This window comes from Amphibalanus amphitrite, unplaced genomic scaffold (genome assembly GCF_019059575.1).
Source record: "Amphibalanus amphitrite isolate SeventyFive unplaced genomic scaffold, NRLGWU_Aamphi_draft 000936F_arrow, whole genome shotgun sequence".
Taxonomy (NCBI): Eukaryota; Metazoa; Arthropoda; class Thecostraca; order Balanomorpha; family Balanidae; genus Amphibalanus; species Amphibalanus amphitrite.
The window spans coordinates 229,795-288,218 of NW_024882430.1; the positions used below are offsets into that span (position 1 = coordinate 229,795).

At 47.3% G+C, this 58,424-nt stretch overlaps 2 protein-coding genes across 2 annotated transcripts; one reads left to right on the forward strand and one right to left on the reverse strand.

The window, feature by feature from the left end:
* Positions 1-8,612: 8,612 nt before the first annotated feature.
* LOC122368281 (neuropeptide F-like) lies at positions 8,613-26,134 on the forward strand. Its single transcript, XM_043342077.1, has 4 exons — positions 8,613-8,799; positions 17,092-17,267; positions 23,686-23,740; positions 25,453-26,134. The coding sequence occupies exons 1-4, from the start codon at positions 8,791-8,793 to the stop codon at positions 25,492-25,494; spliced, it is 282 nt and encodes a 93-aa protein (XP_043198012.1). The 5' UTR covers positions 8,613-8,790; the 3' UTR covers positions 25,495-26,134.
* Positions 26,135-30,304: 4,170 nt separating this feature from the next.
* On the reverse strand, positions 30,305-49,264 carry LOC122368283 (serine-rich adhesin for platelets-like). Its single transcript, XM_043342079.1, has 3 exons — positions 41,372-49,264; positions 39,788-40,929; positions 30,305-31,841 (listed from the first exon to the last, which is right to left on the reverse strand). Exons 1-3 carry the CDS (start codon positions 48,942-48,944, stop codon positions 31,632-31,634), a joined length of 8,925 nt encoding a protein of 2,974 aa, XP_043198014.1. The 5' UTR covers positions 48,945-49,264; the 3' UTR covers positions 30,305-31,631.
* Positions 49,265-58,424: the final 9,160 nt, after the last annotated feature.

Sequence of the window (58,424 nt, forward strand, 5' to 3'; positions counted from 1 at the left end):
AAGGTGGGGTAAGACAGCGGCCAGCGGGACAGGACGGACCGCCAGCCTTCCCGCCTGAACCGCTACTATTATCCCCTCGCCGGCGCAGGCTATTTTGCGTCCTTCGGCGGCACAAGGTGGGGGGGGGGGGGCACAACCCCCTCGCGTTTGGCCCCTAATCAAGCTAGAGCTTCGCGGAAAAAACGAGCGTGTTGCCCGTCGCAAGAGGAAGCCGATGATACCCAATTTTAAGGTCCTAGGTCATCGGTTGACCTTCCAGGTCAAAGACCCAAAAGTCGGGAAAATCGGGACCTGTTAGAAAGTCGTAAAGTGTGGCTACTTCAAGGTTTTTCGGGGTGCTGATCACGAATATCGTGTTAGTTTGATCACAGATGATGTCTTTAAGCATTTAGACCAGGCCGGGTCAGGTCAGGTCAGGTCAACCAGTAGGGACCTTGCCGGGTATTCGTAATACGTGTCAACCGCCTCTAATAGCTTCCGTAAAAACTACTTTGCAAATGTTCATATGGTTGCTAAATTCGAATTCAGCTCCAAAAACTAGCGTAGAAACATATAAAACTCGAAAAAGTGAGCCAAGGTCACCAAAGGTCAATGACCTGGCCTGACCTGAGGTGCCCTTGTCATCCACCCTAATGCATGGGACCAACATCAACTCACATGTTTGAACGCAATTGAAACAACGAAAAGGCTGCAAACGCGCGGCTAATGCGAGCCGACATACGCCGAATCGCGATTCCGGCCAAACACTAAACATGGTCTCGGAAAAAAGGTCACAGATCAAAGGTCATTTGGGTCAGGGCCTTAAAAATTTTCGGGTAGGTGTAAAATTGATCAATACGAGGGTTCTAAGAGTTTTGTCTCGATCGGCCGCTTTTTACGTGAGTTATTCGTGAAAACCCTTGGGAGGGGTTGCATCAACCCTTCCCCCGTGCCGGCGAGGGTTAAAGGGACCCTCCCGGCTCCTACCTTCAAAAAAGTTCATGAATTGGCATGAAAGTGATGTCGCTCGGTTCAGAAAGAGCGAAACCGAATATCTACCAAATTTCATCGAAAAATATTTACCGGTTTTCAAGATACCTATTATACTTTTACTATTGTTTACTCTTTGGGATCTCCGCTGCTCCTAGCGACTTTATTTGAAAGTGCGGCACTTGTTGCGCGCAAAGCAGCATATACCATGCCGACCATGCCGCGTGCTTCCAAACGTTTTAGTAAAAGATTTAAAATCGTTAGATTTGCGCTGACGTCACACATTCAGAGGGGGCATTCTAATGCATTAGCCCCTCTGAATCCTAGTGCTGCAACTTTGCAACAAAATAGATATGTTCGATTTGAGGCACTTCTCGATCATCTGAGTGCTCAAACCGGTAAGTGCATATGCAAGCCAGGGACCCCATTTTTGCTATCTCAACTCAAAACTTATGTTAAGCCTCGCCGGCCGAGGGGGGGGGGGGGGGCGCCCCCATAGTTTTTTTCGCGATAGCTCCGAACATGCTGGCGATAGAGAGCTGATAGAGAGCTTGGCATACCTGACCTTTGATTCAAGCCGGATCTTTTGACACCAACTGCATTTTCGGGTCAGGTCAGGTCACTGATCTATAACGTCATAAGTGAACCTCTGCACGGTCTTCAGATATCGCAACTTCGCACTGCCCTCACTGCCATAGGAGCTTTAACCCTCGCCGGACCTATTGGTTTTCTACATACGCGCCGGCCGAGGGGGGGGGGGGCGGGTACGACCCCCCCCCTCGCCGTTTCGCCCCTGGTGGAGCTAGCGCGTCGCGGAAAAAACGAGCGTGTGCGCCGTTACGAGACGCAGAGATTGGTACCCGATTTTAAGGTCCTAGGTCAACCGGTGACCTCTGAGGTCAGGTCAAGTGCCCCAAGGTACGGTTCAGTTTTTGGTGAATAACTTCGCAAAAAACGGCCGAAGAGCGCCGATTTTGGCAGCATCGTGTTCGTCTCGCTCAGGCGCGTCGAATGATATACTTTTTGTCCGGGTCAGGTCAACTTGGGGTGTTGACCTCAGGTCAAGGTCAGGTCAGCACCCCCAGGTCACGAAGTTGGTCGAAAGAGGTCATGTCGCATATCATTCGATTCGGCAGGTCTTCCTGAGTCCATTGGTGGCTTTCCAGACTCGCTAGCTCAATTTGATCAAGAGTTATTGACGAAAAACTAATATGACCTTGATGACGTCATAAATGACGTCACGAAAGGTCAACATTGCGAAAGTGACGCATCTAACCTTGCAAGGAGTGCATCAAATCACGATTCTGTGTGCTTGAGATAGTTGGAGATCGTTCCCGGCGCCAGAATAGCAGTTTGAATTTTCCCCCATTGACTTATAATGGTGAGGTCACGAAAATGACCTGACCTCATATGACCTTTAGGAAAAATCCGAGATATACAAGTTGTGGGACTCATAATGGATACTAGATCCTGCAAGTTTCATTTCCCTGTGACATCTCCTCTGGCAGTGAGGGCGTTGCGAAGTTGCGACATCTAAAGACCGTGCAGAGGTTCACTTATGACGTCATAGGTCAGTGACCTGACCTGACCCAAAAATGCGGTTGGTGTCAAAAGATGCGGCTTGGATCAAAGGTCAGGTATGCCAAGTTTCAGCTCTCTATCGCCAGCGTGTTCGGAGCTATCACGAAAAAACCCTATGGGGGGGGGGCGGCACCCGCCCCCCCCCTCGGCCGGCGAGGGTTAACAGGGAAATGTAACTTGCAGGATCTAATATCCATTACGATTCTCACAACTTGTATGTCTCGGATTTTTCCTTAAGGTCATGTGAGGTCAGGTCATTTTCGTGACCTCACCATTGTCAATGGGGAAAAATGAAAACTACTATTCTGGCGCCGGGAACGATCTCCAACCATCTCAAGCACACAGAATCGTGATTTTGATGCACTCCTCGCAAGGTCACATGCGTCCCTTTTGCAACGTTGACCTTGCGTGACGTCATTTATGACGTCATTAGGGTCATATTAGTTTTTCGTCCATAACTCCCGATCATATTGAGCTAGCGAGTCTGGAAAGCCAGCAATGGACTCAGGAAGAACTGCCGAATCGAATGATATGCGTTATGACCTACTGCGACCAATTTCGTGACCTAGGGGCGCTGACCTGACAGTGACCTGAAGTCAACAACCTTAGTTGACCTGACCCAAACAAAAAGTACATATATCATTCCACGCGCCTGAACGAGGCGAACACGATGCTGCCAAAATCGCGGCTATGCGGCCGTTTTTTGCGAAGTTATTCACCAACAACGGAACCGTACTTTGGGGCATTTGACCTGAGCTCAGAGGTCACCGGTTGACCTAGGACCTTAACACGCGCACCGACGGGGGGGCGGATATCCGCCCCCCCTGAGGTTTTTAGCGAATAGCGGAAAAACCGCGGCGCGTAGCGCCGCGAAATTTCGTACGACTATTCTCTCATCAATTTTACACATGGTGTGCAAGTTTGAACCTCCTAACTTTTAAGGTCAGGTCACCATGTCACTTTGAATGACCCAACCTCAAGTTACTTTTTTGCAACTTTGTCACCGTGCCAGAGCTACAGTAGATGTCGGAGGCCTTTGAAAGTCGCAGGATCTTATAAGGTCATTAGTAGCTACAATTTGTATATCTCGGAATTTTGATATCGATGGCCTAAGGTCAGGTCAATTTCTCGACCTCCCCATTATAAGTCAATGGGGGAAAAATCAACTCCCTGTTTTTACCACTAAAACGGGTCGGAATGGCCCCATAAACCATACATGACCTCATATACGATCAACCTTCACTAACTTGAGGTCTGTTTTGCTGTTGGGCAGCTGTAAGGTCATGTTACGTCATCAAAGGTCACCAGCGGTTTTTTGACAATAACTCCGTACAGGAACAAGATACAGCCGCGCGGATGGTCTCATTGTGTTCAGCTCGTCAAGGCGCATCGAATGATATACATGATGACCTCGAGGTCACGTGACCTGAGATCAACCTTTGACCTTGACCTTTCGAGGTCAACATATATATCATTCGATGCGGATTGACGAGAGGATCACGATGATGGCCTTTGTTTGTTTCTATATTGACTAGTTCGAAAGTTATTCGAGAAAAACTGTATCCATACCTGGCGCCGCCATTTTGACTTTTTTTGACCCCTGTGACGTCATCTTTGACCTGACCTGAAAATGACCTTTGTAAAAATTGTAGACCTTGTCCGTTGGGGACCCTTACCGTTTACCGCTTGTCGCTATCTTGCATCGTTCTCGAGATCTCAGGGGGGGGGCGGTCATCCGCCCCCCCCGTCGGTACGAATTTGGCGCAGACCCCCGTCGGTCCGCGGGTTTTAACCCTCGCCCTGGCAGGGCATTTTTCATAACACAGGCAGGGGGGGTCGATGCGCAGGGGGGGGGCCCTCGCGATTGGCTCCTATGGCACCTAAAAACACCAAATTTGGTAGGTAGGTGGGCCCCCTGGAGTTCTCGCCCTGTGCAAATTTGGTTGCTCTTGGTCAATATTTAGGGGGTTTTGGAGAGTATAAATGTAAAAATTTCGCTAAAAACAGGTCAATTATTTTCGCTTTTAACTTTTGATCTAATTAAGATAGAGCAAAAAGAAAAGCACCAATAAACTCAGCACGTCAAGGCGCGTCGAATAATTTACTTTTTAGCTTGCTTAAGTGTACTTAAAGTTTCTCTTAAATTTTAAGTAAACTTTAATTAATTAATTAAGTTCAAGCTAACCAAATTGCATCATATCGCATATTATTCGATTCGGCTCATCACAAGGAACACAATGACACCATTTTGAAAGCTCTAGCGTCATTATGTGCCAAGTTATTGGCAAAAACGTCATTTGACCTCAGTTGATCAATGAGATCAACTGAGGTCAAATGACGTTTTTTTCAAATGACCTGACCCATGGATAAGTACACCAAACAAAGAAGCACCAAGTGACCTGCTGTTAAAGGGACTATCCCACCTTTACATTAGGTTTGAGTTGAGATAGCCAAGTTTGCGGCGAGGTCCAGAAACCACTATCTATCTTGGTTGCAACCCCCGCCCCGCGGCCTCGTTGTGTTGAAGAAATTCGTTCCCTTCATTGAGAGCAAATACCTATATCTGCTGCCAAATTTCCCCCACACTGACATGAAGTAAATCCTTCATTACGTCACAGATCCGATCTAAATGACGTCACGATGAAATATAAAAGTCGCAATATCTCAAAAAGTATACGATGAAAACGCGTAAAAACTTGCAGAATTCGTCACAATATCATGAGTATAACATTTCCGAATCCTAAACGGGACTTTTTTGAAGGTGGGATAGTCCCTTTAAGTACTGTGGTTTCAAAGCAAAAAACCCAGCCAGCCTTGCCAAGTGGGGCCCACATGGGCCCCAAGTGGGCACCAAACTTGGACCCATCTGGGTTGCCCACCTTGGACCCAGATGGGAATGTCATGGGCGTCCAACTGGGTCCCATCTGGGCACCCCAGACGGGGCCCATGAGGGGCCCATCTGGGGCCCGTATTGAGCCCGCATATGGGCTTTCCCAGTTGGGACCCACATGGGCAGCCCAAGTGGGGCCCATATGGGACCCAGCTGGGATATATGTATATTGTATATATATATGGCTCCCACACGGGCTTTCCCAGTTGAGACTCACACGGACACTGCAAAAAGCGCACATGGAATTTAATTGGGATTTGGTTAGTAGCTCATGTCGTCCACTATTTCCGCGTGAATCCCAAAAAACAATTTGGTCACACGTGGGAGAACCACGTACCCTTTGCCTCTCACTAGATCACCAGGGATTCGAACCCAAGACCTATGGAACATGATGCGGGGACCCTAACCACTACACTACGCTACCACTGCTGGGAACCCCCCCCCCCCGTATCTCCGATATTACTGGACGGATCCGGAAAATTCAAACGGAGTTCGATAGCCCTGTCAAATTTGTCGAAGGAAACCAAATTTCATTGACCTCGGCGTCACCGATGACGTCACAGATCAGGTCAAAGATAAATGATTCACCGTTCACGGGTCTTCTAGGGAAAGCGCTATAACACCGAGTAAAACGCATTTTGTGGAAAATCCGCGATAGGGCGTCAGTTTTCTAGTACATATGTTGCTATTAGAGGTCACTGGTCACACCAGGTCAGGTCACCGATCAGGTCACCAAAGGTCACCACATGAACCCAACTTTACTAAGGTTGTGCGATGCATGATTTATGACCAATTTTTCATTTCCAACTGAATGGTGTTGGTTATAAGACCATCAGGTACGGTTTAGGTCACTTTCTGGTGGAGGTCAGGTCAAGGTCAGGTAAAAAAAAGTCAAATTTCAAAGTTGATAATTTTGCATAAAATGGGTATTGATTCGATGCAGCTCGTCACGGGGAGTCTAATGGTGGTCTTTGTTTTGCGCTACGAGGTCTAGAAGTGCTAAAAATTGAGTTTGAAAATTTGACGTCATCAATTTTGAACAGTTGTTTTGCTAATAACTTGGCCAAAAAAAGAGGTATCGATCTCAATATTGGTATGTTGATATAGAAGGCTGTAGGGACTATTACACATATTCTTTTTTTGAAATTCAAACAACTTTTTGGATTTTTCGGCCATTATATTCAAAAAAATCTATTGTTTTTATTTTTGGGGGTCAAAATCCAAAACTTTAAAAAATCCGAGAGTGCAGTTTTGTAGTTCTGTCAATTCTACACCTTTTATGTCGGAAACATTTTTCTGTATCTCTTTTTTTTACAAAAAAAGAAAAAAGAGAGAAATGGTAGCGCACCCAGCCCATGCTTTTGTATTAGTTTGTAGACATTAACTTTGCTTCGCCATACGTTAAAAAAACCTTCGAAAACAAAAACACCACACTAGCTGTAGGCCTGACAGCTCTTCCCGAGAAACCTTTTTTTTGGCCGAAAATGGCAGAAATGACGTCACTCTGACGTCATTAGCGGCCAACCTATCATAGCCGTTGAAAAAATTTTGGTCACAATGTGCAATAGCTATTAACGGGAGGGTACCGAAAGTTTGGTGACGGTCGGCGCAGCGGTGCTGGAGATATATCGAGAAAAAAAAACTAAGGGGGGGGGGGCAAAAAATGCCCCCCACCGCCTGGAAGGTTAAAATTGGGTATCATCGACTTCGTCTCGTTACGGACAGCACACTATTTTTCTTTTCGCGAAGCTCTATAGCTCAACCAGGGACCGACCGGCAAGGGCGGGGGGGGGGGGGGGTCCAGCGGACTCCTATACGCTAGCGACTAATGTATCCGGTCAACCGGCGACTTCTAAAGCCAGCCTAAGCGTTCAGTCGGTTTGAGCGCCTGAGCGCTCTAAGCGTTGAGTTTTGGAGTCAGAGGATTCTGGGTGTCCTACCTCATTTTTCGATGACCCCGTCACCCCACACTGGTACCTGAGCCTTAGGGCCCATGCCGGCTTCATATGGGTCAAGTCTGTCCTTTTATGGTCTGCATGTTTCTAAGGGCCAGTACCGCCTCCTGAACCAGCGCTTGTTCATGTGGACCCCATGTCGAGGGCCCTACATAGGCCTCAGGTACAAAAAAAAAACATCGGTCTCCATACAGATCCCACGCTGACCTCGGAGGGACCTGTGCCAATCTCCGAGTGTCCACATCAGACTTTGAACATAGATTCTAAAACGAGACCTTATTTCCTTGCTTGTGCTCTCTCTGACCAACATAAGTTCTGTAAAGCCAAAGTGGGTTGTAGCCCTCTTAGGCGGATTCTCCAACAGTGCCGGCAATAAGAGCTGCTCTCGCCGCACCGGTGACCGTCAATAAAGGGAATCTGGGGGACGGGGCATGCGTAATGGATGAGAATCAGGGTGAGGAAAACCGTTAATATGTCCCGAGGATATGCAGCAATCAGCATATTGGTTGAGATGAAGACGTAAAAGAAATATGAGGGACATGGAGCTGGACTGGGTCGCTTGAAAGTTGAAAGGGCTGAACTATCAACGAACTGCTATGTACCAATAGGTATTGTTGAGCGGGAAAAGTTTGATGTAAGGTAAATAACATGAAAACTACCTAACAGCAAAATTAACCCGGACATATAAAGGGTCTTGCATTGCACCCATGCTTCGCCTACGTATCCGCTTTTTTAATGTGCTTATCACAAAAATTGGTGCATGGCATTTCTGGTATTATTTGCCCCCAGTGGTGACATTTTCGCTCTGACTGAGGGATTAGCAGTTCATGTACCTATGTTTAATCTTATTTCACCTGTATCGAGCAAATGCCAAGAATAAAGAACAAAGAACACATACCGTTTTAGGGAAGGGGCCGGAAATAATCTCGCGCTTCGTGGAAACCTGGAGACGTGACAATAACGACGGGGTTCCCGATAAATTGCGCTCTTTCGCTTCTTCTCGACACAGATACCGGGTCTAAGGCGTGCTCGCCGATCGGGTTTAATGCAGTACTGGTTAATTGCTGTCCCTATATAGAATCACCCTGTACCGTCTTCAGTTGTTAATTAACGGATATTGCGACGAGCGATCGGTGCGGTTTTGTGCGATCGTTTGACTTGATTACCGTAGTTTGCGTGCAGTGATGTCAGGGCGCTGAGCGCGGAGGGAGCGGGTTGGACTGCGCGGGCGGCGGCGGGCGGCGGGCGGCGCTGCGGCGGCGGGCGGCGGAGGGCGGCGGTGGAGGGCGACGGCTCCGTGCCCCGGCGGAGGGAGGCCAGTGCGCGCCAGCGGGCTCCCGGTGTCGGACGGTCAGCGCCGACAGTCAGCCTCGCCGCCGCCGATAGAGCCCAGCCATGCCGTCGGTGAGTGTGCGACCACCGGCCCCGCGCTACCCACGGTCCGGAGGGCGGATTTACCGTCCGGTGGAGTCAATTTCAGAAAGTCGAGGAACCAAGACCAAACCAGACTTCGCAAAAAAAAACCATAGACACTCAGTCACGGAAAAACTAACTTTTTGGTAAATGGTTAGAACTATTAACTAAATGCCGAATAAAGAACATGAAATACATCAGAGAGCCGAGAGGGGTCATGAAACCAACAATGTACCGAAATTTAGGGTGGAAGTATGAAATACTAGTCGTCAAGCTATGACCTCAACGATTTCTTTGGAGTCAAGTCTTCATCAACTTGTTACTTCTACAATTGTCTTACTGAGCTACTTTGGTATAGAACATCGTTTATTTAGGATGTTATCATCACATAAGCCAGTGTCCAACCGCTCAAAAAGTCTTTCAGATGTATGGTATCCATCAGTCACAGCAACATACACGTCAGTTCATTGAGTATTCTTCGTAATTTTTTCATAAACATTCCAATATAAATTGCTAATGCTTCATTCAACGACGCGTCGCGCATGATGGGCATTCTTTGGAGCCATATGCTTATTGCGCGATGCACACACCCTTTTCCTAAAGTCATTTATTGCACAAAATGTACAGTGCGCATGCATAACAAATAATTGCAACATATGCATTTAAACAATTTGATATTTTGGAAGTGCATTCAGGTGTTGCCAGGAGAGTTTGAAGGCCGAAAAATTGTCTGACATAAGATTGATTTAAAAAAAAAAAATCATCTGGATTTACTGGATTTTTATGACTCATACGCTGTTGTGTGGTTTCAGTAGTTATAAGATGCTTCTCTGACTTCACAATTTCCTAAGGATTTTTTTTTTTAACGCTCCAGCATACCGTATAAGTCCTCCTTATTATACACAGGAGCTGCCGATGGTCTGAAGTAACTGAATTAATTCTGTTTATTTCTCACGTGTCAGATGGATGCAGCATTTTTTTTTCATCCAAAGAACTGAGTTCTGTAGTGGGCATTCTTAGTTTGGTCAGAACACGCCCATTGACGTTCCGGTGAATATTCCTAGACTGGGATTGACGCACAATCATTGTTATCGACTGCATGTGCTCGCAAGTCCAGCTCGTCGAGCACCGTTTTGTGTGAGCTAGCGATCGTAACAGAACCAGTGAACCGCAACACATTTGTTCAGTTGCTAAAATGGTTCGAGGCTCCTTAGAGCACGTGTGGGCTGCTGCCAAGCCATTTATAGCATTGACATGAAGTTTGAATCATTTGTTTCTCATCACTCACTATTTTTCTAGCCTGTGAGCTGTTTCTCTGATAAAGAGTTAAGGATAGAAGTAGGTAAGAGCCAAGTCTCTTACTTATCAAAGAACTTCAATGACATAATGTATTGTGACGAAACAAGAGTCTAGTTCGAGTGTAAGACATCATTGGCTGCGGCACCTTGTGCTGTGTGTTATTATTTTGCTGCCCACGGGTGCAAAGTATACCACATGTAATTGTAGTTACATTTCAATCAATGCATATAACTAAGAAACCTGGCATACGTTATGTAGTCGTCAATGAGAAATCAATTATGTTCAAGGTCATTTGACATCATTGCAAGCAAAACACAAACCACTAATTCACAAAGCACAAAGGTTCACCTTACAAAGACCAACTCAGATAAATTAAACAAACACCAACCTATCTGTTGACGCTCCGGTAGTGGTCTTCCAGCATTCGTGTCACTATACCTATGTACCTTCAGGCTACATAGCTATTACCAGGGAATGCCAAACCAGAAACTTGCCGCAGACACATCAATGTGCGTTAGAAGCAGGTCTTTTATCGAGCATCCGTTATTGATGCGCAATTATTTTGTTCACGTAAATGTGATTTCCAGATGTATAGAGCTTATGGTGCTGTAAGATAACTTCATAGTAGGAGACACCCGTGTCTACATACCTATGTTGCGATAGAGATGAATAAAATTTGTGTCCACTGCACCTGCAAAATGCCATTCACTCGGTCAGTTTTTAAAAGTATTCGTTTTATTTCCATATTCATAACAGCTGATGCTGCCAAATCTCTAAGAAATGTTCCACCCACCGCTCAGCTCAGGCTATTGAAATTTGAAGCTCGCCAATGCAACAGCGCTATGAGCAGATGCGTCTTACCAGCTCACCATCAGCCAGTAGTTCAATCTCGCTAGCACTGGGGCTCCAGTTTGCGACCTGCAGTTTTGCGCTCCCTTCCGCGGTTTGGTCGCGTGTTGACTGGCGTGATAACAGCTGCCCTAACTCACGGCCATCCATTTTAAGTATGTAGCCTCAGACACTCGGGAACAACTTTTGAATGACGATTTGTGGAGTTTGTTGTCTCAGTTTAGTTTGAGCCCAGCAATAGCCAGAGGACCAAGGAGCGACGTTGACATAAATGTGTCTGGTGAAGTCTCTAAGTCGCTGTCAAACTGGTTGTTTGGTCTTTGGAGTGAGATGGCGATTTCGCTTGGAATAAATTTTATTCCTTAGAGCGAGCCAAAAGGTCTTACAATCATATGGACATAAAAATATTCCTTCCATCAAGATAATCTACTCCATGAGCCCATGCTATCCTGCGTTATATGTATACGCACTGAGAGACAATTTTTTACGTCTAAGTATCTACACGTTACATGCGCGCACAAACATTCCTAATATGATGCATTGGTAAACGTTTTTGTTCATCTGACCGCCTGATAACGTTTTTAGGGGTTCTGTATTTACATAAAGAAAATTTTTTGTTAGATGATCTCACGAGCTACATATTAGCCACTTTCACGACGGCCATCTGGTACACATTTGGTGCACATCTGGTGCAGATTAGGTGCAGATTTGGTCAAATGAGGTTCAGTGTGTCTCTTAGTACATAGCTATCAGCTAGGGTTGTACTAATTGCTTATATGGCTGCTTTGTCATATTATCCGAGAGCATCATCGATTAAAACACTGAAATAAAGTCATAAAATAAAGATATTTGCTGTTAAAGAGATGAGGTGCAGATTTGGTCAAATTAGGTGCACGCGCCGGATAGCCCATCGTGAAAACGGCTATTGCCGTCACTGTCAACATCTGTGTCACTGAGCTGGGCATCATATTTATTGGCATGTGTGGACGACTGTCCCCTAAAAGCAGCTGATGTCCAGTTTTCTGAAATGATCTACACCATATGTGCCGGGTGGCTGCACCACTGACTCACATTTTATACCAGAATTCGTCTCAGGAGTTCGACGGTCCATGAAATTATTTCTGTCCCGGCACCGGAGGTCATTGCTAAAAGTGACTCGTCGTTCCTCGAAGCTTCACGCGCCGATACACAGTTTGGGCCGTAAATAACGACACCTCCTAACAGCGATTCCGCCTGAAGAGTTGCAGACATTCCTCAAAGCTGTCTGGTTCCCCCATACAAAGCTCCCAGTAAACTGTTTACAGGGCCACACAGCCGATGCTCCGTGCGGTGTAGTAGACTAGCACAATACGTGAACCCGACTGCAGTGGAGGGCAAGAATGGGTTATCGAGGCTGAGACCGGTCCCTCCAGGCCAGGGAAGATGAACGGCGGCCGATATTGGACTCTCTCCGAGCTCAGCTTCCCGGCTCGAGGTGTTGTGAGGATTTGGTCAGTTCGCGTTGGCATGACATTTAGTTAAACTTCATACTGCCTTTCATTTCGCGGCTCAGCGACGTCCGAGTGGATTGAGGCGATTTTATCCTTATCGAGCAAAGCCAAACCCACAGTCGTAAAGTGGCCCCAGCGCGGTGAGAGTGGGGTGAAAATCCTTCTCACCCACTCACATACACTAGGAGCATGCAGCTGGACATAGTTCACGGCTCAATGATATCACCCAGAGCTACTCAATGCAAAATAGCCTGTGCAGGAACTACCTACCGGAATAGTGCGAGTGCAAAGCCGGCAAAGGCACAAGAGGTAACGAAACATTTTTCAACGGTGACGGGGTGGAATGGGCTAGGAATTCGATCCTAATTCATGCCTCGACTTTGTTGATATATGTACCTATAACTGTTTATTTTTTGTTTCATTTTCTACTTTGAAATACTTTACACAACTTATACATGCTAGAAACAAAAATATCCTAGGAGCAATGTTCAAAATTACGTTTTAACTGTATATGATTTGCGGCATTAAATTTAAATCTGTAAAGAACATAAGGTTAATTTAAATTGTTGCGAGCGCGAAATGCATTGTGCACACTCACAGAATGTTGGTTATTCACCCAAACAAGGTGTAATGAATAACTATTTGTTACACTTAGCTATTACATTTTACTGCACTATCTATTTATCAAGCTATGACCAAACATAGCCAACTATTCATGCAATATCGAATGCCATCGAATGCAATACCGTTTACTGCCATATGCGTGTACTCAATTATTGTCTTTTTAGTTTACGCAATAATAAACAAAATAACAATCTTTGTTCTTTTGTGCATTTTCCTTGTAACATTTCTTCATAACTTATGCTTCTTTAGCATTCATCTTTGCTCTCGCCCACACTCAAAGTGTTGCAAATCATGTTAATTGTATTGAGTTTCAAATCTGCTGATATACCTGTTTTAAGGTTCCCGCTGAGCCCAAGACATGTATCAATGAAATTAAATATAATTAAATTGTTTAGTCATATTGAATAGATTTGACAGCGCTGGTCGTCTCTGCAGCAGTTAGGCGTGAGCTTGATATATTGCTGTTCTCCACCTAACACTCCTCAATTATCAGAAGAGCATCGACCACATTATGCTCGGCTGTTGGCAAATCGATTCGGTGGACGCTTTTCAGCGTGATGAGACAGGTGAAAAATGGGAGTGGCTGACAGGGAAGTTTCCCGGCCACTTGACAACTCATCGCCCACGATGTCCGCTCTTTTGCCAAAAGGCGGCTCGGCTGGCGGGCGGGTCTTATTTCACGCACTGGTGCCCTGAGGACTCCGCTCGGCCCCGTGGCCTTTTGTGGCCAACGACACCGGGCGGCGAGCCTTCTGACACTCCGAGGACGGAGGATGACAACTGGTCTCAGCTATTGCCCACACTTGAGGCTCAACAGTAAAACTCCTACTCCGCTTGATCTAAATCCTTGCGTCTTTTGGAAAAACGTAAGGTTGTATGATCAGCTATCACATCTTGCGCTAAGACACATTTTCCTTGCGATGTCTACGTGCCGTAAAAAGGATAGCAAGGTGTAAAACTAAAGGTAAATTTGTGAAATATGTCCACAACATTATGCTTTCGTGGAATTACCCTTCCGATAAGCGCGTTCAAGATGGATAAATACAGAAATACGATTTACTTCTGTATGAGTAGGCCGCCACTGTTGGCCTTAACCCTCGCCGGCCGAGGGGGGGGGGCGGGTGCCGCCCCCCCCATAGGGTTTTTTCGCGATAGCTCCAAACACGCTGGCGATAGAGAGCTGAAACTTGGCATACCTGACCTTTGATCCAAGCCGCATCTTTTGACACCAACCGCATTTTTGGGTCAGGTCAGGTCACTGACCTATGACGTCATAAGTGAACCTCTGCACGGTCTTCAGATGTCGCAACTTCGCAACGCCCTCACTGCCAGAGGAGATGTCACAGGGAAATGAAACTTGCAGGATCTAGTATCCATTATGAGTCCCACAACTTGTATATCTCGGATTTTTCCTAAAGGTCATATGAGGTCAGGTCATTTTCGTGACCTCACCATTATAAGTCAATGGGGAAAAATGAAAACTGCTATTCTGGCGCCGGGAACGATCTCCAACTATCTCAAGCACACAGAATCGTGATTTGATGCACTCCTTGCAAGGTTAGATGCGTCACTTTTGCAATGTTGACCTTGCGTGACGTCATTTATGACGTCATCAAGGTCAAATTAGTTTTTCGTCAATAACTCTTGATCAAATTGAGCTAGCGAGTCGGGGAAGGCACCAATGGACTCAGGAAGGCCTGCCGAATCGAATGATATGCGACATGACCTCTTTCGACCAACTTCGTGACCTGGGGGTGCTGACCTGACCTTGACCTGAGGTCAACACCCCAAGTTGACCTGACCCGGACAAAAAGTATATCATTCGACGCGCCTGAGCGAGGCGAACACGATGCTGCCAAAATCGGCGCTCTACGGCCGTTTTTTGCGAAGTTATTCACCAAAAACTGAACCGTACCCTGGGGCACTTGACCTGACCTCAGAGGTCACCGGTTGACCTAGGACCTTAAAATCGGGTACCAATCTCTGCGTCTTGTAACGGCGCACACGCTCGTTTTTTTCCGCGACGCGCTAGCTCCACCAGGGGCGAAACGGCCAGGGGGGGTCGTACCCGCCCCCCCCCCCCCCTCGGCCGGCGCGTATGTAGAAAACCAATAGGTCCGGCGAGGGTTAAGGCCATGCAATAATTAATGCCTCTCTTATCGTAGCATAACAGGATAATATAATAAGCCATAAGTTCACTTATTGATTGGACGCAAACAATTGTTAATTTCACTATCAGTAGATTATTTACATTTGCTCTATTATGCAGAAGTGCAACAGCAATCGTGTGTTCTCGGAAACGCTACACTCATTATTGTAAATAAACAGTGTATGTGAGGACACATTTGTCAGGGGAAGGTCAAGCTTAGGATCGTGGTTCAACAGAGTCCAATAAATAAACGCCTTTCCTGCCGAGCTGCCCAATAACTGTCATACTTAATTCACCCTGGGTCCACCGAATGCATGTACCCGCATGTACTATGGTGTGAGTTCATGCAGCTGCGAACATGTGCGGCCGTCACTGTCATGAGAGCGGTATAGGGTCGGCACCCCCTATCATCCCCTACGGTGGGGGTGGGGGGGGGGGGGGGGGTGGGGGGTCGGTGGCCCCCCATGCGGGCATGGTCGGAGGCGCTCAACCTCGACAGGTAACATGACACTCTTCAATGTGCGTGCAGTTCATTCTTCCCAAGAGACGCCGTTTGGCGACGGTTCAAAATGATCCAGGTCATCCGTCACAAGATCAATTTGGTTAGATGAAAGTTCCATGTAGCTGTCATGCTCAAATGCTGGCGCGCTTTATCTCAATCATACAGCAGCATGTATTTTGGTAATGCGTTTAGAAATTTAATTAAAAAGGATACACATCATCATACCAATGACCAATGGCCCATCTCTCTCTCTCTCTCTCTCTCTCTCTCTCTCTCTCTCTCTCTCTCTCTCTCTCTCTCTCTCTCTCTCTCTCTCTCTCTCTCTCTCTCTCTCTCTCTCTCTCTCTCTCTCTCTCTCTCTCTCTCTCTCTCTCTCTCTCTCTCTCTCTCTTTCTCTCTCTCTTTCTTTCTCTTTCTCTCTCTCTCTCTCTTTCTCTCTCTCTCTCTTTCTTTCTCTTTCTCTCTCTCTCTCTCTCTCTCTCTCTCTCTCTCTCTCTCTCTCTCTCTCCTTCTTCTCTGTCATTACGGATGGTGTATTGCGTTGAAGACATCCGACGTTTGCAAGATATACCTAGGCAAGAAGGTTATTTAAAAATGAAATCCTTCACAATTTGCCGTAAGGTAGCTTATTACATCTTTCCATTGCAGCATTACCAAGATAAAATAATGACAGCACAGCTACGTCTGACGTGAGGAGCAGGATGTTGGTAGCTATTTGGGCTGACCCAGCACAGCGGAAACACTCTGACTCACCCGCCGCGGTGACGGCGCCGCGGCTCATCACATCACATTGGTCGGCCGTCTGACCCTCCGTCAGCCGACACTCCATCACAGCTCGGGGCGCCGCGGGCGTCCCGAGCCCCGGTCAGTCCCATCTGGGGGCGTCATTGGCGCCGCTGTCTCCTCGCGGCCACCGTCAGCCGTCGGCCAGCATTTCAATCAGTGCGTCGCAGCGACGGCCGGTGTCTCCCCGTCACCGGCAGACACTGCTTTCCATCGGCCGGTACTGCAGCGAGCGACGGGCGTGGGTTCAGCGCGACAGGGGGCGATGGTCATTGCTTGTGTCGCCTGATATATGCAACAACAGTGACGCGAAAGAAGCGATGAGATGTCATTGAAAATTGATAGCTTTGCCGCTGCCGCTGCTGTTGCCTCCCGGTGATGAGAGTGTGGGCGTGGCTATCTTGTGTGGGCGTATTTCCTCCCTTTACCCTCGGAGTTCCGTCCTATGTGGGGGTGCTGTGCTCTCCGGGTGTACCATGCTCTATAGATGTACTCACTACTCAGTTAGTGCTACGTGAGTGCTCTGTAGTTACACTGTGCTCTCTAAGTGTGCTCCCGTCAGACGCCCGTGTGTTTTCTCTCCGCAGAGGGTGCGCCAGCTCCTGGCGCTGCTGGTAATCGCCGTGTGCGCCCTAGATCTGCTCCGGCTCGCCGACGCCCGGCCAAACATGGCCCGCTACACACGAGACAGGGAGGACATGGCCAAGACCCTCACCTTCCTCCGGAAACTAGACGACTACTACTCCAATGTGGCGCGGCCCAGGTGAGCACCGTTCATTGACAGGACACTGGTAGAATGGCGTAATACATCAATCCTTATTCCCTTCGTAAAAAGTCGACCACACAAACAAGAAAAAAAGAATAGCGACTTCTGTTGACATTGGTAGCGACTTTTGGTTGATCGATAACGAATGAGAGCGTCTCAGCTTTTTGGCATTGTTTTTTTTTTGCTCAACTATTTGACTACCCACTTGCAGCATACTGATGCAAATGCGAAGGCTAGTAGACCCATTTCGATTCTAATCATGTTTTTTTTTTATTCTATGATTTTCTCTTACAAGTATCCTTAAATGATATAGCCAGGCCTTCATATAGTTTTTAGATTTTAGTCGTGCTGTTTTTGTAAATAGAAAAGCTTTCCAAAATATTTTGCAAGTGTATATGTTACAGGCAATGTGTGGAATCAGGCATTCTATAGAATGCCTAGGCATTCTATAGAATGCCTAGGCATTCTATAGAATGCCTGACCGACCAGGCATTCTATAGAATCCCTAGGTATTCTATAGAATGCCTGACCCACCAGGGATTCTATAGAATCCCTAGGCATTCTAAAGAATGCCTGATTTTCAGGCATTCTTTAGAATGCCTAGGAAATACACGAATCTTTCCAACATATAAGTGTATGTTGTATACGATTATGAGCACAGACCGACATGTAACATTATTATTTTCTGCCAGGCTACCTTGCGTTCAGCTATTTATGTTCATTCAGCCAAATCATTTGACTCAAATGTTCATTCAGTCAAATTTTCCGGTCAGGTATTCAATCTGACCTTATTAGGTCAAATTGTATCAGGATTTCATTCTGAGAGTACAGAGTATTTATCTTAACGCTAGAAAGACGATGGTGGTAATGTCAATATCGGAAACGCCTTTGGTAAAAAAAAATACACAGAAAAAATTGACAAATCGTCCATTTTTGGAGGTGTTTGCCTTCTAAGGAATTGATTTAAGGTCAAACTGGAGGAAAACGGCTACGAGCCAAAAATGGACAAAAATTGGGCTGACCTAAAAAATGGCTTAGCTATTTGTTTTAGAAATGGCACCCTTTCGAACACTGCCAAAGAAGAACTGAAGTAAAATTTCATAATTTTGAGTCTTTGACGACCTTTCGAATACCGCATGGCCCAGAAGTCAAGCGGGAAGGGGAGATCGAACAACACCTAATCCGGCTCTTGTTACGGCCGGGCCACCGCCCAGACGTGGAATAATGAACCATTTATTCAGGTTATTCCCTGACATTACGGTGTAGGCTGAGCTGTCCATGTATGTATATTGAGAGTCGTTACACGAAGTGCTTATGACGACATAAAATGTGACCTTTGGTGTATTTTTCACCTTCATTTCTAACATCAGAACAAAGCCATCGTCATTCGCAATCACTTTCGATTCAAGCCTACGGTCCACCCTCCCAGCCAACACTCTTCTAATGCAGCTTCGTATCTGTAGCAGCATAATCATCCGAGGGTAACCGTTTAAGCGACTGGTTGGCCTGTGACTCTCCCGCGTGCCTTGCGCCGTGGCTCTCCCGTGCCAACGGAATTGGATCAGCTGCTGCTTGCGGCGCACCATTTGGTGGTCGGCATAGCCCAATACCTCCCTCGCTTCCTCTCAGCTCATTGCCTGAAATGGTGTGAGGTGACGACCGGCCTAGGCCAACAATGAAAATTAGGTAAACAAATAGCATTACTGCCACTGACCCCTAATTTTCGAAGTGTGTTTCGGACAATCAAAATACTTAGGCATTCTATAGAATGCCTGGGAGCTTAAGCCAGGCATTCTATAGAATGCCTAAGCAGTCAGGGATTCTATAGAATACCTAGGGATTCTATAGAATGCCTGGTCGGTCAGGCATTCTATAGAATGCCTAGGCATTCTATAGAATGCCTGATTCCACACATTGCCTGTAACATATATACTATATATGTAAATTATCCGGAACGTTTTGAAAAGCAGCTCGCTTTATCGTTCTCATGAGATTACAACTCGTGACCAAGGCTCGTTGCCCAAGTCAGCTAAGTGGATCAGACATGCTGTGTGAAAACTGTCGAGAACTTTGAATCTGCTTCTGTCATATTCATTCTCAGCCCCTTGCCAGTTTAAGTGGCCCGTTCGCGTAACAACCACTTCTAATGCCACCTCCTGGACTAGCAGCGATCTGCATCAGATATGAGACGATGACTTTGTGAGCATTTTATCATCTCTTGGGGTTTTACTGCGCTATCAGCCATCATTCCCTGCTGTCAAAGGTGGAATCCAGGCCGGTAAAGAGCTGCAAGGAAGATAAAGACGTCAAGAGCACGCCACATGGACGAGCAGATGCTCAGCTCGCGCTCCATATTCATAGCTTTACGAGCTAAGGTTGAGAAGTGGGGCCGGGGCGCCTGCTGCAGAAAGCAGTGGAGCTTTCATCGCGCTGATGGCTTACATGGGATGTTTTTACTTGACCTAATGCGGGGCCATCTATTGACCGTTTGGCGTTTTATAAGCTGCAAAAGCACGGCGGTACAGCATGTGCCAGGCGTTAGACATGCAGAGTCATCTATGGGCCGCTTTAAAAGCTGCAGAAGTACGGCGGTGTAGCATGCGCCAGGCGCAAGACAGGCAGTCATCTATAGGCCGCTATGGAAACTACAGAAGTTTAGCGATGCAGCATGCGCCAGACGTTAGGCACTAGGCAGCCGACAGGCAGAGCCATCTATGGGCCGCTTTGGAAGCTACAAAAGTATGGCGGTGCAGCATGCGCCAGGCGTCAGTCAGGCAGAGCCATCTATTGGTTGCTTTGGAAACTATTCAAGCGTCTGGCTGCTGTATTCGCTTGCCGTGTGCAGTCATCTAACCGAGGCGCTAATCCCAGAAGATGTGTAAGAAATTGTGCCGTGGAGTTGTAACAGCTGTGAGGCTCTTCAATGGCACAACGAACTTCGTGGCGGCTTAAAAGATTCCAGACGCTTCCACTCAGGAAATGTTTGTGTCTTACTATTTTAGAGAAAATCTGCAATGCTGCAGAGCAGAAATCATCCCTAGACTCTGATTGGTAGCGATTGGGCAAACATAAAACAAAGTGATCAATTTAGGGGTTCGCTTTTCTCGTTAAGGCATTAAAAACTGATGCGCTCAGAAATGACTTGTTGAAACCATTTAACTCACTGGTAAATCGAAGGGTGTAGTATTTGGGACAATAACTCCTTCCACAGCGACCAAAATTAATGACATTTCGACGAATCTGCAAATCGCATTGCAACGTACTCATGCCGATAAAGTCTAGCTCATTAGCTGGCAGTCTCTGCTGTGTTTCAATCAGCTCCCACCACGTATATTACTGAACATCGACAATAATGACATTGGCATGCTATAGCCATTGACTATCGATTATAGATGGATGGATTAATTGAGTTTTTGTTCGCACAAACAAATACGGCATATTGCTTAGATGGCTGCTCTTTTACCAATGGATGACATGTCCTCGATTAGGATAAGGAGCCTGTCTACCGTAAATACTAATTACTACATACTGTCTAGGGACTAGGAAGGGAGAAATATGCCATAAACGCTCCCCAGCATGGATCGATCGTTTATATATGTCGGCCATGAACCCAAGACATATGCGGGCTGCTGCCAGCATACGGATAAAAAGCAGCCAAACAATTTAATTATGTTTCGACTTTACATTCAGAATTAACAATGAAATATGGAAAAGCACTTGCATTGCTTTTCCTTTTTTATTCTATTGATATGTATTTACAAAACACTGAAGCTCTCTTGTGACTCTCAAAGACCTGTGCCGACATGGTGAATCACTCCAACCTTCAATCCGGCCGAGTACCGTACCGATGCGGGTCATTTCAATAGCAGCTGTCGCTCCGAGGCGGCAGACAATCAAGGTGACTTCACTGACACCAGTTCACACCCTACAGAGCGGGAACCACCGCTACCGTGATACGATGACGGGCCGCTTTTAGCGCCAGCGTCTCTCCCGTCCAGACTCAAATAATGAACACGTTAATATACCTAATTGAAAATAGTTTTACTCTAGAAACTAACTTAGGTTAACTTCATTGAAGTGGTTTGTGTCGTAAGGGTAGTATTTGTTATATGGGCAGCCCCCGATGTGCTCCCAGAGCTCCTTCCGTGGGGACTGACGCTAGGAAGGAGAGACTCAGCGCAGGGACCGGTGTTGATACTTATGCATGCTCTTATGATATGCAATTTAAACCGGGCATCTAAGTAGTTTTCTTTAGCTGCTTCACGGACGAGTAGCAAGCTCGGCAACAGGTACTGCTCAGATGGACTCGATTCAGGTAGCCTATTGCCGGGGCGATAGTATGGATTTATGCTTCATTATAGATGCCATGAATTTTGCAGAGTATTTAATAAAGAATAAACTTGCGATAAGAATGTCAGTTTGACGTGTAGGTTAATTTGCCGTGCATGACAGTGAGTGAAAAATTTGCTGAACTAGAATTTAATCAGATACAACATACGATAGCAACATCTGATGTAACTGCGGCAGCGACCAGCATACGCTCCAAGCTGTTTGTTCCCGTTCATTCCACGTACTGGGTGAAGTCCGGCAGCAATGGGCGATGGGGATGGCAGTGCCCCCCCCCCCACACACACACACACGAAGCAGAGTTCCCGCTGAGAGTGCAGCAGTGTCCGGTGAAGCTGACAGCGCCCCTCCCCACTCCACACTGTAGAGAGTTCTCGCTGAGTCTGCCACTGCTCCTCTCCCTCTCTCTCCCTCTCTCTCTCTCTCTCTCTCTCTCTCTCTCTCTCTCTCTCTCTCTCTCTCTCTCTCTCTCTCTCTCCAAAACCGAGCAGTCTCGCTGAGTCTGTAACTCATGCCCCTCCCTCCTCACACCGAGCAGAGTTCCCGCTGATAGTGCAGCGGTGCTTGCTGGGTCTTCACTGTCCCGTAAATATTTAGTTACTTACCTGTGTCTGACGAGAAGCCGGTGCCCCTCGGTGTGCTCTTTGATCGTCTGCATCCTGGCGGACAGAGTGCGGCTCCCTCTGGGTCTGTCACTGCCCCACCCGTGCCCGATGGGTCTGTAACTGCACATACAGACTGAGGCCTCTGTGTTCTTCACTGCCCCATCCATGCCCTCTATGGTCTGTTACATCTCGTTCCCGTGTTGCACAGTGAAGCCGATTACGGTGCAGACGTCGTGAAGCGATCCTCCCCCTTCTCGCTGCGTGCTGACCTCTACAGGCGCCTCCTGGCGATTGACAGGGAGTTTTCTCACCGCAGCAGGCCCAGGTAGGCCACCATGCAGTGTGCAGTCCCTCAGGTGACGTCATCCAGCCTCTCATTGTGACGTCAGCTCGACATCTTGTGACGCCAGCTCGCTCGGCGGTTCGGCAGCAGCCGCGTGTGTTGGCGGCCGAATTTCTATCGTGATCTTCGGGTCCGTAGCACCTGGTGGAAGCTGAAAGCTCTTCATGCTGCTGCTGTGACGTCAGCTACGGTGCCTCCATGTCTGTGACGTCAACAATATGCTATTGATTATGGAAATCGGCAATTCATCTGACGAAACTCTTTCCATGGATGTTTCAGCTATGTCCATTGTTGTGCTTATGTAAAGTTTTACTTCGTGGCCATCTGAACTTCCTGCTACGCATTTATTTGTCTGTATGTCTTCAGCTACATCTATACGTCCATTGTCCACTGCGCACAGCGCATATATGTTCCTTGTACGTGATTTCCCAAGTGTTGAATCAAAACCAATGTTGGATTTAGCACTCTAACAATTATTTGTGCAGTATTAGATACTTTTTTGGGGATGACCTGAAATGTCTAGGCAATTACGTAATTCTGGATTTGTGAAGAAATATGACCTTTTACTGAAACGCTCACTACGGGGCCAGCAAAAGGAATGCAATCCTTATGGATCATGGTTTTTATTTCCTTACAAGTCTGGCTCGTCGATTTCTTTTAAAATACCATTACGCCCATCCTTGGCTTTTGTCCGTAGAACTCCGATTGTCACCGTTTTGTTTTGGTTCATCGATCTCCATTACACCACATATTCTGTGTAGACAGCCCTTAACTGTGGGCAGCTTGAAGTGAGGACCAAGCGATGCTGGTTAAAATTGACGCAATAGAACAATTGCTGCAATGCACGATATTGCTGTCATTGACTCCGACATAAATTGTAGGTACTTGATGCATGTCAATTATACGTGCAGCAGAGCTTAAGAAAAATTAAAACAATTTTGCACATTTTTAGTTGATTAATTCATCATTTTCCTGAATCATTGTCTTACAAATGACTTTCATGAAGAATCTCGTGACAGTTTGAAGTGTATCTTGATGCTCGGATGACCGTGCATTGGCATACGTGGGAACACAAATGAAGTGCTGGCAACCCACTTCTTACACGTGCTCTGCTCCACAGGTTTGGAAAGCGGGCCTCGGAACCAGCGTATTTCGACACCATTGAAGTTGATGAGGTGAGAATGCCTAGACCGTTGATACACATCTTCTAGTAGCTGCAACGTTAGCAGTCAACATTTCAAGTTAACGATACCCTCCACTCTGGCGCAGAAATCGATTCTCGCTAGCGGCTTTATGGATTCTCAGCAGATTCAATTACTCATCACTAGGCGCTAAAAGTTCTTACGCACGGAACAGACCTGCGAGTAAAGATCAAAGCCAAGGGTCATTCGTAGAACTAATGAAACAATTAAAATAACCAGAGATGTTCATCGCCACCAGATAAGTTTTTTTTTGGTGAACCCTTAGAAATATTACTTGTAACGACATTTCAAATAAAATTTCACCCATGGGATATAAAATACTTCAGTTTTCTGCGGCTCAATTCGATAAAGACAAGCGACAATTTTATCTGAACGCTGCTCCTGGTAACCTCATGCACTATAAAATGCGAATTCTTCGTCCACTAACATTTATGAGTGTGGAATTGACCTGTGCCCACGCGGGAATGGGATCATAATGCCCTAGATAGCTCGAAAAGACGAAGAAAAACGGAAGCCTATCATCTTGTAAAATGAAGTACTAAATCAGTAGCCTCAGGCTAATTTTAGAACAAGCAGGTAAATGTAGATAAATGATTATGTAAAATTAACAATGATCTTTTGTGGATTGAAGGTAGAATCATACGAGGGAATAATCCGGTGCTCCCCCCAGTGCACCTCCCTTCCACTGCGCCCACCAGTGCTTACAGTGCTAAAAGACATCGTCAATTTCAGCTTAAGGGCACGGAAACGGCCAAAGGTTGAGGAGCCATATGACGTCTAATATCCACCCCCTCCCAAAAAACTTGATGATTCTAACTCAATTGAAGTTAATTACCAGGACCTCATCCATAATTTTGTGGCCGTCCGCGCTTGCACGAAAGGCGTGGGCGTGGACTGCTGGCGGGTGACAACTGTTCCTGCCCACCCCACTCTGCCCAGTATGGTCGGTGGCTGAGCCAGCAGCCACACCTTGCGCGCCACTGCGCTGACTCGGTTCGCTCTGACCGTGTCGCCAACTAATCCGGCCTCAGCTGGGAGACACCGTTTTCTGTGAACGGCGACATATGGCGGCGGTCGTCAGTGGCATCACAGAGCCGAGCGAAATAAGGCCGGAGTCCAGTTTATCACCGACACGTGGCCAGAAAACAAACCACCCAGGGGTTCAGAGTGACTGAACGCATCGCTTTGACATGATTAGCGTAGAACCCGGTGTACAGAAAGAACAATCGTCTACAACCAGGCCTCAAGTTGTCTCCTCGTAGTGTCATAGTTGAAAAAAGAACGCATGATAATAATTGTCAAAAAAGAATGCATTATGTGTCTGCATTTGTGGGACTTGCTCTACACTTATTCAGAAAAAAATGAAATGCGGAGACTGAAAAATAGGCATTGGAAGGTAGCATACCATTGTATGCGATCTCTGACAGTTTATCTTCAAATTACTAACCTAGACATGTTTGTGATCGCGAACAGTTGCTTAAACCGCTGTTGATCGCTGTCAGTTTCATGAGATCACTGGCAGTTTTTTTGGCATCGCTGACAGACGTTTGAGCCTTTAAATTGATCGCTGGCAGGTGACTGATCTCACAATTGCTTGAGATCGCTGACAGTTATTTGTGTTGGTTACTGCACAGCTGACTGATGTGACATTTTATGACCGCTGACAGATGTTTGTGTCGTTTCAGGAGACACCCGTCTACGGTGGCCCGCTGATCCGCCGGAGGTGAAAACGTCGCCGAAGTCGTCTCGAGTGATAACATGCCAACTTTAAATTATATATACCCGTATCTTCACAGAAGCTAATGACACCACGTCTCATGCGCTAACACATGGCGACGCTGCCGCCTCTGTTAGCCATTTTGGAAGCCATGGGCATATAAACGCGCCTTTAACCCCGCTCCGAGTCATAAACATAAAGAGCCGTTTAGAATTTATGCGGCGAACTTCGCCGCCCGGTTCCGCGCCAGTGATCAGCCGTCGAAGGTGGCAGTTCCTGGTCAGACTCGTACGATAAAAGTACTGTACGCCATGTTATAAACGCTCGTTTCGGCGCAGACAGGACGGGTCTCTGAAGTAGCAGCCTGCCCGGCAACCCGACTGCTGCCGATGCCGGCTCTGGGTGCGGGGTACGCCGCGGTGGGGCTGGGCGTACTCCGGCCACCGGCACCGGTCGCACTCGGGTTCAGCGCCGGCCTGGTGCGCGTGCGCGGCCCCGGGGTGGAACGGCTGTCCCGCGTTGATTGAGCTGTCAGTGTTCTGCGGGGTAGCGACAGCTCTCTACGGACCGTCGAACTCGGTAAAGATCTGATCCCTATCAGGCGTAACAGGAGCCAGATTATAGCAGCCAATATACGCGCCAGCATACCATCTATTGTCATGTGTTTCAATGGTGAGCGGAGATGGCGGAAGCACGACATGAGGGGCAGATATGACGGACAACATTAAAGAACGAACGCATCATTGCACGCAGTAAGCTGTCTGGTAGAACATGGACGTGCAAATGCTTTGCACATTGCCATGCCTCATTGGTCCACACTCCACATACCGTCAACAAGAAATGGTACGGCATCGTTGTATACACGTCTTTCCCATTCGCATCTCTACCACTAATCTAGCATTAAAAGAAACTAATCGGTAAAACTACTCCAACACCTTAGCACCTATCACATGCACATCCACATCGCCATAGTGTATCTACGAGAATGTGGCAGACGCCCACTATACGTAAGCCAAGCTGCTATACAGACGGAACCAGAATAGTTCCCCTATAGGGTAACCACCCAGACACAATCATTCGATCCATGCCGAATTCCGCGACGTATTCAGTAGACGGTTACGCGGAACTCAGACTGGGTATATCAAACGTCACTCTTCAGACCAACGAGAGAGGTACCTCGCCGCCTGAAAGCAGCTACGGTAGTGGCGGCAGCGACAGGAGATGATGGCAGCAAGGGGTCGGGGTGGACGAGCAGGACGGACGAACAGTCAGCCGGCGACGATGTAGGTGTAAGAGGATATCTGAAACAGACACTAATCCTCGCCCTGGCATGACATTTTTCATAACGCGGCCTGCCAGGGGGGAGGGGGGTCGATGCAACCCCCTGTCGTTTCGTAACTAAGCGTGGTAGCGCCTCACAACGAAGACCAGTCGATTGCTCTCAACGAGTACTCGTGATTGGTGGTATATTTTTTGACCCTATTTCAATATTTGACCCAGTTATGGCAGGTCAAGGGTCAAATTTCGGGGAAGAGCTGTGATTTTCCAAATTAATTAGCCAATATTGGCGAATCTATGAAAGATAGCGACATGAAACTTTCACTACCACGTTTCTCAACGAGTTAGTAACAAAATGATGTATTAGTTGATTGCATTTCAGTCATTACTGGCGTGACGTATTCCTCGGGAACACGGGAGGTCACACCCGCCGCTGACGAGGACGGTCGAGAATATCGAGAGCTGACCTAGGTTGACCTTGTAAAGGTCAAGGAACGGTTTTGAAGGCATTTAGGTGAAAACTGAACCAGACGGAGGTCAGCGTGAGAACATGCGAGGCCATTGACCTTGGTTGAGCTTAGAAAGGTAAATACAATGTATATATTCACGTCCAGTCAAATTCTGACATAGGTATGTCACACGGAATAGTTTCGTTCTTGTCGATGAGATCACGTCCAGTTACGCGGAAGGTACGATTTAGTCAAAAACGGTCGGAGGCTGTACCTATTATGACATCATAGCTCGGTGACCTGACATGAACTGAAACCGTTTATTTTTATCAGTAGTTGCGTAAAGGATGCCCCAAAAGCTATTTAAAATTTCAGCACGATCCGACTGATAGCTCGGCGCGTATCGCAAAAAATATCAGGAGTGGGGGGGGGGGGGGTCACATCAACGCTTCCCTTACCAGGGCGAGAGTTAGCTCACCATGCTTGGATCGCACTTTGTCTAAGCTAGAGATCATTACGGAATCGCTGTTAAAAGTTCTCTGCGTTATGTTCATCAGGTGTGAACGAGCTTGATAAAGTTCTCTTCATTTGAAAGTGAAAACGATAGCACACATTGCATAACTTTATTAGTGTAACGGGCCTCCATGAAGTGAAACGGAGGAGAATAATTGTTGCTCGCATCAATAATTATTCAAGCGATACATAGGAGCAAAGTCTACGCCATGAGTCGTCTGAATGTCATCTACATACTTAGCAAGCAAAAATACTACATCAGGCTTACAATCCTTCAGGTAGAGCTACTTCGTTAATTAGAGCTTCAGGGCACACCGACTGCAAGGGATGTTTCACACCCAGGCAGACACTGACTGAGGTCTGTCGGGCAACTGTTATTTTATCAAACCAAGAGGCATCATTGTTATTTCCTCAAAGTCTTGGTTTGATAAAATAATAGTCGCTTGAACCTTGGTATTACGGTACCGACTAAGTTTGCAGCACTAGCAACATTTGCTGTACTACATAATGTAGATTTAGCATAATCTAACAAAAATAGTCACTTGGTAAACTTCTGTATAGATTTTGGATTTCGTCCAAATGAATAACAACAACATAGTTATCTTTTGTAATTCGAATCGCTATAGGTACTTGCGTTCAACACTGTGTAGAATTTAATTGAGTTTCACGGGCGAAACCATGCGTCAATGACTTGACCTGATCTGACCTGAAAATGCGGGTCGTTCACAACAGAAGTCCTGAATTAAAGGTGAAACATGCTAAAAATCAGCGCCCAATATCTAACACATTCCAAGCAATTGCCAAAAACAATCTCCAGCCGTGTAGGTTTAAATTGATGCTGCTTCTCCGCTCCTGTGGGACAGTTGTACTGACATATGGAGTGAATTCTTTCACGGCCATGGGTAAGTACGACGGTTATTGGCTGCCACCCTTCAGCTAGAGAGGAGAGGAGGTGTCACGGATCACGCGAGGCACGTGGATATTCGCACGTCTGTTCGGACAGACACGCGACACTACGGCACGCGAATATCATCGGTATTGGATGTCCAGTTGAAACCGAGATTCCCTCTACTGCATTTTTATTTGATAGTGATATTTGTTATGTAAGATGCAGGTGATATATCCCTAAATAAAGAGACTTGCTCAATGCGCTACGATTGATTGGAAAGGATGGCATAAAAGGATGGTTAATGCGCCATTCATCAGTTTGCGAGTGGCTCGCTTCATTGGTGTTATATGCAATAAGCATGGCATAGAAGCGACTAGCTTCGACACATTGAATGTTGGACATTATCACTGATGCGCATATGGTGCGTCGCTGGTCTGTTGACACCGATCGGTAAATGCTAAACGTGACGGGTGAACACTATCACCTGTCTCTGTCAGCTGGAAAATCCTTAGAATTCCCATCTATAAAAGTCTGACAAACCTAAGAAAGAACAGAGTTAACCCGCGCCATGTCGGGGGGGGGGGCAAAACGACCCTCCCTCTTCTTTTCCGTCGATATATCCTAAACGACTGCGGATATCGTCACTTAACATTCAGGACCCCTCCGGACATAAATTTTACACATTTTTACCATACATTTTCTAGAGGCTATGATAGTTTGGCAGCAAATGACGTCAGAATGACGTCACGTTCTGCCATTTTCGACCCAAACAAAGGTTTCACGGGAAAAGCTATCTGGCCTACAGCTTTGAAGTTACAGATAAATGTTCCAACATAAAAGGTGTAAAATTAACAGGGCTATAAATTGCTATCTCAGTGTTTTGAAAATTCTGGATTTTGAAAATTCTGGATGGATATAATAGTAAAAAAACAAACAAAAGTTTTTCAAATTTCGAAAAACTGGAATATATATGATAGACCCTCCCACCTTCTATTCATATATACCAAATTTGAGATTCATACCTCTTTTTTGGCCAAGTTATAGCGAAAACACTGTTCAAAATTGATGACGTTAAATTTTCAAACTCATTTTTTTAGCAATGTAGCGCAAAAAAAGACCACCATTAGACTCCCTGTGACCAGCTGCATCGAATCAATACCCATTTTATGCAGAAGTATAAACTTTTAAATTTGACCTAATTTGGCCTCACATTGACCTGACCTTCACCAGAACATAACCTTAATTGGCCCCAAAGGCTGTCTGACCCACATAATCTCATTTGTTATGTAAAATGGGCCAAAAAACATATATCGCACGATATTTTCGTATTGTAACCCTCAGTGACCTGACCTCTGTGACCTGACCTGGTATCAATGACCTCAAATAGCAAAATATGTGTTTAATGGACAATGCCCACATCGATGATTTTCAATGACATGCCAATTTACTCGATTTTACCACGCATTTCGTGAAATGCATGTAAACGGTGAAAATTGGACCTTTGACCTGACCTGTGACGTCATCCGTGGGACCGAGGTCAATGAATAAGGTCACAAGGTAGTCATACTTTATGTCATTCATTATTGATCACCCTGTATGCATCATGGCGAGATCAATGGGACACTGATATATTGTTCTTCGCAAGCTAAAAATTGTGCAATGCTACTTCTCGGAAGTACAAAACGCATGAATAAATTGGACTGTATATTGCTTTGATTGGAGCCCACAAAACATTCTACCGTCCATTGGTAGGTAAAATCACATACAATGCTTTATCAATGCACACATTTATGAACGAATGCCAACGCAAAGGATGCCACATCCTTACAAAATGTGCGGTGGCATGAGCTAATTAGATGCTCGTTCGCAACACTCCATGCATATACAAAGGTCATAAGCATAAAATCATTTGTGAATCTGCATCTCTAACCAAAACATGCAATCGATAATCGGATATAAAAGCAATTACACTTCTTAATCAATAATACTCTTGACGCACAACTAAGCACAAAAATATTTTCATATACAATAACAGCTGCCTTGTCGATAATATACTCCCTAACACGCAGCAAATCCATCTCACTCCCCAAATAGGCCCAATCATTGACCCTCTGTGCGGTGGACATGCTGCATCATTGCCATTCGGGAAAGCTCCGAATATAACCGGGTCGCAATAAACGGTTACATAGCGCGTTCTGCTCATCGTTCGAGCGTAATGCCCCCAGCACAACACGCCAGGAAATCCCATAAACATATGCAGACAAATGGCAATAGACCGCGATGGAAGCAAATCTACGACATGAAGCAATGATTTCCGTCCTATGGCGTATTGGCCACCGACTGGTAATGCGAGCACCGATTATCGTACCATCTAGTCACGCAACAAACACTGTGACTAAACGGAATACACGGCTAAACAGCGATGCGACGGTCGGCCCTGTCCCTGCTTCACGGAGCAACGACGAGGCACCAGCCAAACAGCCCACTCACAGGCCGGGCCCTGGACGCTCGCGAGCCTTGCTGCAATAATCACTGGGCGTGTAGCTCATTTCCGATGTCTGAAACACTGCAAGTATACTGCTGGCTTCTTTTAAGCACTGGTGTCGGGCTGGAATGTGAACGTCATGCGTTCTGCTAGAATGGAATACTAAGTTCGGCTCTGCACCCATTGTTGAACGTCTAGCAGAAACGCATCGGCTTTTTTAATTAGAAATAGATTGAGAGTTAAAACTACATAGTAAATTCCTGTTCGATTTCTAGCTGGAAGAGGTCGTATCGGCGCGATATTTCACCTGTTTCGGGTTTAGAGCGACATCTCAGTTCCGACTGCATCCTTCTCGTAAAGACACCTCAGTTCCCTTCCGGTCAGCAGGTCACACCAGTTCCGTTCAGTGTGACACCAGTTCCGTTCAGTAAGACACCAGTTCCGTTTAGTGTGACACCAGCTCCGTTTAGTGTGACACCAGTTCCGTTTAGTGTGACACCAGTTCCGTTCAGTGTGACCCCTCCTTCACCCGCTCAGTGTGACACCTTGGTCATCAGGTCCACGTGGCGGGCGCCGCCGCCGAGCCGCACATACAGTCGGTACCAGCCGGGCTGGTTGACCCGGTAGGCCACCTGATGGTAGTCACAGCCCAGGTCACGCAGCTCCACCCGAGTGACGGAATCGGTGCGCTGACTGTAGAGCCGCACCCCCATCGGAGCCTGGTCGGCGTGCGGCACCAGAATCTGACGGAAAGAATCACAGGGTAAGGCAGGGTGCTTTTCTGGGTACCAGCTGACAAACTGTTTGTCACAAAGATACAAGATACTCTGTAATAGCAGAGCGATTCACAACAGGTCCCTCATCATGGCACCGGAATGATTGATAAGTTAAATACATTTTTGATCATGTACACGCGGTTTATCGGCACTGTACATGTACAAATCAACGCCACCTGCGAGGATGCAATGCAGGCAGTGCGCGGAGACACCACGACATATGAAAGGTCCCAACACTGCTGAGCCAGTGCCGGACGCGTTGGGGTGGACGTTTTGGCCGGGGCTGTCGTATGGGCGACCCAGGCCCGGATCCGCAGTTCGCCTACTGACAGAACCGTTTGTGGTACCGGCGATGACCGTCTATATGTGGAGCCAACTCCCATTGGAGCGGACGACCGGACTGTCTGTCAGCTACCCGATTGGACCAATTTCGGACGGGGAGGGGCGGCCGGCGGGTGGACGGAACAATAAATGGCAGAGGACTGTGACAGTGGTCACATAATTGGTCAGTGGCTCCCTTTTAGTGCAGGTGTTTCTTTCAGCCGCACGTACAGTCGGCATAACACAACAGCTCCTGTATGTTACAACTAATAACATTGCTGTACGTTTTCATAAATCATGGCTATCTTTCTGCCTGGCTCAAACGCCAACCTTTAGCGGATCCAATCAATGGTCGACCGGAGGTGAGAGACGTCACGGGTAGAACAACCATTGCCGGAAAATATTGGGAGAAGTTGGCACGGCCCGGCGGTGGAACGGGCGCCGTTCGCTGCCGTTAGAATGGAGCACGGTGCAAAGTTGCGCGACCTTCCAACCGCCGGAGGTCCCTCACCCTAGGTGCCGTGGCCTCCCACACACGTGTAAGGGAGGTGGGGTCTGTCTCCCGGGGGATAGTTTCATGCTCTACACATAAGTCGGCATTTTCAGGTACATTGTGCACTCACATAGGATCGGGAAATGATGGATTGGGGTCTCCTGGCGACACCGTGACCGTCGCCTAACGATTGGGTTTGATGAAAGGGAGCGCAATTAAGTGTGGATACGATGCATGTTGTCATACTATAGGTGAATACTAGGGTGACCCGCGTGCTCCGCAACGCGAAAAGGGATATTTTCGATCGGCGGGTGTTCGGTTGTTCTTGTGTCGGTTGGGTTATCTATCCATTTCGGTCGATTGCTTTTTGACTCCTAAACGTTTTGGTTTGTGGAAAAAATATCCACCGCATCGAGGTGCCCGTGTCTGATAAGCATGCTTTCCACTTCAGAATCTGTCAAATGTGCTTTATAATTGAGGTGCGTAGTTTTAAGACAAATGAAAGGCGTAGATAATTTTCGCTAAAAATCGTTTTGCAGAGGTTTAAAACATTTATATTTTTAAGAATACTGTTGCTTGTCATGCAAACGTGATGATTGGATCTTGGAGAGAATTGAATGCTCTTTCTAATGATAGCATTTTCAATTGTCAAGCGTATCAGGTTAAGCAGCAAATCCCGTGTAACTTTTTAGTGGCACATTATGGACAAATACCATTTAATTCAGCGATTTTTTCCACATTGTTTTTGATCAATTAGCTGTTCACAATTTTTCCATGAGAGGCGGTACATTTCTCTTGCCAATTGACGTTGTTTCAACTCTCTCAGTCTGATGGTCACGGGAAAATAAAATAAAATCCAAAATCCGTTTAAAATGGCACTTTTTGAAATGAAATTGCCCTCACACTTGCACGTGGCGCGTGCCACCCCTGCACCGCACACTATTCGATTGCCCGTTCGATTCTCTACACGATGCTGTTTTCCCCGTGCCGATCGGGCGCACGGCTACCGAGATATTGCACGGGGAACGGACCCGTGTCGGGCAAATTTAGCCATTTTCGCCCGTTTTTGCCAGCCGATTTATACATGTAAAGTCTATGACGCGAATTTGCACTTTTTGGGCACGCGCCACGCGCTCGCTATCGATCCGATCGAGCCGAGACCGCTCAAAGGCACGTTGTCCATCCTTGTTCTAAAACTTGCGCAAATTTCAGCGCGGTAGGTGCAACGGTGTGATCTGTAACCCGCGCTACGTAGCACCATGTCACATTAGACGTTGAGACGCAGGTGCTGCCTACGGCATGTTAACTAAAAAAGATGCAAACTACGACTCAGACCACGACACGGGCGCATTGCCAGCACCAGCCCGACTTGTCTTATGTGCTGGTGCCATTATCACTGCCACTCATTCCGACAATATCTTGCCGACATGCAGGTATGTGTTATCGCCACTCATCAGGCACTAGCTCGTCCGACAATTAAGTCCCAGAGGAAGCATTACGTAAAATAACTGCCGTCAAAAACGTCTATTAAATGTTATCATAATTCCTTACATCTGTAATCGTAATCTTCATTTCCTTTCCATCCATCCATCCAACTGTTTATTGGTAATACAAATTAAACGCATAATATATAGTAAAATAAGAGGAGGCACAAAAGCCAAAGGGCTTAAGTCTCGGTGCCAACTCTCGTGATGCAGTGCACCGGAAATATGTAGGTATAATACTAGCGCAGACACACATACATGCATACTTACATACATACACATACGTACATACATACACATACATACATGTATACGTACACGCCTGAACACATTCATCATCTCTCATACTTCGAACATACGCTCAGTCAGAAGTTCGCCCGACCGCCGCCCCGTCGCCGGCCACCGCCCGCAGCCACCGCCCCCGCACGCCCCGCCAGGAGGCCGCGCCCGGCCAGGTCCCTGGATGAAGTTAGAAAGCGCATGAGAATCTGTGAGTATCTTGTATGAATTTTTGGAAGTGGCGTGCCACCGCCCGACCGCCGACACCGTCGAGGCCTGAGCCGTGCAGGAGGATTTCCAGTTGGATGGTTTTAGGTTGAAGTGTAAAGTTGGATTGTAGGCTTCGGGATATATTTTGGTTCATTTCGTCTCTTTGTCGTGTGTATAATGGGCATGAGAAGATAAAGTGTGCTGTGCTTTCTTGAGGGAAACCGCACAGACAAGCTGGAGAGTCGGTTTTCTGAATTTTGTATAAATGAGAATTTAACTGTGTCATGTTAGTCCTTAGTCTGGTGTGAAGAATGTTTAGATTTTTGCTACCGTGTGAATAATATGCGGGTGGTTTGGATGCCGAATAATGTTTTTTGATCCACTTGTTGAAGTCTGAGAGGGGCAATTGCTTTGTGGTCTCTGGCAGTGTATTCCATTGTTTTCCTGTGAGAGTAAAGAAGGAGCGTTTGTTTTCCTGTGAGAGTAAAGAAGGAGCGTTGATGTGTTGTTGTCCGGGTTTGAGCTAAAGTGTGGTGTCTAGCGTTTCGAAGTGTCATGTTTATGTCATATTGTCGTGTACGTGGGATGATAGTTGAGATATAATTTGGAATATTGTGGTTATCAGGTCTACTTAATTTGTGATAGAGTGTCAATCGATGTGTTTGTCTTCTGGTTGTCAATTTGTCCCATCCTAGTTCGGTGCGTAGTTTGTCAGATGGTGTTCTAAACAGGGTCCCAGTCGTCAGTCTCGCTATTCTGTTTTGTAACGTCTCCAGTCTAGAAATGTCTCTTAAAGTGATATGTCCGTCGTACACAGTGTCACAATAGTCAAAAAGAGGTAAAATGTACGTTTTGTAAATTTGTTCTAGGATATGTCGAGGAAGATATTTCGCAATTGAATATAATGGGCTGGTATTTTTGTTTATTTTGCTTATAATTTCGTTTACATGTTCGTGGAATCGGAGATCGTGAGAAAACGTCAGTCCAAGGTGTTTATGAGTCTCATCTTTCGGTATAGGAGTGTCAGCAAAGTGAAGTGTCGGCTGTCGGTGTGACTTTTTAAGTGAGAATGTTTGTTGACTAGTTTTTGCTGAATTGAATGAAATGGCCCAGTCTTGTCCGTATTTGTAAATTTCGTCTAAGTCTCTTTGTAAGGTCGTTTGGGTGTTTTGTAGTGTGTCTGGTGAGTGGGAGGCATATAAAGAGGTGTCGTCTGCGAATAATAAAATGTCGTTGTATGTGCGTTTTGATAGATCGTTTAGATAAATTAGTGCTAGAAGAGGTCCAAGTACCGATCCCTGGGGGCATCCTGCGTTAATTTTGCGTTGTTGAGAAAAGGAATTTCGAATTTGTACTCGTTGTAATCTGTTACTAAGGTAAGATTTTAGCCAGTGGAGAAGTGTTCCTGAAATTCCGAATTCATTTTCGCATTTATATAGTAATCCTTTATGCCAGATCTTGTCAAAATATTTCGAGATGTCTAGGTATATTGCCGTGAAGTCTTGTCCGGTATCTAAAGCTTTATATAGGTTGTGTGTTAAGTAATGAAGTTGAAGTTCGGTGCCATGTTTTTTGCGGTAGCCACTTTGTTTATCTGTCAAAAGGTCGTGTTCTGTAATGTGTCCGTAAATTTGCCTGTATACAATTTTTTCGAAAATTTTAGAAATGGCCGATAATATGCTTATGGGCCGGTAGCAAGTTGGATCAGAAGGGGACCCTTTATTTTTGAAAATTGGTTTGATGTTCGCCTTTTTTAGCTCGTCTGGATAAATGCCTATTGATAATGATTTGTTAAATAGTTGAGACAGTGGTTTTGCAATTAGGAGTGCTGTTAGTTTTAGGAACTTTACGGGTAGGCCGTCTGGCCGTCTGGTCCTTTCACTTTCGCTATTCACAAAAATGCATTGGTACGCTGCTGAGTGACGGCACCGTTCTGACGTCCGCGGACGATATGTTGATCAGGCATTTGAGCTCCTTTCTGAGCGCTAGTTTCGGCGCATAGCGCTCGGTAATTGGCTGCCTCCGCCAGCTGATACGCTCTGAGACGGCTGAGCCAGCGCTGGGAGGGATCGAGATGAGGAAAAGAACTAATTTTCATCGGATTGTTCAAAGCACTACGCCACCTCCGTTCCATACAGCTGCTTGAAGATAAAAGAGCAGGTTCTACATACCATGGTGCGTTTGAAAGATGCTGTAATAATTTTTATCTTTTTAGCATACCCGATATTTTGATGCGAGAGTTATGTAACGATTGGACCGTCAAAAACACCATCACGCTATAAAGCTTTGCTTCGCACAATGCACAAAGTGACGATGTTCCCATGTGGAATAGGAATCAGCAATCATATCTTCGGCGATCGAGCGCGGCTCGTTAGCGAGGTGGGGGCGGCATGCTCGTTGGGGTGGGGGCGGCGGGATCTGCTGGGGCGGAGGGGGCGGGGGGAAGTCCTGGGCGGGGGCGGCGGGGTGTCCTGGGCGGGGGCGGCGGAATGGGGACAGAGCGGGTCGCCGGGCCCTATCCATTACAACCGGCGCCGCACTGGCCAGTCGGTCCCCGACCAATAAGGCCCGATTGAATCCAAGACATCCGTCTAATATGTATGCTCACGGAACTGGCGCGATATGATGAGCTATCGGGTTCGGCACGGGGCCATTTCGGGGCGTCGTTAGGCTAACGACCGCCGGTCTGCGGCACACCAAGAAGACGGGTCCGGGCAAACGGGTGATGAACGGTTTGGTCGCAGAGGGAGAGACTGTACGAGGGGGTAGCGTGGGCAGGGAACCTCTCAGAACCAGTCTGCCAATCGAGGAAAGTATTCACACACGTGGGTCCCAACGGATGACATCGAGTGTTGCTGGTCGGTCAGGTGATATGCTGGTTTTGAAGAGACGTGTTGATTAGACGAGAGGATTCTGATCACTCCCCTTTGTACCACTGCCATACACATACACAAATGATAATCTCTCTCTCTCTCTCTCTCTCTCTCTCTCTCTCTCTCTCTCTCTCTCTCTCTCTCTCTCTCTCTCTCTCTCTCTCTCTCTCTCTCTCTCTCTCTCTCTCTCTCTCTCTCTCTCTCTCTCTCTCTCTCTCTCTCTCTCTCTCTCTCTCTCTCTCTCTCTCTCTCTCTCTCTCTCTCTCTCTCTCTCTCTCTCTCTCTCTCTCTCTCTCTCTCTCTCTCTCTCTCTCTCTCTCTCTCTCTCTCTCTCTCTCTCTCTCTCTCTCTCTCTCTCTCTCTCTCTCTCTCTCTCTCTCTCTCTCTCTCTCTCTCTCTCCGGACCGTTCTCTCTCTCTCTCTCTCTCTCTCTCTCTCCCTCTCTCTCTCTCTCTCTCTCTCTCTCCGCATCTTTCTATCATCACTCTCATCTAAAGACATCGGACCGGAAATTAAAAGGAAATAAGAGATGTCTTGACATCTGTCTCGTATCCAGAAAACGCTTTCCGAATAGCCGAATGACACAATTTGGTCGATCTGCATGTATTCCGGAAAGAGAGTGAAAAGCCGTTCAGATGACCTACCAGATCTGAAGGTATGCCAGTTGACCTGGCAATAAACATATCCACCCATTTAACAGGGTGACGACTGCGTTTCGCGAATAGAATCGAAGAGTAGAATCGATCAAAATGTTGTCTGTTGATACGATTTTTTTTTTTGCCATTTCATATTCAGTGTTCTCTTCGGCTTGATGAAATCCTGATGATGTCATTTATGGTCATTACGGCCAAATTGAGGTAATAAAGTTTTTCATGCTTTGAGTATTCATAATGCACTGATCATGTAAGGAATCGGAAATGAGGTGTGGGTACTGTGAGTGTGAAGTACTGTGCATGTTACTGTGGCCTAATTGTGTTCCCACAAAGAGCTGATAGAGCTGATAGAGAGCACTAGAGAATGTTTTACATGCCGCGCAACCTTTTTAACTTTAATCAACTGGTCAATGGCCAAACCTAGTCCCTTCCATCATATTGATCTGGGATAAATTGTACTTTTTTCATAAAAAGTGCACTATTCAACTGGACGGATAAAATAAACTGCATTAGTTTTGACATGTAATAGTTTAAACATTTTAATTGGGGGACATAACCCTCGCATGTGTAGGGGGGTCGGATGGACCCCCCATGGTTTTTCGCGAATAACTTGCGTAAAAAGCGGCCGATCGCAATGAAACTTTCAGTATCCTCGCATTGATCAATTTTACACCTACCCTGGAAATTTCATGATCCTGACCCAAATGACCTTTGACCTGTGACCTCTTTTCTGAGACCATGTTTAGCCGGAATCGCGATTTCGCGTATCTCGGCTCGCATTAGCCGCGCGTTTGCAAGCTTTTCGTGGTTTCAGACGTTCAAACATGTGAGTTGATGTTGCTCCCATGCACTAAGGTGGATATCAAGGTCACCTGAAGGTCAGGTCAGGTCACTGACCTTTGACCTCGGTCAGTGACCTCGGTTCACTTTTTCGAGTTTTACATGTTTCTAGGCTAGTTTTGGGAGCTGAATTCGAATTTAGCAACCATTTGAACATTTACGAAGTAGTTTTGGTGACTTCGTAACATGTTACGAAACTGTCAGAGGCGGTTGACACGTACTACGAATACCCGCCACGACGCCTACTGGTTGACCTGACCTGACCTGACCCGACCTGGTCAAAATGCTTAAAGACATCATCTGTGATCAAAACTAACACGATATTCGTGATTAGCACCCCGAAAAACCCCTTAGCAGCCACACTTTATGACTTTCTAACAGGTCCCGATTTTCCCGATTTTGGTTCATTGACCTGACCTGAAAGGTCAACCAATGACCTAGGACCTTAAAATTGGGTATCATCGGCTTTCTCTCGTCACGCGCAATACGCTCGTTTTTTCCACGAAGCTCTAGCTCGATCAGAGGCCAAACGGCAAGGGGGGGTCCAACCGACCCCCCTCCCCTACACATTAGAAGCTGGCAAACGCCGCACACATGCGAGGGTTAAATTAATTACAACTTTAAAGCCTACGACGCAAAGAGAAATACTAAGGCCGGAGCACTAAGAGAACACATAGAGATCGAGTTCTCTCCGCCCACCTGGGTACGTTATCGTACCCCAAGATCATGGGAGAGGAAGGACAGGCTGCTTTCAACTGACCTGGAACCGGTTGACGGCGTTGACCTTGCCCTGGCACATGCCCGGCCCGAACACCACGATGCCGTCGTCTCTGTGTCTGGCCAGCTCGGCGGTGCTGGCAATACTGGTGGTCAGGCTGGTCTGCGAGAGCGCCCCTCCGGACGCCCTTCTCCGCCGCAGCTGCCGCACCTGGTCCAGCAGGGTGGCCGCGCCGCCGGCACCCTCGGCGCTCACCAGAGGCGAGCTCGCCGACCGGTTCAGTGACCGCGTGCCGCGCTCCGGCTCGGTGAAGAGGTCCGTCAGAGGCGGTCGCCGGTCGGAGGCGCTGGCGTCCAGGCGCGGCAGCGAGCGGTTGTAGCCGCGGTCGGGCACCAGGGCGTCGTCCAGCATGTCCATGTCGTCGCCTGCGGTGATGTCGCCGTCCTGCAGGCCCTCGAAGTAGCGCCGGATGGCGTCCAGCTTCGCCTGATGATCGCCGTCTTCAAGTTCGTCCAGAGCGCGGGATGAGAGAGCTCGCTCCTCTAGGGTGACGTATTCGGACGATGCAGGCGGTGAGTCGTGACCGGTGGGTCCTTGGGGTGAGAGTGACCCTTCAGGCTGTCTTGAGACACTCGGACTACGCTCTTTCGCCGGGGCGGAGTCCACGGCGTCTTCACCCTTGTCAGCCTTCTCTGGCTTGTGTAGAGTGGCAGCGCTGCGACTCCGCTCTTTGACTGAGTCCGGCGCAGCGGAAAGCCCGGCTCTGGGTGACGCAGACGAGGTTCCATTGAGCCCCACCGTACTTCGGCTGCGATGTTTGATCGATCCGGAGTCTACGGCGTCCCAGGAAGGCTTCTCATCGCCTTCTCGGTGGTTCAGGTTGACTGTGCTACGACTACGCTCCTTCACAGACTCTGGGGCGACCGACAGCTCAGCTCCGAGCCCACCCGATGGCGCTCGGTGAAGGGCAGCAGTGCTGCGACTGCGTTCTTTCAGAGTTGGCTCCTCCAGACGACTGCTTCGGCCCGTCGTCGAAGGCGCAGTCACGTTCATCATGCTCTTGAAGCGGCGGGAGTCCCGGAGCGTTTCGTCTCGTCCCGGTGCCCTGGCTGCTGCTGCGTCCATCTGCTCAAACATGGCGCGAAGGCGACCGACTTTGCCCGGCTCGGCTACCGGCTGTTTCACTGTGGGGTGGGAGGGGGATAGGTTAGCAGACGCTGGCACCCTCCATCCGGCCTTGATCAGCAATGAACAGGGTGCACTCCATGAGGGAAGAGAGCAATAAGATCAATTATCGTTAAACTATGTGTATCATTAGGTGAAAAAAGAGCACGAAACAGCCGGTAAAACCTTATACATTGTCAAAATTGATAAGTAGTTAGGAAAGCATTGGCCAAATTAGATAGTAGATACACGCGATAAATGGTTACATAATGCAGATAGAAACTGCCGATCTCATCCCATTAGGGCGTGCATCAATGTGACATATTTAGTCAGCAGTTACCTGTTATCTGACTACAATGATCAGCAGCTTTTTCTATCAAGTCAGCTCCATAGCCAGATAGGCCGGTACTTTACGTAATTGGCTATTGATACACTTTTTAACCCCCGTATTGAAATACCCACCTTTGGACACGATGTCTGTGGTGCTTCCAAGAAGCTTTTGTTTTCGCTCCTCTAAGTTGGCATTATGTGGCGGCGTCACCTTCCGAAGCTCTTTATGCGCTGCTGAGCTACCGTTTTCATACGCTAGCCGCTTTTTCTTCACATCAGCTAGTGGAGGCTGGGAATGTAAGTGAGGCACCGTGGATTTATCGACCTCTTTGCTCCTGCCGTTCCAATGAAAGCTCTTCTCCCCGTCGCCTATGTCCGGTGTTAGATCTCTCAGCTCTGGCAGGTAGGTGAGACTGCTGTCGTCCTCACTGTTCCTGACACACCGCAGGGCCACCAGCTCCTGACGAGCGTTCGGTGGTGACCTCGGTGTCAGGTACACGGTGGTCTTCGACCCCAGGTCACTCTCCGCGGTGTTCTTCCTGACACTTTCCGGAGATTGGGGCGGTGGCATGATGGTGTAGTTCTCCAAGTTGAGCCACTTCCTGTCCGTCTGCCTCGGAGGGGTAACTCGGGTCTCGGAGCCATGCAAGTGCGCCTCGTTCGGTCGAATGATGCATGTGATGTTGAACTTCCCCACCTGACGATCGACCGACGCTCTCCTCCACACCGCTGGCACCGGCTCCCGGACAAAGGCCGGCAGCGACTCACTTAGGGTGTCCTCCGGACGCATAAGATCCGGGCAAGTGTTGTCCGCGTCACCATCTTTCTCCACTGGGCTTGGCAACTCGGGGTCAATGTAACAGAGAGAAGCCTGGTACGTTTCGTCCTCCGTCTTATCGCGTATGGTCTTCTCGCTGGGCTTGTCCAGGTCTTCGCTGTTCTTCTCGACTTTGCTTTGATTGTCATCGATCGGGAGTTCTGGCACGACATTGACTAGAATGGCCTCAAAGGCACCTTCAACGCCACTCACAGGTGGCTGCTCGGACACGTTTGTGTCGACACATGGCTCATCTTCGATCAGTCGAGCGGGCTCTGCACGAACGATCCCAGCCTCCTCTTTGGCGATCACTTGAGGTGCCTCAACAGAGGACGATCCTGAGGGAGCGTCTTCTGGCTTCGTGGCAGTCTCCGGGTCACTCTGCTTGGCGTTGCTCGCAGCTTCGGGTTGTTGCGGCTCTGAATGCAACTCTTGGAGTCTTTTTGACACATCAGCTGTTGGAGTCGGATACAAGCCCGCACTGATGGCGGAGTCCCACATGTTCACCCACTCCGACACAGGCTGGCCACGCTCGCCCTCTACTGGCTCCTCCTTACTGATCGTTTCTGGCGTTGGGCCATGGAGGTTTGATGACTCGTGTTGGGTTAATTCGGGGTCACGTGTCTTCTCGTTAACGATGTGCGGTGCAGCCTGTGTTTCGTCTACCGTTTCCGGTACGATAACCCAATCTTCTAAACCGTTTTGATCAGAAGTAGGCAAGGCATCGTCTTTCATTTGATCAGCGTCGTTTTTGCCGTCTATGCTCTCATGAATGGCGCTTGATGGGGCATTTCGATCAAGACTACCTATCTCACTGTCCTCAAGTACTTTTTCGACGATTTCCAGAATTTCTTCATCGCGCGACGTTTGTAGGGGTAATCTGGACGTTGGTGGTGGCGCCAATGGCAGCTTTGGATGAGGCTCATCCGTAGCTTCTTTTACGTCAGGAACAGACGACACATCCTTCCTCTTCTTCGCCTCATTTTCTGAGTCCGATGATCTTGAATCGGATGAACTTGAATCACTAGACTTAGATGATTCTGATGTTTTGTGGGGTCTCGATGGATGTCCTTTTTCACTTCCACTTGTCTTAGCTTGGGAGCCCTCTTTATCTGAGCTCGAGGATACACTACTCCCACTTCTGTTCACCTTTTCCTTCTTTTCGGTTGACTTTTTGACTTCGGTGTCATCTGATGAAGACCCATGTGATTTTTTCTTTCTACGATCATGTGTATGTGAGTTTTTCACATCGTCTTCTGAGGACGAAGAGCTAGAGCTGGTGGATGATGATGACTTGGATGCTTCCTTCTCCGGCTTAGCATTCTCATCACTCGACGATGAAGATGATGAAGAGCTCGTCCCGCTAGAGCTGCTCGTTTTCGTTGGCTTTCTTTTGTCTTTCAGGTCAGGCGCAGTTTCTTCCTTATCGCTGCTCGATGGTTTCCTTCCCTCCTTTTCAACGGAATTTCTACGATGGGATTTGGTAGCGCCTTCGTCAGAACTTGAGTCACTAGAAGTACTAATAGCAACTTTGTCGCCGACTTCTGCAGTTGCCAACGTATCACTTTTTCTATGCTGCCTCTTTTCGTGTGAATCGCTGGAACTTGACGAGCTCGAACGTTTCTGTTTTTCTTTTTTTACTGCAACTGGTTGTTTTGAAGCACTGTCCTTTCGCTTATCTATCTTATGTTTCCTAGCGCTGCTATCAGAGGACGAGCTGGAACTTTTCCTGGACGTCTTTCTCCTTTTTCGGTTTTCATCAGAATCAGATGATGAGCTGGTGCTGCTAGACGAGGCTCTACTTTTTCGTTCGGTTTCTTTTTTGGGCGTCTTCTTCTCTTTCTCACAATCTTGAGATTTATCGGTTTTGGCTTTGTTTTCTTCTGAATCCGAAGACGAGCTTGAGCTACTGGAGACAGCAGCGGGGGAATGTTTTTCGTCCATTGCTGATAAGTGTTGTTCCAATGAAACCTCGACGACATTGTCTCCAACTGGCAAGCTCTCCATCTCTTTGTTTCCTTGGTTGACATTTGTCAACGTTTCTGGCACGATTAGTTCAGCTACCTTAGGAGGCTTCTCTTCCTTCATGACATCAGTGACATTTTCCATGTTCTCAAGAACCTCGGAGGGAATTCCAGATGGCGGCAATGCTGTTCTTACTTCAACCAAACAAGGCAAGACAGCTGACGTCACTTCGACCTGTGGCCGTATCCGTGTTCTTTGCTGGCCGACAGACGACTTACTGCGTTCTTGCATGTCTTGTAGTCGGTATCGTGAATCACGAGGTGTTTCAAAGTTGGAGTATTGGTCACTATACTTTCTGCTTGGCTTGGTTGAAGCTGGCAGAGAAGATGGTGCTGCTGGTTTCAAACTTTCTTGTGTCTCTGTTTTGTTGTCAAAACTTTCTGCAATAGTTTTTGGCGTTTCCGACAGACACTCTGGACTTTGGAACAATGAAATTTCCTCTTTCGGAACAGAAACAGGAAGCTGACTGATGTCATCAAGAGGTGTCGGGATGTGCTGGGGAGTTTGGTCAAGCTCGGACTTTGTCACCTCTGTAAGGATTTCTTCCTGACTTTCATTTTCATTTGGGACAATTTTCGTAACCAGGATAGCAAGGGAATCATCTTGGCTTTCGGGAACACTATTCCGCTCCCCTTCATCACAAGAGGAAGCTACCTCTACAGTGGTGCGCTCTTTCTTTCCGAAGGTCCCATCGTCAATGCCGTTTTCAGCTTCCATTTCAGCGTTTACGACTTCAGTCGCAGGAGGTGACTGTCTCTCAACAGCTTGAGTCGGTTCTACTTTGTCGATGCCAATTATTACCTCGTGCGCTTCTTGGTCTTCAGAATCTGAAGAAGGGAATTCCTCCGCAACTGCAAACTGGGAAGCCATGTGCGTCTCTAGCACGACAGAGGTCTCTGGTTCGGGACTTTTGCCAGATTCTCCAGCTGGTTTGTCGACTTCCTTCATGATATCAACTTCAATATCCAACGAGACAGTTGACGGTTCATCTTCCTGTTTCACCATGTCCTGCTTTTCATTATGCTCTGCACTATCCCTTCGGTGATCGTCAACGGACGATTCACTGGAGTGACTTGAGCTCGATGTGTTTGACACCGTTGGGTCTTCTGTCTTGACATCATTTTTCTTTTCATTGCTACCTTCTTTCTTCACTACGTTCTTGTCTTCGTGAGAGGCAGAACTAGGTTTTTCGGGAATGATGGCATCGCATAGGTCTTCGATGACATTAGGTGTCTTTTCTGGGCTGAGTTTTTCATCCTGCTCAGCAGATGTTTCACTGGAAGATGAAGAGCTAGATGCGCGAACAATTTTTTCATGTGCTGCTTCTGACGTTTTCGCTTTGATGGAGTCCTCAGAGTCGTCAGACGGACTGCTGGAGCTACTTGTGTCAGATGTCCTAGACTTCTTTCTCCATTGCTTTCCCGTTTGATCGTCTACGGCGAAGGTCGGAAGGTTTGTTTCTTTCGTTTGGTACTCATTGTCTGAAAAGGACTGGTTTGGTTCAGAGGTCTCTTTACTTTGCTGGGTCTCTTCTTCACTTTTTGGGGAGCTCGTTTCATTTGTACTGGGTAAGGGTGAATCTTGCATGTCATTCTTCCCCGCATCGACTTGCTGTTCCTCAGCGCTGTCTTCAAGCACTTCTGATTTGGGCATGGGAGCAGCAGGCTGATTCTCCGTCTTCTGTTCGTCGCACCTCACAATGACGTCTTCTTTCGATGTGGGCACTAGGTCAGATATCGGTGCATCCACGTTCATCTTTCCACCTTTTTCACCGTCACTGCCAGAAGAACTAGACTCACTGGAAGTAGACGAGCGCCGCTCCAGTGCATCGTCTTTTCCCAACGGCGCATTTTCTTGCGTTACATCAGTCACAATCTTCTCAACTATGACTGGGGAGTCTTGTATCTCTCCTTGTGTGGTGAGGTGCACTGGGCTACGTGACTCGTTCACGACATTGCTCACCAGACCAACTACATCGAAATCCAATTCTTGATCTACATCGATCGGTACTTCGACTTCATCTCCTGTCTTGTTTTCACCGAGGGAATCGCCCGGAGTGGTGTCTCGTATCACAGGTGTTTCGGTACATGTGCCGGTCTTCTGGGTCTCTTCTTGAACACCAATTTCCTCACTGATAGATGATGACTCAGAGTCTGATCTACCTTTCGATTTTGGTTCATCTGGTCGTATGTGAGCGCAACTGGGAAGGACAGTAACCGTCATTGGTCTTTCTTGCGTTTCAGCATCGTCTTCGACATCTGATCGTGACCGGACAAGCTGTTGGCCAAGGGATATGTCAACAGACACTTCGATGTTTTTGATGGCCTCTGTTTCAGGAGCAGTTTCTTGAGCACTGTCACCTGTCTCTGCAAGAATGTTGACTTTTACTTCCAAAGTTTCAGCGCTCGAAGGGACATACTTGTCTTTGACTTCGGTGTCGTTTTCAGCTGCTTTGTTTTCGCTGACATCACTTGTGGTCGCTAGCTCTAAGGAAGGTAATTTGACTTGACTCTCGATATCGTCAGCCACGCTGGAAGACGGTTGTTCATTGACGCAAACCTCTAACTTGATTTGGTTGCGATCGTCAGAAATATCGTCAGTGTGTGGCATGTCATCCTGCTTTTCAGTCATTGCTGCGTTTTCACGAGACCTATCCAACGGTTTTCCTTCATCTTCCGACGTGGAGCTTGAGATACTTGAAGACGATCTCAGCTTGACTTGCTCTTCCAGCATCGACTCTTTCTCAGCATTGCTTCCTTGACAAGCCGATTTGGTTTCACTGTGGCTTGACGTCCTGGCTGGTGATAGCTCTCTCTTCTTGCTTTTCTCCTTTTCATTTGCATAGTTCCCACATGTAACATTATCCTCTGCCGACGATGAACTGTCTTTTGAGTTTGCCGGCTTAGGTGATGTGTGCCTTTTTCTCGTTTCTTCATCTGAAGTTGAACTGGACCCTTTAGGACTCGCTGACTTCATATTGCTTTTGTCTTTCTTTGCGTCTTTTTGCTCAACACTGCTGTCATCGGAAGACGAACTTGAGCTACTCGAGGTGGCCTGTCCTGACTGAGCTTTCTTCTTTTGCGATGTGCTCTTATTTCTTTTGCTGCCATCTGAAGATGAACTGGAGCTTGCTGAGCGAGACGTGTTTTTCTTTTTCTTCAAGGCTTTGTTTTGAGCTTTGTCATCATCTGTAGACGAGCTAGAGCTAGTGGATGTCGTTGAGCTGGATTTTGACTTATTTTTCCGCTTCACCTCAGTTGTAGCAGCATTGTCATCTGAAGATGAACTGGAACTTTTAGAGCTCTGTTTTTTAAGCTTAGCCTTTTCCTCCTTCGAGAAGCCTTCCCGATCACTATCGGCATTTGAAGATGTGTCGGCACTTTCAGAGCACTTTGGTTTCACCGTCGCATTTCTTTGCTGCGTCGTGTTACCCTTACCTTCTCTGTCATCTGAGCATGAACTGGAGCTCCTGGAGGTTGCCCGCTTTGGCATTGCTTTGTCTTTCATTGAGCGCTTCTTGTCACATTTGCCTTCATCTGAGGACGAGCTACTGGAAGATTTAGAACTCGACTTTGCTTCTTCTTTCTTTGTCGCTGCTTCAACCGCAGCGTCCTTGTCATCTGAAGAAGAATTGGAGCTTCTAGAACTTCGAGATGTTGTCTTTCTCGAGTCCTTCTTCGGTAATTTCTTTTCAGTACTACTGTCATCTGAAGACGAACTTGAGGTACTGGAATCTGAAGTGTTTGGCCTATCTTTCTCTTCCTGGAGTGCTTCACCTTTCTTGTTGTTATCTGAAGATGAGGTGGAGCTTTTACGACTCTCAGGCTTTGACGCTGGTTTGTCTTCCTTTGATGCTTCCTTTTGGGAGCCGTTGTGGTCTAACGATGAGCCACTGCTACTAGATGACACCGATCGAGACTTTGACGCTCTTTTTTCGGATCCACTCGATGTTTTTGACCTTTCACTGACATCGTCTTTCTTTGAGGCTCCTTTCTCAGCACTGCTTTCATGTTTGTCGGTGTCCGAACTGCTAGAGCTGGTCTCCTTTTTCTTTTGCTGTAACTTTTCCGCCTTAGCCTTGCTGTCATCTGATGATGAGCTTGAGCTTCCGGAGCTTGTCAACTTTGGTTTTGCCTTGTCCTTCTTTCGACTTTGTTTAGTAACGCTGCTGTCATCTGATGAAGAACTAGAACCACTCGACCTCTTCCGCCTCTTCTTCTTTTTCTTCTTCTTGTTCTGTGATGCGTTCTTTGTTGCTTCGTTTTTGTCTGAAGATGATGTTGAGCTCTCAGAGCCCTCTGAATTAGATTTGGTCTTTTTCTTTGCACTGGTGTCTTCCAAAGGAACACAAGGGTGTCCTTGACCAGAAGCAGTTGATGATGGAACAGTCTTCTCTTTCTGTAACGCTTCATTAGCATCATCGCCTTCCGATGGTGAGCTGGATTCATCGTGGCCTACACGCTTTGGAATTCCCTCTTCTTTGTGCTCTTTGACAGCTCCGTCATTTGTGTCGAGCTTGGGTTCGTTCTTGTCATCAGACTTCACCGCTGCTTTCGAAGCACTGCTTTTCCCATCATCTGACGAGGAGCTAGACTCGTCCGAAGTTTTCTGTGACTTTTTTCTCTGACCGTCAGACATGTGAGCGGCTTCTTCATCCGAGTCAGAGCTGCTTGTTGACATAGACAGTATTATATTTTTCTGTAATAGCCTGCTTCGATCTATCACATGTGAGAGTGTTGCTTTGTCCTCAGACTGTTCTTCATTTGCTGGAGTCTCAACTGATGGCTGCCTGTTGCCGTTGGGCTGTTCAAATGGCTCGGCAGGTGTTTTGTCTGCTGCTGACTGAACATCTTTGTCGTTCATGGGGGTAATATTTGTATCACTCTGCAGTGGAAGTTGGCTCTCCGTCTGCTCTTCATTATCTTCGCATACCTTCTCGAGAACCTCAAGTTCTTTTTTTGATTCCGAGAGAGGTGCGTGAATCCAGTCAGCTGGCTCATCAATGGAATCCTGAATGACGAGCTTCGGATGCGGATCAAATTTTTCCTCTGTTTTTGAGTCCTCGGGCTTTACGACTGGAACTTCAATGACGTCGATTTTTTCAATGAAGCTGATCTTGCGATTCTTTTCGTGTTTCACGGCCGCCTCTGTTTTCTCATTGCTGTGATCACTCTGATCAAGAACCTTTTTCATCAGGAAGCCTCTCTGCTGCAACAACTTGCACTGCAGCGACGTCGACAGCGGCAGCGGAATGCTTTTCTTCGTCTGAAACATCTTTGTCCAGTGCAAAGTTTAGAGGATGTTCGTTGCGCTCAATGCAAGAATCTTTAGGAACCGGACTTTCAAGGTCTCCGCTGCTACTTCTTGATCGAGAGTGTCGAAGTCTGCTCTCCTTTCGGGAAAGTTTGCGCTTTTGCTGAATTTTCACCTCTCTTTTCGATTCAGAGTTGGGAACGTCTGTGACGGCGACCAGCTCGTCGAACGTGTTGCGTCGATAGAGTGGCGGCGACGGTGTATACTCGTGCACGGGAGACATCGGCGTGAACAGCTCTTCGGCCTCTTCATCCGCTTCATCAGCCTCTGCGTTATCAAATGTGTCTGCCACCACCACACGCTCTTGCCAGCTGATCTTCCGAGACGGTTTTGGAGTTGTCGGTTTATCACTGTGAACTGGAATCGTATCCTTCCCTGTGTGATTGTCGTCCTGTGCGTTCACCGGAGAAACTTTGGTGGGCATGATCTGACTTTCAAGCGCCTCGTTCACCTGCCTCGCGAGAACTGGTTCGGTTTGATTTTCACTGTGTTGCGCTTCATGGTTGCTTGCGGGCTCAGCATTTACTGCCAATTCAGCTGAATTTTCACTGACATGGTTTATCTCTGGTTGCGAGTCCTTGTCATGAATTTGAACGTCTGGTATGTCATCTGGCGAGTCACTAGGCTCGGGTGATACTTGTGATGCATCTGGCATCACCACCTCCTCCACGTCCTCAGTCTTTTTCCGCCGCAGATGCATTGATTTCGGCCCAATTCGTTAGGCTTGCCGTCCGGATGATTTGGTTCGTTATGCTCGTTAGGTGTTTGTGCGGACTGGTCGGCGTCACCACCAGCGTCCACTGACGCCAGAGCCGCCTCCGCAGCCGACACCACTGCCGCCACCAGGGCGGCGGCCGTTTGTTCTAAACTACGCTGCTTTGGCTCTGACACCTGTCTGGGAGAGACAGCCGCTGCAGCTTCCGGAAATTCACCTGTCGGTATGGTGGTGGTGGTGGCGGCATCCTTTGAAGCTGCAGCGCCGGGACTTTCTGGCTCCGCTAACGGATCCTGCTCTGCATTCGGATCGGAGCTTACCTTGTCACCGGAATGGGGTGCGGGGGTTGGTAGGGTGTCTGGCTGATCAGACAGCTGTTCAATTGGTGTAGACGGCTTCCTGTCTTCATTTTGATTGTTTTCCTGATTCTCACTCTTTTCGCCTTCCTTCTGTTCTTCGAGAATAGGACTGTTGGGTGTGACGTTATCAGGGTGAACGTCATCAGCCGTTGGTACGAGCACGTCTACAGACATCTCCTGAACGGTGGAGAGAAGACGAAGAGGCGGCGTGCGGCGAGTAGGAGATGGTACTGCCTCAGTCCGTGCTGTAGCCTGGTTTGCTTCTATTACCTCTGTCAGCGGCTCTTTCATTTCTTCTTTCTCTTCTAGCTCTCTCACTTCTTTTGCTGCCGGCTCTCCTATTTCTTCAGGTGACTCTGTCGTGCTCCCTTCTGATGATTCTCCTTTTCCCTCTGCTGCTGAGCCCACGACGTCTTCTATCACTTCAGCAACCTCTGCGTCCACCACTGTTTTTTGCGATGCATTCAACGGGATTTGCTGCAGTGCCTTTTCAATTGTCTCGCTCACAATATTCTTTGCTCTTTCAACTACTTCTGTCGCTACCTCTGGTGCCTCCACCACTGATTCACTAGCTGCTTCATCCTCAGGCTCCTTTTCCTCCGCTACGAGCGGCTCACCGGCCGTCTCTACAGAACACTCCTCCAGTGGCTGTTCCACAGCTTCTGCAGCCGATATCTTGTCTGAATCCTTGACAGAATCTTCTACTACTTTCTCAGCCCTTTCATCTGCCGGCTCACTCTCAGACTGTGTCATCGACAGTTTCTGTACCTGTTCATCTAATGATGACTCAACTGTCTCGTCTTGTTCCTTCTCTTCTGGTCCAGCAGGGCCCTCGACTTCTTTTCCTGCTGCCTCAGTCGCTTCTTCCTCCGCCGCCTTCACAGCCGCTTCTGACACTTTCGCCTTCACTGCCTCTACCACTGCCTCTGCTACTGAGTCTGGCTCTGGCTGTTTGACCGTTTCTACTACAGTTGCCTTTATTCTTCTCCCGCTGGCTCGTCCGCTACCCTCTCCGAATGTTCCTTGCCATCCTCTATCACTGAATCCTTCACTGGTTTTTCTGAAAGCTCCTTTATTGGTTCTGTCACTGATTCCAGTCCGGCATCTACTAGCTTTTCCACTTCTTTGGCAACTTCTTCCTTCACTTCATCTTTCTCTGACTTCTTGTCTGAATCGTCCACTGTACCCTCTTCTTCCTCGTTCTCTCCCACGTACACCTGAAGGGACTGCCCTCCACGTGCTGTCCACCGCTGACGATGCTGAGGGAGAGCCAGCCGGCCGCCGGCGGCTGGTACCACAGGTTCACCGTCCGGCCGGTCACCTGGTACCCCACCGGGATGTTGGACCTCGGCCGGCCGCTGCTGGAGACGGGCGCCGGCGCCTCGTCCTCCAGACTCCTGCGGGCCGGCGAGCGCGGCGTCAGTCGCTGACTGAAGTAGTCGCCCGTCTCGGAGCGCATCTCCACCAGCAGGTCGAGCCGGGCGGCCTGCGGCAGCCGGACAGCGAACTGCGCCGGCTGGCCGGTGTGGGCCGCCGTCAGACCGGTGCCAGCTGCCGCCGCTGGCGGCTCGGCCATGTCGGCGGGGGTCTCCGGAGGGTGTTCGGGCTCCCCTCGCCGTTCGGCGGCCTCGCGCAGGGCGGCCACGTAGGCAGCCAGTCGGTCCTCGTCGCACCCAGAGATGACGTCCGTCACGGTCAGCGTCTGCCGGCACACGGGCGGAGATGTGGGATTTTAATAACATGGCGACTGTTCTTGTTTGATCCCATGCTTACAAATCTTTTTACATGTTTTGGGTTGATTCTGGGAGCGACTTCTATTGGGGTCGGATCAAAACTTGTGTAGCGTCAGATAAAAAAAAAAAACAGTACATGATGCATGGAGTCCCTGACTGACATTGGATGTACAAAGGACGTTGTGCATAATATTTTAAACTATTGTTGTGTCAGCTTCCTTATCATTCATTTTGAAAGTGATGATGGATGGCGAGTGCTATTGGGTGGCGAACAGCGTCATTGTTGATGGTAAAACTGCAGCATTGTGCAATTTGTTTCACGTTAATTGAGCTGTAATTGACCAGGCAGACCTTCTTGGGCACTGCTGTGTTGAAGGACTTCCCTGAGATTCGCTTGAATGATTAAATTGACTCGCAATCCTAATATTAAGAGCATATATTGTGATGGTAGTGCACCGTTTGTGCGTGATAGAGTGGTAAAATGGTGTGAGAAGTCGGTAGATGAGTGGTAGCAATCAGTAACAGATACGGGATACCTGAGAGTAGCTAGGTATAACTCGTTTAGTGAGGTACAATAACTTGCAAGCGGTCAGGAGTGATTTTTTACCCATTCACCATCCGATAATTCTTCCGAATGTGTGCAAAAAAGATAGTACGTAATTCGCACCGCATAGGACTGATTCTTTTTCATTCATTTTTCCCCAAATGGCACAGTTGTGCTCATTTACAACAGGACTGCTGCTCCTTCTCCATCCCTAGGTATAACGATAACGAATGACGTGACGAAACTAGATGCCCCTATTACGAAACCACTGCAAGATGCCGTTCACCCGAAAGCAAGTACATATAAAGTTATCTATTTGACTTGCAAAAGTGGACCCTATTGCCAATCATTACCTTTAGTTGTATTGCGCAACTGTACCTATGTCTTGAAATCCTTTTAGAATGCCTTCGAAAAGTATTCCTATTTACTTCCGTACATGAGCAGTAGACGACACTTCATGACTCGTTAATAACTTTTTATATAGCTGTCATGTTTTTTTTTAAAGAGATGAATGAAAATGATGAGTGGGTTGACTTTGAAATTTGAATTTCAACTTTACGGTTGAAAAAAGTTTGAATTTCTACATACAGTTTATATCACTATTGGCTCTTTAGATTGCTTGATTGATTAGATTGCTTTAGATTGCAATCACCTTGTATTGCTTTACTTGATTCAGTTGTCAGTCCGTCGATATCTGCAATTTTATACCGTCATTCTCTAGTACGCAGTAGTAAATCACGTACACAGGGCGGTGCGACGCCATGTCTCCCATTGGGCGGAGAAGCTTTACTGCAATTGGTTACATTACTAAAACTAATGGCTTCATAACGGGTGAATATTGCACATGCACCGATATCAGTTTCTCAGTGGATCCGTCTCGAATGGTTCTTTACGGCGGTACTGTCACAGAGGCGCACTAGCACAGCGGTCGACATATTTTAATGATTATACAGAGGTGGCCAATGACTTCTAGCAAGAAAACGAGACGATCACACTTGGTGGGATCCGAGAATCTACGACTCTCAGGTCACCGGAGCCTGCTGGCAGTGCTTTCAATTAAAAATGACGCTTTTCTTTCAAAATTATGCTTGCGATCAGATCCAGTAATCAGTATGGCACTGCCCAAGCATGAAATGCAACTGACACAGTTTGCTCTTGCGTGAAAGATATCTGTGGATTTCCTGAAAATAGCTACAAGAGACTGAAAATCCGCTGGATGGAGCAAATTACAATTACACTTAACAGCTATGTAGTTAGACTGTAGGCTCACTTCTGCTTCCCAGTAAGACACATTCGTATTCAATACGCGCACCAATTGATCTCGGTCCGTCAACACTCGTTACCTATTTCTGGCACACAATCCACCACCCTCTGCGCCCCTCTCACTGACTGCACTGCCCCTCGCGCTGCACCTACCGGCGGCTGGTGTAGCACATCACGTGCCCTTCTGAATGCCTCATTGACGTTGAGCACGGGCCGGTCTGCGGTGACCTCCGGCCGACCGGTGACACTCGGGTGGCCGGTTACCAGGCGGTCCACCAGGCGCCGAAGGGCCACGCCGTCCCGCCAGCCGGCGCCAAAGTCGTGCACGGGTTGGTCGGGCAGCTGAGTGCGTACCCACTCCAGCAGCTGGTGTCTGTCGCCACCCGGCTGATCTGTGAGGCGAGAGAAGGAAGACGGACCCGGTCAGAAAATGCTGTGGGTACGGGTAGTTATATTGAGAACGGTTACTTTGCCAGGTAAGACAGTCTTCGAAGGAGGTGCTATACGTATAGTCCACAGCAGAAGTAATGTGGGGTTTGAGTCATGGGTATGTTCTGCTTCTGAAGCTTAGGAATGATTAGCCAGACTACAATGCAACTTTGAATGTAGCTTATATGTATCGTCACCCTTGCAGCTGCAATTTTAGCTATTGACATCTTCTTTTCGATCACTCCGCATTAAACAATCGCCAGTCAAAGCCAATCGTTGAGATTGGTAAAACCCTACATTACTTAAGCGGTGGGCTGTACATGCCGCTATGAATCATGTTAGAGATCAAGCTTAAAAATTCATCGAATATAAAGGTCCCCGAAAGCACGAGTACGGCATAATCTTTTAAGCACATCGGCTTCCTTCTGGAGACCGATACTGATATTGATAACCTTAGTTGACGTCATTTTTTACCTAAAGCGAAAGACGATAAATATATTTTCAACTGAACTTTTCACAAGTTTTCGAATGCTGTTGGTGTTCCCTTGCCACGTCATTTTGTCCGTTTTTATGTCTAAAGGGGGGGGGGGCGAGAATTAATTATCTTCGTCATTCCAAACTTGGCTTAAAGCTGATCCTTCTGTGTGCTTTTTATTGCCTACATTTATCGTTAAGCCTCTTTATATTATATGTTGGCCATTTCTACAAAACTAACTATATGGATTCTTTCCCGCTCGGCTTACCATATCACCTTATCGTGAATATCTAGGAAAAGATGAATTTCCTGGAGACAAACATAGAAATTCACTGTGTATTCGTGGCCTCCCATCAAAGAGTATTCACATAATTTAATTAAATCAAACATTCTGAAGGATGAATTGCAAAAAAGTGCATAACAGGGTAAATATGCAGGGCACGCAAAGCGTTCGCTGCACCAAATCCAACAAAGCGAGCCGCTCGCAGAGACCGCAAGCACAAGGCCATTTCACATGGGTGCGATAATACCCGGTCTCCAGCTTCGCCCGTGCAATTGCAGTTGTACTGCCAGCGTGAACTGTTCAATGGCAGCGCGGTTAAGGAATTGAGACTCGTTTCCCGCGGAAACTTCCTCGTTTTGTAAGTGCCGGCCGAATGAAGTGCACTCAGCACCCCAACACTCGAGAGCACTTTGCTAAACTAAAAATGCGCTCGGCTACTTCATTCTCCGGTGTGTTCTCACCCGGGAATAGAACAAGTACCCGATACTCAGCGTGTTTGATGCTTTATCTGAATGACAGCAGTTAGTAAAACGTCACGTACTGGAGCGTTTTACCAATACAGAGACCATGCAATTTTTAGCGTCAAGCATTGGCTTTAACCCGGCCGGGCCCGGGGGGTAATCCCAACCACCGCAGCCCGGGGGGGAGGCGTTTTTCGCCCCCCCCCCTGTCTAACTCCGTAAATAAGGGAGCTACGGAAACAAAAGCGATACCAAACGAAAGGTCCTTACGAGACGATTCTAAAGCACCTAAAATTGTTGACCTCAGGTCAATTTTCAAGGTCAGAGGTCAAGGTCAAAGGCAAAAACCGGTTTTGCCGGTCCCGTAGCTCAGTTGGTTAGAGCGTTGGACTCCGCGTGGTGAGAGCACGCGTTCCCGGTTATGACAGTCCGGGTTCGAAGCGCGACGGGCGCTCGACATTTATGGGCCTCCTGACAGGTATGGTTGCGGTTGGTGGCAGGCCGTAGCCAGGCGAAGTCAGTGAGGGGACCGGCCGTGCACGGCTTTGTGCGCACGTTAAACTTTGGACTCTAAATTCTGCCATAGAATCGGAATTGCGCGATCGGAGGGTAGAGGGCAGGGTCATCGCAACAAGCTTCGCTTAGCGGTGGCTCTGTCCTTGTGAATCCTTCCCATCAAAAGGTTCGGACTAAATTTATAAAAAAAACGGCACATGTGTAGTGATCTCAAAGTAAGCCTTCTAGAGGACGGAAGGCTGCATCAAACCGGCAAAATTGGGTGTCAAACAAAAGAAGAGAATTTGAGGATTCCGAAACTGTGCTCAAAATCAAAGGTCAAGGTCAAGGTCACGCTCAAAATTGACCTCAAACTTGGCACTTTTTCGCACATCTTGCGTGCTAACTTCCAAGATGTTTTGAAATGTTTTGAGGCTTATCAGTTCCCTATTTGTGGTTCATCTTACATTACAAGGCTGCTCAAAGGTCAAGGTCACAGAAGAGTATCCCTGCTAGAGGCTATTTCACTAATTCAAGTTAGTTATAATAAATAAGACAATTTTGCCATCCGGAAGCTCTAAATGAAGGCTGAGAGGAAAATAGATGCCAGATTCGTGATCAGCGGATACAAATCCATCATAAACGACCTTTCATGTGTCAAGGTCAACCAGAGTTCATTCGAGGTCACATGAGGTCAACATAAAATTTGACCTTTTCCGAACAAAATATATATCATTCGACGCGGCTTGACAAGGAGAATGCGATGGTACCACTGCCGTAGCTCTAGGACCATTTTTGTCGAAGTTATTTGCGAAAAACTAAACCACATTTCGGGGTCGTTGACCTGACCTCTGACCTCAGGTCACCAAAACTATTTTTCTATTTTTCTCTAGGTCAAACGCTACACAACCGTGCTCGTAATTTGTCTTTATCTCTAAAACTCTATTTTAGTAGCTATTTGAAGTTTGCGTCTGTGACGCCGAAGTTTGCCGTGCAGGGTCTAGAAAAATGGACCTTGTGACGTCATCAAGGGAGCTAGGTCCAATTTTTTTACTTCAGAAGATGTCAAATTGATGGGAGAAAAGGTACTGAAAGTTTCGCTTTCCTATCCCTAAGCGTTCGGGAGCTATCGCAAATATTCGCCAGGGGGGGCGAAAAACGCCCCCCCCCGGGCCCGCGAGGGTTAATAGTGAATGCTAGCTGTGCAGAACTGTGCTAGTAATCTGTTTGCATAAGTCGAAGCATATGTACATTTTTCTGCACTGCCGGTTAGAAAGCTAGGTATGCTACCTTAGTTTAGACATTGAGTGTTACGAAAATAAAGTGTTATAAAAATGATTTGCCCACCTATATAGAGCCCATATACCTATTCCTGGTTTAATTTGTTTTGCCGAGCCCACCTTCTCACTTATTGAAATTAAGCACCTTCTACGTTCCACGGCTACATGAGTAGTGAGTACAAGGCTTGTAATAGGCTCAAAGAAGCTAATCATGATTTCAATTCTGCAATTTCCTTTTTTGGCCACATAGAGCAGCATGTGTGCTTTAACCCGCGCCCCACTGGGGTCTGTGTATAACACGCCCTACTGGGGGGGGGGGGGGCTATTCATAGCCCCCCCTCCTAACTCCGAAACTACTGGGCCGATCGTCAAAATTCAAACGGCGTCTGATAGCCCCGGAAAAACTGTCGAGCGAAACCTAATTTCATTGACCTCGAGGTCACCGATGACGTCACAGGTCAGGTCAAAGTAAAAATTATTAGCACTTTGGCTTGTTCACATTTTGGGCTCTGGCCGCCGTCTTACAAGTCAGATCAGGCTCATTTTTGGTTTCCACACTCGTGAACAGATGCTCTAGATACCTTGAGGGTACCAAACTTGTACTTTGATTTTCAGGTCAGGGTCAGGTCATCACAGGTCACGAAAATATTATATCATGCGTCGGTCACGTGACACATGTTTTATGGTCCATTTAGGCCATAGATTTCGAATTTGATGTCGTCTGTGTCATTCAAGGTCATTTTGAGTCGAAATTAGCTTAGGTCAGGTCACTTTCAGGTCAAAAAAGGTCAAATTTTGAAGTTGAAATTTTTCAACAAAAAAGGTGTCTATTGGATGCAGTTTGAGCTCAGGAACACGATGGTGCCATTTATATTGGTGTACGATGCCAAATACGTACTGAAAAATTGATTTGAAAAATTAAAGGTAGTGTGCCACCTTTGAAAGATTTCCCATTTTATTTTTCCTAGGATAAGAAGCTTCTGTTTTTACCAA

What these genes read in the sequence shown, in the direction of transcription:
- LOC122368283 (XM_043342079.1), bottom strand. Translation starts at nt 48,944, where the DNA reads ATGAACGACAAAGATGTTCAGTCAGCAGCAGACAAAACACCTGCCGAG. An exon ending in CACAGACATCGTGTCCAAAG is followed by an intron (nt 40,930 to 41,371) that starts GTGGGTATTTCA and finishes CCCACCCCACAG; the next exon opens with TGAAACAGCCGGTAGCCGAG. An exon ending in ACGCCGTCAACCGGTTCCAG is followed by an intron (nt 31,842 to 39,787) that starts GTCAGTTGAAAG and finishes TCTTTCCGTCAG; the next exon opens with ATTCTGGTGCCGCACGCCGA.
- LOC122368281 (XM_043342077.1), top strand. An exon ending in TCCAATGTGGCGCGGCCCAG is followed by an intron (nt 17,268 to 23,685) that starts GTGAGCACCGTT and finishes TCTGCTCCACAG; the next exon opens with GTTTGGAAAGCGGGCCTCGG. An exon ending in ACACCATTGAAGTTGATGAG is followed by an intron (nt 23,741 to 25,452) that starts GTGAGAATGCCT and finishes GTGTCGTTTCAG; the next exon opens with GAGACACCCGTCTACGGTGG.